The 72089-nt window shown below is 42.5% G+C and overlaps 1 protein-coding gene across 1 annotated transcript; it reads left to right on the forward strand.

The window, feature by feature from the left end:
- The first annotated feature begins 10862 nt into the window (after positions 1–10862).
- On the forward strand, positions 10863–38613 carry PRSS23 (serine protease 23). Its single transcript, XM_075198694.1, has 2 exons — positions 10863–11209; positions 35256–38613. Exon 2 carries the CDS (start codon positions 35266–35268, stop codon positions 36397–36399), a length of 1134 nt encoding a protein of 377 aa, XP_075054795.1. The 5' UTR covers positions 10863–11209; positions 35256–35265; the 3' UTR covers positions 36400–38613.
- Positions 38614–72089: the final 33476 nt, after the last annotated feature.

Below are 72089 nucleotides of genomic sequence, written 5' to 3' on the forward strand. Positions count from 1 at the left end.
AAACAAAAACAAAAACAAAAACAAAACACGGGAGTCAGTGAGCATCTCTAGTATACACTACAGGTTTTTCATTCAATTATTGTGCTGATCACACAATAAACGACCGTTTGGTAAGATGTCACATTAGTGTGCACGCTCCCATGAGCATGTTTTATCACACCAAAACTCATCTTAACGTTAGACTAAAAATCTCTATCAACGATGGAACGATGTCGGATAGCAGATATCTGTACAGTGTACAGAGTCACCATCTTTTCAGCAGAAGGTTATGACAGATGAAGATCCCAGATCTGAAGGTAAATCGTGTAGGTGGGTACACATCAATCTGCATAATCATCGGGACTTTCAGTCGTTAGTAAAATCATAACACAAATGGCATCTGAAGTAATTCTCTTTAGTGTGTACCCAGCTTTACCCTTAATCTCAGCAATAAAGTAAAATACATTTAATCAAAGAAAAAGACACATATCTGTAATACAATATCAGCAGAGGGGCTGGGGGGCCGCAGGTGAAGGCTGCAATTCAAAAACATATTGAGGGGCTGCTGAGCATTAGTAAGCTGCCCTTGCAATACTTAAATTGCTTCTTCATGGGCCATTCTCTATATGCGCATACATGGACTTGCAGTTCCAAGATTACAAAGAGATAAAAAATATCTAAAAGCTTATAGACACTAAAAAAAAATGTTCTATTAATATAATAAAGCATTTTTGGAAATGACTATTATGCTGTCAGTTTGTGCACTGCTGCAATACTTCTAAATAGGTTTAACCCATGCAAAAAGCTGGCAATAGCAGATGTATTACTGGTGGTGATATTGGGCACTATAGGGCAAAAATTACAAAAACACCCGTTTTCGCTTTGATAAATTGGCCCCAAAGAACCCTAAGAACCTAAGAAGGGGGGGAGGGGGTGACAATGGAATTGGGTGTTGAACAGAGGAGCGGGGAGAGGGAGAGAGAAGAGTGAAAGAAGTAGAGAGAGATAGGAAGCAGTAAGTAGAAGATTTGTAGCACTATGAGGGGAAGACAGAAGAGACCAGTTTAGGGAGTGTGGGAAGAGCACAGGAGGGATGAGATAAGGAACTGAAAAGTGGAAGATAAGAGAGACAGATTTAGCTACAGAGATTTAAAGGTGTTGCAGGGGAGGAAGAGTATGATAAGAGGTGCCTGAGAGTACCTTAAAAAGAGAGATTTATACTACAAAACCTGGAAAACCAAAAGTGCAATAGAGGTAGGAAGATTATGTAAGAATTAGATAGATACTAGATAGATAGAGAAACAGAGTAATTATAATAATAGAAGTGAGAGTAGTTAACGCAGATACCATCATCATCAATTTATTTATATAGCACTACCGATTCCGCAGCGCTGTACAGAGAGCGCACTTACATCAGTCCCTGCCCCATTGGGGCTTACAGTCTAAATTCCCTAACACACAAACACACACACAGACCGAGAGAGATTAAGGTAAATTTGATAGCAGCCAATTAACCTACCAGTATGTTTTTGGGGTGTGGGAGGAAACCGGAGCACCCAGAGGAAACCCACGCAAACACGGGGAGAATATACAAACTCCACACAGATAAGGCCATGGTCGGGAATAGAACCCGAGTGCTGTGAGGCAGAAGTGCTAACCACTGAGCCACCATGCTGCCCATCAGCTAAACACTACAACTACCAGTGAACCAACAACCAGACTTCACTCCACCTCCAATGCTACAGAGACCAGCATCCTAAGGACAGGAGCATCGGGCCCACTGCGCTGCCATGTTAACTCTAAAGGCTGCCAGCAGATAAGTGAGATCTCTCCAGCTTACGCAGTACATCAGCAGATCATCATTATCATTGTTAATTTATAAGTTGTAGCGCCGGACAGTCAGTGCAACTTATACAAAAAAATAAAACACGTATAGGATTCTATGTAATAATTACTGGCTTAATTACTGCTCTGTTAAGTATCATCTGTGATCACAATGAAGATTCTTTAGTTCTGACCTAGAGTCTTCACTGCACAAGAGCAGATGCTATTTGCATAAACGCTTCTGGGGGGGTAAATATATTAAAGTGTGAATTTTGCAAGTTGCCGATATTTGGTGACTTTGCAGGGGAAATTTAAAAATACAATTGGGGTATATTTACTAAACTGCGGGTTTGAAAAAGTGGAGATGTTGCCTATAGCAACCAATCAGATTCTAGCTGTCATTTTGTAGAATGTAGTAAATAAATGATAACTAGAATCTGATTGGTTGCTATAGGCAACATCTCCACTTTTTCAAACCCGCAGTTTAGTAAATATACCCCAATTGTATTTTTAAATCTAGCCCTATGGCTTTAAAGGCAAGTTTTATTGCCATTTTAATTTTCCCCTGCAAAGTTCTTGCAAAATCCGCACTTTTAATACATTTACCCTCTCGAGTATTATGGAGACTGCTGTTTAATGTGGTACTTATTTCCGATACCTCCTGCGTTAGGCTTTTCTTAAATTACAATTTTACTTAAACCTGCCTAAACCCCGCTCAATAAATCGGTCCCGTAGAAACAGAACGAGGACTCATGAGGTTGACATAGAAGGTGCAGAGATTAGACAGAGGGTAGAGAGGAGCCTCTTACATCCACGAGCTACCATTAGTCCTAGACAGGGAAATGACCTGTAAGGGGTGCTCACATAATTACTAACAGGGGACAGAAACAGACAGTGACTACACGCTTACATCTAGAGATTGAAATACTGCACAACACGCCAAAGAAAATGCAATCGTTTATTATTCTGGTCAAAATGTGGGACTAGCGGTCTTACTTGTAGATTAGAATAAGTATAACAATATATACAAGACTTTGTAGCGGGTAAAAAAAATAGTTATATTATTTAATAGTCTTTACTGAAGTATCATTGTTTTTTTAATTAACCTCTTTGCCAAATTTAGTATTGGTACTTATATTTATTCCCCATAATTACACAAACCTTCAAATCACTGCAAAATGCCCTTGCTTAGCCCTGATAATAAAGAACATTTCTTTAAAGTCATCTCTCTCTCTATGTATTGTTGGTAACAGCAAACTGACAACATTACTAATATTTAGTTTTGCTTGCCTGTAATGAATGTACAAATATATTAGGGGTGTGGTACAGCCAGGGGCGCCGAGAGGGGGGGGGGGGAGCAGGTACTAATTACTGGGGCACTGCAGGCAACAAGCCACCCCCTTCCCCATTCACCCAATAACAGGTAGGTGAGAGTAACATAATTTTAATACATAATGGGCGAATTCAATTAGCTGTGAACTGTCTCCGGAACGTCCGCAAGATACTTTGCGGCGGATATTTGATCTTAACTGTAATTGTCGGTAATGTGCGCTGCGCGATATCTGCTTGTCACATCGCCGACAATTCAATTTCCACCAAAATTTCCACAGGCGGGTCCCACAGTGGATTACCTTGGGTTAGGGCAGTGTTGGCTAACCTGTGACACTCCAGGTGTTGTGAAACTACAAGTCCCAGCATACCCTTCCAGCAATAAGCGGCTATATATATTGGCAAAGCATGCTGGGACTTGTAGTTTCACAACACCTGGAGTGTCACAGGTTAGTCAACACTGGGCTAGGGCATTGGGCTATCTGCATTGTTTTTCCTTTAAAATCTTCCTAATAGGCTGCTGAACCGAGTCTTTACCCCTCCCCCCTCAGGGTAAAACTCTGGATAGCCAGCCTCTGGATAGATAGATAGATAGATAGATAGATAGATTGATAGATAGATAGATAGATAGATAGATTGGAGAGATAGATAGATAGATAGATAGATAGATAGATAGATAGATAGATAGATAGATAGATAGATAGATAGATAGATAGATAGAAGAATGAGATAGGGAGATAGATAGATAGATAGATAGATAGATAGATAGATAGATAGATAGATAGATAGATAGATAGAGAGATAGGAGAGATAGATAGATAGATAGATAGATAGATAGATAGATAGATAGATAGATAGATAGATAGATAGATAGATAGATAGATAGGAGAGATATATAGATAGATAGATAGATAGATAGATAGATAGATAGATAGATAGATAGATAGATAGATAGATAGATATTTTGTAATTATTTAAAAAAAAAAAAATTGTTAGCCATTAAAGATATCACTTTTATATTAATTTAGGTATTTTGAACATACTGTAATATTTTCCCTTTACTGCAGAATTTTTCAGTTTTTATCCCCAAGTACCCCCCACGGCTCATGTTTTCAGGATTTTTGTTTGTATAAAAAGGTGGGATAATTACCGACCCCTCCAAATAGACTAAAACACCTGTACATGAATAAGGAAATCTGCAAAACATGTCCTGTTGGGGTCACGTAAACATGACCTTTTGGGGTGCTTCGGGAATGGGGATTAATCCCTGCTGTAAGGGGCTATATCAAAGTAAAGCAGAATTAACTGGCTTTGCCTATTAATCTGGCAAACAACTTTGTAGTGTATAATGAATTATGCCTCTTAAAGATCTTGGATTCTTGTCAGATGACTTAATGAGGTGTGTAGGACTTTGTGCAAAACGTTGTGTAAAGAGAAAGATTGGACAGAAGTCATTTCTGCAAATATTGACTCTTTGTCTGAAACCTTTTTATTGTGTTAAGAAATAGAAGAATATGCAGCCATCAATCCCTGTGTATTGTTAGGTCTTCTAAACATTTCTACTTACACACAGTCAGACAGCTCTGTGTACGGAGAGAGGGAAGACCCTGCAGGGATTTGTCTGCCAAATGGGAGAAGATCTTATTGTTTTAAAAATCAAGACTAATGGAAGAAACAGTCAAAGGATGATTGATCACTGTGTTCTATGGTGCTTCTAACCCAGGGGTCAGGGAACTTTTTTTTACCTTTTACCCCAAAATATATTTAGATACGCCGACGTTACCCCCCTTTATTTGAAAGGAAGGAAATCATATATTATTAATTATTGGAATTCAAGATTTTATTGAATCTATTCAAAATTTCTTTGAAAGCTTCAACTTCAAAACTTCAGGTTTTGGAGAAATGATGTTGCTTCATTTTTGATACGAGAGCATCAATATTGGGGCATTTTGATGTCAGAGCCATTTGGATACAGTCTTCAGCGTTCAATCGATTTCTCTGCTTTGTTTTTATGTTCGTTAGAGTGGAAAATCCTTGTTCACAAAGGTAGGTTGTTGCAAAAGGCAGCAACTTTTTGACTGCCTCCTCATGTGGCAATTTTGATGCCTTTGCAGCTGTTGACATCCAAAAATATGACAGATCTGCTTTGTTTTCAGATGCAATACGTGCTTCATTATTGCATCGAAGCTCAAGAAGTGCCTCTGCCAACCCTGAGGCTCTTCTGGTACAACAGCAATTTCACATTTAAAGGGGTCTACAATCCAACTGACAGCATGTGAATCGGCAGCATTACCCCCAGGAATGTCATTTTTGCCCCATATGGGGTAATTTACCTCTGTTCCCTGACCACTGCTCTAACCCCACATTTTAAATATGTGGGATTGTAACACACAGGGGGATGTTTTATATAAAAGTGTCAAAATGTTGCTAAAAGTTAATTAATTTTTTAGAAAATCTTTTCAACACCAAATTCTGTAATAATCAATATTTTATTAGGTTAATGTGAATGTCAAATCTTATGTTCCAATAAATTTGCCATAATTAAATTAAAATACATGTTTATATGGGGTGGGAGGGGTGTGTGTGTTTTTGGAGGGGTGCAAGGGGGGAATAAAAAATGAAAGCAAAAAATATTACTACAAAAGTCTTGTTTAGAAGTTTCAGAATTTGGAGAAATTATAGTTTCGTTGCAGTTTAGTTTCAAATGATGTAAGATAATGTGGGCTCTACATGTATAGAATAACCAGAACCCCCCCCCCCTGCGTGCGCCCCTGAGTGCGTACACACTTCCATATTTGCCCAACATCGTTCCATCGTTGATCATGATTTTTAGGAAGTTTAGAAAACCAAATCAACAGATGCGATGAGTTTTGGTGCGAGAGAACATGATCGTGGGAGACTACAAACTAATGCAATATCGTACCAAACGGTTGTGAATCATGTGATCTGTGCCATACTTGCATAGGTGTGTACCCAGCACCCTCACAACTGTCCTAATCTCCACTCTGAACCACACTCGCTCCTCTTGTTTCAGCTGTGCCCTCCTCCAATTAGAAAGTAAGCTGTGTATTGGGTGGGCATGGCCCGCCCTACTCTTTGTTTTCTTGTCTGAATTTATTTTGTCTGCCTTGTATATCCCTCCTTTATGCATTTCCTGTCTTCACCACTGTTTGGCGCTGTGGAGCATTCAGGCTCCTTACAAATCAATGATAATATATTGAAGCATTTGCACAGTCAGGGATATAGCTCAGGGTATTGGCAGCTGTGTTTAACGAGCAAACGATTGTGGCTTTTGATGGGAGGAGCTCGGAAGATCAGGACTCCCTTATAGACTGCAGGCATGTGACAACAATGCATCTAAATCTGAGCTCAAATGTAAAAACAAATCACATTTCTTATTGTGCAATGAGATATTCTTATGAGCTACAAATATTACAATGGCATTTGTAAAAAAAAAAAAAATCTCAAAAATTATTAAATTAAGAATGAATAATCGCTTCACTCATTATAAACATTGTTAGACTTTTCCCCAGGATTAGAATACAAACACATCAAAGAACATGATTCAAATTTTCCACTATCATATCTCCCAATGACATCGATTCACAGATCCTGAAAGAGGCGGGGCCAACAGAGAAGTGGGTGTGGTGTGGAATGTAGGTGTCTGTCACATGGATGGAAGGAGGTGTGTCACGACTAGTATAGCGTACCTGCTATCATTGGCACTACTCGGAGGAAGGCGCGGAGTCTAACGTGCCCCTGGTGTTCACCAGGGACCCCCGCAAGGAGGTATGGGCTTAGCTGCAGGAAACATGCAGGTCGCGGTCCTTCCACGAGTCAGATAGCGAAGCACGAGAGGAATGTCAGACAGGCAGGTTCGGCAACGGTGCGGGCAATGCAGGTACACAAGGAGAATCCGAGCGGGGTGTGAATCAAGCCGGGTCGATAACGTTCTGACAGCGAGGTACAAAAGGGAGATCCAAAAGGGGTAGTCAAGGCAATCCGGGTCACAATGGTCACAGGCAAACGGCAATAAACTGGAGGAAAGCAAGGGTCAGGAAACAGATAAACACAGGAACACTGGAACGCTGGAGGACAGGAAAGGACCTGAAACTCTGGCACAGGAGGTGAGGTCAGAGGGACTTAAATAGTGCTGCTAGCCAATGCCCTCAGCACTAGTAGTGCTGTCATAGCTGTAGCGCCGTAGCGCTAGTCATCCTGTAGCGCCGTAGCGCTCTCTTCAAGCAGCGTCCCGTTGCCTAGCAAAGGGGACGCTTCTGGGTCTGAGCTGGCCGGGCGGAAGGGGAAGTGATGCGTCTGGTTGCTAGGCAACCAGACGTTCTGTGTGGACGGGCGGGCGGCCGCCGAGCGGCGCCTGACAAGGTGCTTATTTTGTTCCAATTTTTCTGGGTAAAAGTTGGAACGTATGCACTATCCCCAATCATATTATTGATCAACTCACACATTTGATTGGGCAAAGGGCCAGAACGTGCACTTTGGAAGTGCTGCCCCACCAACCCCCTCATTCAGTGTTTTAGAAGCCCTCTAGGCCCTGGTCGTCTAATGGTAGAGCAACCCTGCTCACGTACTTTTGGGTTTTCTTAGAATTTGATTAAAAATTACTAAAAATAATTGATTAAAATGATTGTAATGTGTGTATGTCCAGCTTAGAATTCTGACAATGATTTTGCATTTTAAAGTGTATACATAATTATTACGATGTCACTCTTACATAACGCCAACCCGCGTTCTGCATTTCCCAGTACAATATTGTTTTATTCCCCATTACAAGTATTTACATAGATTGCAGATAAACCTAGATTAATGGGGAAATTCACTTTTTTTTTTAAAGTACTCTCTTTGTTTCTAGCATTACCCTTCCATGTACAAATACTTACCCGTTACCTGAAGCCAGAAGCCGCCCTAGCCGTTCATCTATGTGCTCTAAGCTCAAGGAGAGGCGTCTGTCCATCCCTCTACTACAAAGCTCAATAGAAGAACACAGCCTGATTGGTTTGTAGCTCTGGATATAGGTAACTATTTGCTGCTTTGCCAAATATGTCAGCTGTCATCCAAATCCCCCAAACATCACTCTTAATAAGAGGCAAAGACCAGCGGCAATGATACCAGCATCATTTAGATTTGGGTGAGATATGCCTGAGAATTCAATTGGATGATGACAGTGATCTGTATGTGTCTGGTTCTCAGTCACAAGCACTAACAGGGTCTTATTTGACCCTTTCATTAATTTTGTCCAATTATTATTATTATTTATTTATGTATTTATAAGGTGCCACAGATTCCGTAGCGCCGGATACAGAAGCAAGTAAGAAATAGATGAGGTAATACATATAAGTAGCACAGATGAGTGGGAGTAATACTATGGGGACTCACAGAGTGCAGCAAAAGACGGGACAGGATGTACAAGGGAGTCAGACAGTAGAGAGACGTGGGACAATAGGTAGAGAGGACCCTGCCCGTGAGAGCTCACATTCTAGAGGGAGGGGTGGTGAGAGACAGTGGGATCCACTGGGAGAACATAGAGAAGGCAGACGAAGGAAGTCGAAGTGATGGATAAGATGGTCAGGAGGTGGTAGGATAGGGAAGCTTGAAAAGGTGAGATTTGAGAGAGCGCTTGAAGGATGAAAGATTCGGGGCGAGTCGAGTGAAGAGGGGTAGGAAGTTCCAAAGATTGGGGGCAGCATGGCAGAAGTCTTGGAGGCGAGCATGGGAAGAGGTAATGAGAGGCAGAGCAAAGTGGTTGTGTGGGTTTGTACCTCGAGACAAGGTCAGAGATGTGTGGAAGAAGTGTTGGTGACGGCTTTTTAAGTGAGTTTAAGGAGCTGGAACTGAATTCTGAAACTGAGCCAATGAAGGGATTTGCGCAGAGTAGTAGCGGAAGAGGAGCGGCGATGAGAGAGGAAGATGAGCTTAGCAGCAGCATTCTGGCTGGACTGAAGGTCAGACACGTGAGTGACAGGAAGGCCAGTGAGAAGGAGGTTGCAATAGTCGAGATGAGTAATGATGAGTGAATGGATCAGGATTTTGGTTGCTTCCTGAGAGAGGAAGGGACAGATTTTCATGATGTTACGGAGGAGGAAGTGGCAGGATTTAGTGAGGGACTGGATGTGAGGGGTAAAGCTGAGGGCAGAGTCAAGGGTGACTCCAAGGCAGCGGGCTTGGATGACAGGAGAGAGTTATGTTGTCAACCAAGAGAGAGATATTGGGAGGAATAGCTACATTAACCAGAGGAAAGATGATGAGCTCAGATTTGGAGATATTAAGATTGAGGAAGCGCTGTGACATCCAGGTAGATACAGCCGAGAGACCGCTAGATACTATGTAGGTCACATTAAGCAACGTCTTGTATCACATTTAGCTCCCCTAATATACTAATCATTTTATTTGTAATTCCTAAAATTCCTGACAGTACGGGGACACCTTCATTTCAAAAGTCAAATATTTTTTTAATATATTCATCTAAACATATATTTGTGCATCGGCAGATCATATCTGTGACACAGTCACTCTCATGCACTGAGCAATGGGCTTAGTACAATTCCCTTAAAATTCTCTATAGGGCCAGATAAAATTACAGACCTGCAGAAAGACGCATATCTGCGTTTCTTTAGTACTTGCTAAAGAGCAGGTGCAAATACCCGCTGATGGTGATAACTTGCCGCAAACCAGGCGTCTACGCTGCTGCAGAGGATGCATCTTGAGATGATTACGCCTCTGCCTATGGGCGGAAATACGCTATTTTTCCTGCTCTTTTAATAGAGTAACTTAGGATCAACCCTGAATCAGCTCTGTAATGTGGGCAGCATGGTGACTTAGTGGTTAGCACTTCTGCCTCACAGCGCTGGGGTCATGAGTTCAATTCCCGACCATGGCCTTATCTGTGTGGAGTTTGTATGTTCTCCCCGTGTTTGCGTGGGTTTCCTCCGGGTGCTCCGGTTTCCTCCCACACTCCAAAAACTAGTAGGTTAATTGGCTGATATCAAAATTGACCCTAAGTCTCTCTCTGTATGTGTGTGTGTGTGTGTGTGTATGTTAGGGAATTTAGACTGTAAGCTCCAATGGAGCAGGGACTGATGTGAATGAGTTCTCTGTACAGCGCTGCGGAATCAGTGGCGCTATATAAATAAATAAATGGTGATTATGATAATATTTCAGTACCCTAGAATGGATGAGCCAGTTTCATGGAGCCCCCCTATCGCCCCATCCACCCCTATTATAATCCACCACTGCTCACAGACCCTTCACACTGTGCCTCTGGGCCGTAAATGGCGCCGGATATCATACATTTATATGGCTTTCTATAGTGCAGTCAGATTTTTGCACAGTTCAGTTGTTTTGACTTATTATACATTATAATGTTATAAGAGTGGATCCAAGTAGCGGTTTTGCATTTGGACAACTGCTCCCAGCAGAAGTCACCAGGAACTGGCAGTTGCAGCTTGGCAGTAACATATGCATTCCATATAAGTGTCTGAGAGAGTCGGGAGCACTGTGCTCCCATAACTTGTGCAGTCAGCCCCATTGTGTATCCCCAGCTTTGTTTCCAGCCTTGGAAACTCAGCCTGAGGAGGGGGGGGTGGCAAAAAAAAAAAAGGAGGATTTATTGTATGGGATTTAAGTGGCAGAGGCAGATTATAGGCAGCAAACAAGCCACTTCTATAAGTGGAAGTGTCAGAACAGGCTCTTTTGCAGGGACACAAGCTGAACTCCCACTGGAACTGTTTGTTCTGGGCCAGGAGCTTGTGGGTGGGAGGGGTCACGTGATGCTGGAGCTGCTGCTGCTGTGATAGAGGTTTCCCTGCAAAGCAGTAAAAAGTTTTCAGAGATCAGCAGAGAGAGGGTTAGACACAGACACCTTGCACTACAGGCTCCAGCCAGCAGCCACAGCCTGGGAACCACACAGCTCTATGGTGACTGACAGGCTGCACTCTCAGATGGAGACTGGGGGACAGGAGCTGTGACCTGTGAAATCTCCCTGGCAGAAGAGAAGTTTTGGAGAAATGATCCCAAGTTTCCTGCAGAGTTCCTTGCACTAAGCTTCCTTGCAACACATCTGGTGAGTGGTTTGATATTCTACAGTGACAAACTTTTCTGTCACATAATCCAGCAGCTTTATCTATCTAGTTAACTTCCCCCCTCCAGGTAATAAACTACCCTGCACTGCATTCATTATTTACTGCATAGACTTTAAACCACATGTTATATAACACATTATATACACGGTAATGTAACCCGGATGGGAGCTATATGGTGACTTGTTATGGGTACAGTGCCCAAAAATGTGCAATAAGAAATTTTGTATCACATACAGAGCCAGTAGTATAGGTGAAGCACCTATATAAATGATTGTTAGCATTTTGTATGCAAAAAGCATTTTAGAAAAGAATATTTTTTTGCAACATATAGGCAAGGTCTGTATAGGAATGGATGTTGAGAAAAGTGAGCAACATATATGAACTTTTATTTCTAGTATAAAGGTCAGGAGCTTATATGGAGGTGACTCAGAAGAATATAGGCGTGTTAAAGGATTTGTTGTGCACAGCATATAATATAACGTAAGTATATAGACTAGCTTATATAAGATAAACTTGGATCTGTATGTTGAATAATATACGAAGCAATATGCAAACTCTAGAAAATTTGTGTATATGAGGAGTATCTTGGAAACGTGTAGGAGAGAAGATTATGGAATAGGTGTTAAGAGAATATATAGGAGGAGATCTGTGTGAATGAGGGGATATTGGGAGGGTACTTTAAAGGAACCTATTTAAAGGAATATTGGGAGTCTATAGAAAAAGAGTCTATATGAAATAATGTGGGAAAATACAAAGTGTTATTAGTAATTGTGATGCATAGCGGACTAATGTTTATGGATGATTCTTATAGGTTGGTAATGAAAAATATTAACAAATGACAAGCGGTTTATACAGAATAGAATTTCTCCAATTTATATGAAATGATACGGAATTGCAGATTCACGTTTACAGTAAATGGATAAGTAGACGGCTTCGTGTGAAGGAATGTTGGCAGAGTTCTGGAAGGGTATAGATAAGTGGGTGAAAATACTATATTACGGAATGCTGGGAAGGCAGGAAAATTTTGACATTTTTATAAGGCGGAATGTTGGCACCAGATTGTTGAGCTTACAACATCTATATGAAGAAATGCCAGAATTAAATCGGTGGGCGGTGTATGTGACGATACTGGCATTAGATGGATGGGCAGTGTATGTGTAGATGCTGGCAGTATATAGGTGGGCGGTGTATGTGGAGATGCTGGCAGTATATGGGTGGGCGGTGTATGTGGATATTGACAGCATATGGGTGGGCGGTGTATGTGACAATACTGGCAGTAGATAGGTGGGCGGTGTATGTGTAGTTGCTGGCAGTATATGGGTGAGCAGTGTATGTGTAGATGCTGGCAGTATATAGGTGGGCAGTGTATGTGTAGTTGCTGGCAGTATATGGGTGGGCGGTGTATGTGGATATTGGCAGTATATGGGTGGGCGGTGTATGTGGAGATGCTGGCAGTATACAGGTGGGCAGTGTATGTGCAGATGCTGGCAGTATATAGGTGGGCAGTGTATGTGGAGATGCTGGCAGTATATAGGTGGGCGGTGTATGTGGAGATGCTGGCAGTATATAGGTGGTCGGTGTATGTGGAGATGATGGCAGTATATAGGTGGGCAGTGTATGTGGAGATGCTGGCAGTATATAGGTGGGCGGTGTATGTGGAGATGCTGGCAGTATATAGGTGGGCGGTGTATGTGGAGATGATGGCAGTATATAGGTGGGCAGTGTATGTGCAGATGCTGGCAGTATATAGGTGGGCAGTGTATGTGGAGATGCTGGCAGTATATAGGTGGGCGGTGTATGTGGAGATGCTGGCAGTATATAGGTGGTCGGTGTATGTGGAGATGATGGCAGTATATAGGTGGGCAGTGTATGTGTAGTTGCTGGCAGTATATGGGTGGGCAGTGTATGTGGAGATGCTGGCAGTATATAGGTGGGCAGTGTATGTGGGGATACTAGCAGTATATAGGTGGACGGTGTATGTGGATATTGGCAGTAGATAGGTGGGCGGTGTATGTGTAGATGCTGGCAGTATATAGGTGGGCAGTGTATGTGGATATTGGCAGTATATAGGTGGGCGGTGTATGTGGAGATGCTGGCAGTATATAGGTGGGCGGTGTATGTGGAGATGCTGGCAGTATATAGGTGGGCAGTGTATGTGGAGATGCTGGCAGTATATAGGTGGGCAGTGTATGTGTAGTTGCTGGCAGTATATGGGTGGGCAATGTATATGGATATTGGCAGTATATGGGTGGGCGGTGTATGTGGAGATGCTGGCAGTATACAGGTGGGCAGTGTATGTGGAGATGCTGGCAGTATATAGGTGGGCAGTGTATGTGGATATTGGCAGTATATGGGTGGGCAGTGTATGTGGATATTGGCAGTATATAGGTGGGCAGCGTATGTGGAGATGCTGGCAGTATATAGGTGGGCAGCGTATGTGTAGATGCTGGCAGTATATAGGTGGGCAGTGTATGTGTAGATGCTGGCAGTATATAGGTGGGCAGCGTATGTGGAGATGCTGGCAGTATATAGGTGGGCAGTGTATGTGTAGATGCTGGCAGTATATAGGTGGGCAGCGTATGTGGAGATGCTGAAAGTATATAGGTGGACGGTGTATGTGGATATTGGCAGTATATGGGTGGGAGGTGTATGGGAAGATGCTGGCAGTATATAGATGGGCAGTGTATATGGATATTGGCAGTATATGGGTGAGCAGTGTATGTGTAGATGCTGGCAGTATATAGGTGGGCAGTGTATGTGGAGATGCTGGCAGTATATAGGTGGGCAGTGTATGTGGAGTTGCTGGCAGTATATAGGTGGGCAGTGTATGTGGATATTGGCAGTATATAGGTGGGCAGTGTATGTGTAGATGCTGGCAGTATATAGGTGGGCAGTGTATGTGGAGATGCTGAAAGTATATAGGTGGACGGTGTATGTGGATATTGGCAGTATATGGGTGGGCAGTGTATGTGTAGATGCTGGCAGTATATAGGTGGGCAGCGTATGTGGAGATGCTGAAAGTATATAGGTGGACGGTGTATGTGGATATTGGCAGTATATGGGTGGGAGGTGTATGGGAAGATGCTGGCAGTATATAGATGGGCAGTGTATATGGATATTGGCAGTATATGGGTGAGCAGTGTATGTGTAGATGCTGGCAGTATATAGGTGGGCAGTGTATGTGGAGATGCTGGCAGTATATAGGTGGGCAGTGTATGTGGAGTTGCTGGCAGTATATAGGTGGGCAGTGTATGTGGATATTGGCAGTATATAGGTGGGCAGTGTATGTGTAGATGCTGGCAGTATATAGGTGGGCAGTGTATGTGTAGATGCTGGCAGTATATAGGTGGGCAGTGTATGTGTAGATGCTGGCAGTATATGGGTGGGCAGTGTATGTGGATATTGGCAGTAGATAGGTGGGCAGTGTATGTGGATATTGGCAGTATATAGGTGGGCAGTGTATGTGGAGATGCTGGCAGTATATAGGTGGGCAGTGTATGTGGAGATGCTGGCAGTATATGGGTGGGCAGTGTATGTGGATATTGGCAGTAGATAGGTGGGCAGTGTATGTGGATATTGGTAGTATATAAATGGGTAGTGTATGTGTAGATGCTGGCAGTATATAGGTGGGCGGTGTATGTGGAAATGCTGGCAGTATATAGGTGGGCGGTGTATGTGGAGATGCTGACAGTATATAGGTGGGCAGTGTATGTGGAGATGCTGGCAGTATATAGGTGGGCAGTGTATGTGTAGATGCTGGCAGTATATAGGTGGGCAGCGTATGTGTAGATGTGGGCAGTGTATGTGTAGATGCTGGCAGTATATGGGTGGGCAGTGTATGTGTAGATGTTGGCAATATATAGGTGGGCAGTGTATGTGTAGATGCTCGTAGTAGATAGGTGGGCAGTGTATGTGGAGATGCTGGCAGTATATAGGTGGACAGTGTATGTGTAGATGTTGGCAGTATATGGGTGGGCAGTGTATGTGGAGATGCTGGCAGTATATGGGTGGGCAGTGTATGTGTAGATGCGGGCAGTATACAGGTGGGCGGTGTATGTGGATATTGGCAATAGATAGGTGGGCTCCATGTAGTCTAAATTCACGTTTGTGTTGTTTCCACTCTTTAAGTATCGACTTGGGTGTGGAACATGAATATAAAACCTTTGGTATAGTTTATATTCTATAATTATGCAGACACTCATAGCAATGACAGCAAATCAACTGTCCACTCTGTATAAATCCCTATAGTAAGCTAAAGAGATAAGTAAATATGATTTGATGGCATGCACGAGCGGGCGTTAAGAACAACCAATGCCCGAGAGCATAAATGGTAGATTATTACAATTTATGGTCAAAAAGAAGATGTGGCTTATAGCAACCAATCAAATTCTAACTGTTGTTTTCATAATACAGTTCAGATAATAAAAGTTGTTTGGTTGCTAAGGGTTACAGCTTCTTTTCTTTTCGGTTACTTGTTCATACCTACTAACAATTTTAAAAATAAAAAATTGGCTCCAAAAAGCCCCACCTATGACCAACCCAAACCATACACCCCGTCTATCCAAATCTGGCACTGTCCATGCTATCACTATCGCATTCTGATTCTGGTAAGCTCACCCCTTTCCGTGCCTGAGAATAGGGACAAAATCAGGACTGCCGGAATGTATGGATATATATGTTTGTTGCAACTGTCCCTCAGTGTTTGCAATATTATTTAAACTATCGCTTTTTTAGAATACACTTTTCTACTTCTATTTGGAAAAGAGCACCTTGCTTCATTTAGTAAAATGTTAATATTACGGCCAGCTTGGTGGCTTCGTGGTTAGCACTTCTGCCTTACAGCACTGGGGTCATGAGTTCAATTCCAGACCATGGCCTTATCTGTGTGGAGTTTGTATGTTCTCCCCTTGTTTGCGTGGGTTTCCTCCCACACTGTAAAAACATATTAGTAGGTTAATTAGCTGCTATTAAATTGACCCTAGTCTCTGTGTGTGTGTATGTTAGGGGATTTAGATTGTAAGCTCCAATGGGGCAGGGACTGGTATGAGTGAGTTCTCTGTACAGCGCTGCAGAATTAGTGGCGCTATATAAATTGATGATGATGAACATACTTTCCCCCCTCTTTTGTTTCCACTCTGAGAGATCCTGGAGGATAGGTGAAGTGCAGCTGAGGAACTGCTCAGGATTGGATCGTCCTCAATGTGATTCATGTCATTTTTGCCATGCTCTACGCGGAAAAATGACTTGTACGTCATTGAATTGAGCGGTTGGACAAAAATAACGCACCCCATCCCCTTTCGTCCCCACACTTCACCTCCCCTCTGGGATCTCCTGGAGGCCAAGAGTGAAAGGTTGATAAGTATGATGTAGAACCATGCCACCCAGTGGCCAAATTATCAAACAAATGTCTATATACTTGATTTTCTTTAAAGGAGAACTCTGTGTTCCAATATTTCTATGGTACAAGCGACCTTATGTTGGCCGGGTCTGGGAGATCCTGGATGGCAAAAGGGGTGTATGGGTGGAGGGAGCGGGGCTTCGCGATTTGCGTCATTTTGGCCTCTCCCTGATGACGTAATGCCTGTTTTAAGTCTTTTTATAGTGTAAAAAGACCCCAAACAAGCATTAGAATCACTGGCCCCCTCCGCCCGTACATTCTGGCTCTAATTTTATTGAAGTGGCCAGATGCGGAAGGATCGCCAGCTCTCCCGGGAGTCCGTGAGACTGACCCGAATTTCGGGAGTCTTCCGGAATGTCCGGGAGACTCCCGAAATTGGCAAGTATGGGTACAAGCCAGGGCTGTAATTAGGGCTGTGCAAGAATGGCTTCTGCCCAGGGTACAACGCTGAAGGGGGGCGCAGTTCATGAATATTTTAGGTTCATTTGGTTAAAATTGAAGGCTAGGGGGCGGCAGTTCTCTTTCTCGCCCCAGGTGATAAAATTTTACGTTACGGCTCTGGTACAAGCACAGAGGTTCTATATGCAGAACCCCTGCATGAGATTCCTCCGCACTGCACCTAATATTCTGTTATCAGTGCAGCTGATTGGACAGCTGTTTCTACATGACCTGCGTCCACAATGTTGCAGTGACGAAAACTGACTCACCTGGGTCCACCCTTCCAGCCTAGGGCTTGCTGATCCCGTTTGTGCATCAGTCCCCAGATTCACTTAACCACTGCAACACTGGAGCACATTCAAGAAAGCTGGCTAAGGATCCGAGAAGACTTAAAAAGCAGGCTGATATGAAAATACCCTGCCAGTTAGAACAAAAATATACATATCTATATAGGGCAGCACGGTGGCTCAGTGGTTAGCACTTCTGCCTTACAGTGCTGTGGTCATGAGTTCAAGTCCTGAGTATGGCCTTATCTGTGAGGAGTTTGTATGTTCTTCCCGTGTTTGCGTGGGTTTCCTCCAGGTGCTCCGGTTTCCTCCCACACTCTAAAATTGTACTAGTAGGTTAATTGGCTGCTAGCAAAAATTGACCCTAGTCTCTCTCTCTCTCTCCCTACCTGTGTGTTAGGGGATTTAGACTGTAAACTCCAATGGAGCAGGGACTGATGTGAATGAGTTCTCTCTACAGCGCTGCGGAATCAGTGGCGCTATATAAATAAATGGTGATGATGATATAACTGAAATATGTAGCAGCTGATACACAGCGAATGGCTCATCATCGATAAATGACGAAAGAGCTGCGTCAGCATCAAAAATGTTTAGTATGTTTCTCCTCCTTGGTTTTGCAGTGAATCAATCACTACATTTTAACTTTTTTTTTTCCAATAAAAATAATAATATATAAACATAAAGTATATTTTTTTATTAGAGAATTGGATGACAGACAGTTTCTATGGTCTTCTCTTAACCTCAGCATTAATAATACATTCCTGAACATCCTTACACTGGAATCAGTTTACATAAGCGTCAGATGCTGTGTTTGTGGTGGGGAGTATATAGTGGGGCGAGGGAAGTGTTTATAGTGATCCCCAAGAATCCTGGACCCACTTAGTTCAACTAGCTGGGAAAATATTTTTTTGCTGGGACTTTCTATTAGGAAGCTGTAATATTAGGTAAAGAATTACTGAGCCCATCAAAATTTAGCTTTGGTCAGTCATGGCCTCCAACACACCTGATCTACCTGCGGAAAAAACATCATTATTATACAGCTTTCTTATATCTTAAAATATTCTTTTGTAATAGTCTGAAAAAATGACTATAGTAAAAATAAAAGTTTCTCTGATGGAATGTGCACCATTCCTTCTAATTTTTACAAAGGAAAAATTGGGACAGCTTTAGCCCCACCACCAATCCACCTAGGGCACGCCACACCCATCCAAGCCCCTCCTCCCATGGGCTTAATTATTCTGACCTCCAGGGTGTTGCTGTATTGAGATTTTATTTAAGATTCTAGAATATATCTTTGCAAATGCCCACACCCCTAGTCATGTGCCTGATCCATAACTAGAAAGCAAGGTCCAAGTCCTTCTATTAAACGGAAGTACTCATTCATAATAATGCCCTTTAAACCAAGCTGTTTGTACAGCCTTACCATGTAAACCCACTTGCTAAAAGGTATTTTTCCTGACCCTCCCAGCTAATCCTAGTTCAAGGACTTTGTCTGCAGGTGTAACCTTAAAGCTATCGGTTCCACCTTGTCGGATTTCAAAGCAGAGCCCTCCCTGACTTCAAATATTAACTGAAAGGTTGTCAGAAGCACTAATCGCTTTCCATTCTGGCCCTGCGGCTGTCTGGCTTACCTGTAAACTATTTAGTAGCCCCGTCTGTCACGCAGTCTGACTCGCAGAGAGCTACCCCTGTCCCTTCTTGCAGGAGTTGCACCCAAGTGCTTTGTGCATGTGTGTGTGTTCAGTGTTATTCACACAGACTAATGCACTCATACTTTATTTGGACTTTCGATTGTCCGGCCATTGTGAAGTCCATTCGGGGTACGCTTCAGCGGTCGCCTTATGAAGAAAGGGAAAAGGCTTCGGCTATTCTGCCTTTGTGTTTCAGGAACTGTTTTGTTCCATTCTCTTGTTTGTGGAGTTTTCTCCTGCCAATCAATCTCTCTTCCACCTTTTGTACCTCTGGTTTTGTTGCGGTCTATATCGTTACTGCTTTTACTTCTCGTCAAAAGCCTTATAACTCGGATGGGTTACTTTAAAAGCATAGCCTTTGTTATACAAAGTGCTAACATTTTTATATACAGTGGCTTAACAGTGAGGTCTTTTTAATGGTTGCCCACAAAATGGTTTATGTACTAAGGAGTGTATTATGTTTCATCCATAAAAATAAGGGCTGTTAATGTGCTGGGAAAGATAACATACATATGCAGGCGTGTATCATACACATGCATGCGTGTATCATACACATGCAGGCTTGTATGCTATCTTTTCCCAGCACATTTACAGCCCCTATTTTTATGGATGAAACACAGGACCTAGCATTAGGGATCGGATGCCCAGTTACAATTCTATCAGAGACAATTGTGTCTTAGTCGGGAATTTTCGTAAATGTGGTCGTAGACTGCGGCAAACGGCATTCGTGCACAATGATCTTCCTACCTCATTTTACAATCCCCAGTGATGTCGGAAACGATTCAACCGTTTGGCCCAAATTGAACGACCTTCCTGTCGCTTGACTCTCAGGTCGTGTTACCGGATTTATTCCAAATTGGTCACCCATGTGTGTGGCCAGATTGGACATTAATCCTCTCTCTCACTAGAGTGTTAATATGCTAGAGCATAAAGAGCCCTATCACCGTTTAAAGGGTTCTTCGGCCGTTGATAAGTATGCCCTGTAATGTCTGTGTAGTTGTACCCCCATATAAATATTGCTTTAGTAAACAGCTGGAGTTGTTTACACCCAAAATACAAGTCGTATAATGAAACACAGGAACTCAGTTATAAAGCACACAGGATGTTACACCGCAAATTTCATTGGTTTTGATGTGCACGAAGGGAGCCGGAAAAATCTGGAAATGCCCCTGTGCAAGAAATGTAAACATTACCACAAAGTTCGACCTTCTACCCCTTTAGAACTACTACTACTACTACTACTACTTTGCACTGTGTCTTGGCTATTTTGTGCTTTGTAAATAAGTCATACTTGCCAACTTTTTCTTGTTGACTTCAAGGAGATCCCAGGGGAGGTGGGCGTGTGAGGACGGGGCTTGATGAATTACATCCTGTAGGCCCCTCCCCTAAATGATTATCACAATTTTGGCCAATTACAGCAGGGGGTGGGGCTAAGATGGCACCATATTTGCGTCATTAAGCCCCACCCCCACCCCAACTTATATATTGCGGGGTGAGAATTGGGAGGTTGTCCTGCTCTCCCGGGAGCCCGGGAGGTCTCCCAGAAATGCGGGAATTACCGGAACATCCCGGGAGAGTAGGCAACTATGCGTTAAAGAAAAGCAGCTAATGAATCTCTAGAGACTGAAGTGTCTTTTACATTTCTGTCTCCATTACTGAAGTCATGTTGTCTTACCTGTCAGTCTATGATTAAATCTTGGTCTCCATGAAAATGGCCACCTCCATAGGCATCAGTACATGGACATAGGACACAATTTCTGAACTGTGTCATCATGCCACAGATGGCGAAGCCAATCACGTCTTGTACTGGCTCAGCATCTCAAACATTCAGGGAGAGTTGGTAAGTATGAAATAAGGGCCAGCGTGATGCTGCTTTATTATACCTTCGAGGGTAACAAGAGAAGCCATATTATTATTCTACCCATTACCAATAATAGGAATAAACTCCGGGTGCCCTGTGCCCCAAGTCATGCCAAGCTGGGGGTGACTCCTAATCAAGCAGGTTAAGAATGGGCACTTTTGAGCATGTGGCTGCAGGTCTGTCCCTTATAAACTTTTACCCCTTAAGCATAAATTTCCACTCTTCCCCCAAAAAAGTAAGTAAAATTTATTGTGGCTGCTCTTATATCCTGATGTGTTGTCCTAAGATTTCAAACAGTTTATGAGCCAATAAGGGCGTTGTCTAATGGTTCTACAATCACTTCCATACCCAGCACCCAGCCCCTCGCTGCTTTTCATATCATTATTGACAACAGATACAGGCTAAACTTTAACACGCAATGATATATTTTAAAACTAACCAAGAGGCAACTTCTAAATATACTTTATGCTGACATGTGTTTATATGCTTGCCAACAATATACGATCATAAGATCACAGGCTGAGTCTGTGAATCTAAATCCTACAAAATGTAAGCAAATAAAAAACGTTAATAAGTTGGTAATGAATTCATCTTTGTAACAACTGTGAAAACTGTAGACAATGAGAAGAATCCTCTAACCAGCATTCTGAAAAGGAAATATTGTATTTGTATTAAACTTGTTTAAAGTCCACACAGTTAAAGATAAAATAACATCTGTCTGTCAGAACAGCTTTAGGTTCCTGCTTACTGGTTGCTGACTTATGCACAAGACAATAAGTCATTGACTTGAGTATATGAGCAGCATTGTGTTCAGTATACAGCTGACATACCTAGACTATCATTATGTGTTCTTGGCGCAGTATATACAGCACTGTACTGCTCCATTTTTTAGGGCGTGGGTGTTAGAACGCTGGTTGCACACTAACATACAACTCCTCACTTGTCTCAAAATATCTCCCAACTCGACACCTCCGTTCTGCACAAGATCTGTGTCTCTCTTCCACTGTCGTCACATCCTCCCATTCCCGATTACAGGACTTTTTTTGGGCTGCACCCACTTTGTGGCATTCCCTCCCTCGCACAGTAAGACTTTCCTCTAGTCTTCAAACCTTCCAGTGTTCTCTGAAATCCCACCTCTTCAGGCAAGCTTATAATATTCCTCTACCACCCTGTTAATCTCCCTAGGTTACCCTGTAACCACCCTCTACAGAGTTCACACATAATAACAACCCTCTGATTAACATTGCTGTGTGACTGATCATACATCCCACTAAGCACTTTTAACTTTTCTTTCTATCTAGACCAATAAGTAATATGTTGGTTTTACCCTCATGTATCAAACTCCCATTGTCCCACAGATTGTAAGCTTGCGAGCAGGGTCCTCTTCCCTCTTTTGTCTGTCTGTATTACCCAGTATTGTTTAATTACTGTTTGTTCCCAATTGTAAAGCGCTACGGAATTTGCTGGCGCTATATAAATAAATGATGATGACGATGAAGGCTGTTTACATTTTGGGTTAAAGTGAAATGTACACAGCATGTGATAATGCAAGTCAGCACATTTCTGCTCTGCCATAAGGCATTAAATTCCTCTGTCGGTTAATGAACAACATAGATATGTATGTTACCATAGAACTCCTTTAACCTCTAACTTGTAAACTACTTGGTGAGATTCCTTCTTCCGCCCTGAATGCGACCTTGGGAGGTAATTCATGGGGAAAATACCAGATCAGCGAAGGAATCAGGGACACTATATTTCATGCAGCTTGGACGTCTGCAATGCTAACTGACAGCATTTACTTTCAACATAGCCCTGCTGCGTGTGCTTTCAAAGTGTGTCCTTGATTAATCAGATCATCTGGTAAAGCTTAAAAATGTTCATAATGCACCGAAATATCTACTTTGTGAATAGAATTCATATCCTTCTTATTGTCATTAGTTAGATACACCCTCCAGTAGAGTGTATCAAACAGGTATTTTTCAAGCTAATCTTTGCGTCTTCTCCACCGTCGTGTCATCCCCGTGACTTCAGCCAATGTGAAATATATTCTATATAATAAATAGTACATTATTCCCATTTTTTGCAGTAAAGCCAAACAGGCGTTCCTCAGTGCAAGTACAGCATTGGACCTGTAGAGAGCCTTGATACCTATAGGTTTTACGGAGTGACATTTGCAGAGGGGACAGAGGGGAGGAATTGGGCCGAGAGAATGGGCTACTAACAGAGTATGCCGAAGACACTCACCGCTTCATAAACGGGATTTCACACAAAAAATAGGCTAAAACACCACAATTCCTAGTCTTCTCTAGTATATTGTTAGGGCTAGATTTACTAAGCTGTGGGTTTGAAAAAGTGGGGTTGTTGCCTATAGTAACCAATCAGATTCTAGCTTTCATTTATTTAGTCCCTTCTACAAAATGACAGCTAGAATCTGATTGGTTGTTATAGGCAACATCCCCACTTTTTCAAACCCGCAGCCTAGTAAATCTAGCCCTTAGACTGCATTCTCATGAATATAATATCATCCCACACCATAGCCACCACCACTGTATGTAGCCAAAAGATTTACTTTAAGAGAACTCTGCTCAGGCAATTTCTTTCTTACAGTAGCATGCATCAGAAGGGGCTACGTCAGCATGGAAATAAGTCACTATTCCCTTTTCAAGAGATGGAAAGAAAGAAACACCTACACTGGAATTTGCTGGTCCTTAGAAAACAGTTGACTTCCTTTCATTAATCTGTGTGGTGCTAAAATGCACTTTCTCCTTCACATCAAAAGACCTTCTTCCGACTATAGAAATGGCAACTTCCTGAATTACACTCTCAATACAAAATAAACCCGATCGAGGCTGAAATTTCACCACTTCGGTGTCTTTGTATAATCCCGTTGAAATGCTTTGCAGCTACACTGAAGGACATAGAAAATAATAAGTGCACCATGTTTAAGAGTAGGAGACCAAGGGGTATATTTACTAAGCTGTGGGTTTGAAAGAGTGTGGAGATGTTGCCTATAGCAACCAATCAGATGCTAGTTATTATTTATTTAGTGCATTCTACAAAATGACAGCTAGAATCTGATTGGTTGCTATAGGGAACATCTCCACCTTTTTAAACCCACAGTTTAGTAAATATACCCCCAAGAAACGCTATAGTAACAGATCTCTCAAGTTTTGAAGTTTTGGGAATGAGGATAAAGTGTGCGCGCTGCTGCCGCAGGAAGCGCACTGAATCACGGGGCGTGGCCATGTGTATAGTGCATCTGGCTTCTGGCCTGCCCCAGCCATTCACTGTGGGCAGACCAGAGCCCTTAAATTGGGAGTGTGTCACCTAAATCGGGACAGTTGGTAGGTGTGTAGTGAGATCATACTTGCCAACTCTCCCGGAAAGTCCGGGAGACTCCCGAAATTTGGGTCAGTCTCCCGCGAGAGCTGGCATTTCTCCCGTATCCCGGAATTACCTTGTTGACATGACGCGATTCACAGAGAATCGCGTCATTTTGGCCCCGCCCCCTGTGACAAAACATAATTTACCGCCAATTAGTCATGCCCCTCTCCTGGACGTCACCTACTGAAAGTAGGCAAGTATGAGTAAGATTTTGGGCACAAGTTAAAAGTTGATTTCTTTTCATTAACCCATTGGCTATTTTTATTATTCCAAATGCTGAAAATGATGTCTATACTTTTCCATCTGTTTCTGACTTGCTCTTTTGCCTTTAACCCCCTGCAAATAATTTTACACTCAACACAATCATTTCCACACCAGGATGTGTACTGTTTTGTAGTCTTTATGACAACTCTCTTCCAGAGTCCTGTGTTCTGTATGACAGTCCTCACTTTTTCTACATAGAAGGGTGTGCCCAATCAGGTTGGGGGCGGTTGCAGTTGCAAATTGGTTGCATAAATGGAAGGACCCAGACATATAACCGGTGTGGCTGGATCGGCTCAAATCTAAAGAAAAAAAAAAATTCCAGTATGTTGGAATGCTTCAATGTAACAGTCCATGTTGGCTTATTTTATTCTGTGTGTAGTAGAGATGCTCACTGACCCCCGTGAACTGGTTTTGATCATACTTGTCAACTTTTCCTCTTTGGCTTCATGGAGATCCCTGGGGTGGTGGGCGTGCGGGGGCGGGGCTTGACGAATCACATCATTTTGGCACTGCCCCCTAAACGATTGTCACAAGTTTGCCCACTAATCAATTGCGGGGGCGAGAACCGGGAGGCTGCCCTGCTCTCCTGGGAGGTCTCCCAGAAATGCTTGAGTCTCCCGGACATTCCAGGAGAGTAGGCAACTATGCGTTAAAGAAAAGCAGCTAATGAATCTCTAGAGACTGAAGTGTCTTTTACATTTCTGTCTCCATTACTGAAGTCATGTTGTCTTACCTGTCAGTCTATGATTAAATCTTGGTCTCCATGAAAATGGCCACCTCCATAGGCATCAATACATGGACATAGGACACAATTTCTGAACTGTGTCATCATGCCACAGATGGCGAAGCCAACCACGTCTTGTACTGGCTCAGCATCAGGGAGAATGCCAGAGTCTTCAGGGAGTGAGGGAGATCACCCCTATTTCAGGGAGTCTCCCTGACATTCAGGGAGAGTTGGCAACTATGGTTTTGGTTTTGGATCTGGATTAGCTTCGTGTTTTGGTTTTGGTTTTGGCAAAACCGCCCTCCTGTGTTTTGGTTTTGGAATTTTTTAGTAAAAATCCTAACATATGCTAAAATCACATAATTTTGAACTTTTTTTGTTCCTACATTATTATTAACCTCAATAACACTAATTTCAAGTCATTTCCAGTCAATGTTGACCACCTCACAGATCACAATATTATTTTCATACACTTTCGGACAAATACTGCAGCGACCTGGCTGGATGGTAAGCGACAGAGCAATGACACAAACACACGGCAGTTCCTAACACATCTAGGACACATTGGCACACAGCAGTGGCAGAAAAGAAAAAGGTGGGTCTGCCCTCCCTCCCACCCCTCGCTATGTTGGATCTTAAAAAGGAATCCAAAACTCGCGAGAACCGAGATCCGATGACGTCACAATGACATTTTGCATCGTTTTTAATTCCAAGGGCGCACAAGAACTCGGCTCGGTACTCGGATACCCTAAGTTCGGGTGTGTTCGGTTCCCGAGGAACCAAGCCTGACCATCTCTAGTGTGTAGTATTTTACTCTGAGTTGTTTGCTTGTATTTCTATCATTTAAATCTATTTCATTTATACTGTGCAGTTTTTGGCTATTACCTGTAGGTAGGTTTACACAGTATGTCTGCATGATCCTCCGGCTAATGGTCTAGCATTGGGCTCTATTGTTACAAGGTAATGAACATGAACTGGGGCGAGGCCAAGTGACTCACTAAGAAGTAGGAATGCATTACCTCAGCACACACAGACTGTGCCACATTCTTACCCCCAGTATGTAATTCCACCTCTTAGGTAACAACTCAAACTGTCTATCCAAAAAACCTTTGTTCCCTATTAAAGTATCGCTCAGGATGTTGGTTACTTATTCCGGTCTCTGGAAAGGCTGCCAGGAAAATGATATTACTGCTTTGTTCTGCAAAGCGGTCAGAGGGTTTATATTATACTTACGTTTATTTCTATTGTTTGTTGACAGGAAAGTTATCCGATGTAATAGGTATTGATACATGGTTACAAACTGTCCCTAATTTTCAGGGACATTGATGTAAGTGTTAAGGGTCAGGATAGTTACATATAGGAAAGGCCACTAACGCTATGTGCGGAGACAACTGTTTAGTAGCACTGCTCGTCTTCAGTTTCTTTAGAGTAATTGTAAATATGAGTTTTGACTGAATGTACAAACAGCGTTCTTTTGTTTTATAGGCAACTCTCAATTTATGCTCTCAATACGGATATCTTCCTTGTCCAGCTTCTTAGTTTAATTTCAATAACACACTAAATCTACAAGATATGTGATTATTATGTACACTATATATGGACAAAAGTATTTGGCCACACCTGTTAATTATCCTGAAAGGAACAAACACACAGAGAGATCCCCCAGCACACTGCTATAGCCGACAACGGATCTGCCATTTCTACTGTATTCCTTTCAGGATAACCCCACCCTTTCAAGCACCTGCTATAGCCTATAAATTGATTGAGCAACTTCCACTTCTTTATTTGTCTGAGAGGCATGTTGGTGTCAGTAGCTGAGGGGGAGTGCTGACATTGGATTGCTATTTGGAGGCTTCTGGGGTACCTCTTTGGCAAGTTAGCTCTCAATTTAAAAACACATATGTATGGCCCAAATATATGGGACTCTCATTGTTTAGAGTTAGTTCCACTCTATTAGCAAAAGCGCCGTGGAGTGGCGGGTGGCTTTAACATACATTTGCAAATGTGTGCAACTAAGACATGTATTTTTATCTACAGTAGATCTGTTGCTGGCTATAGCAGTGTGCTGGGGGATCTCTCTGTGTGTTTGTTCCTTTCAGGATAACCCCACCCTTTCAAGCACCTGCTATAGCCTATAAATTGATTGAGCAACTTCCACTTCTTTATTTGTATTATGATCATGTCCAATGGTCAGGTCATATTGGGGGTGTTGTGTCCTATGTCTGTATAGAGTGTAATATAATTGTATTATGATCATGTCCAGTGGTCAGGTTATGTTGGGGGTGTAGTGTCCTATATCTGTATACAGTGTAATAGAATTGTATTATGATCATGTCCAGTGGTCAGGTCATGTTGGGGGTGTAGTGTCCTATATCTGAATACAGTGTAATAGAATTGTATTATGATCATGTCCAGTGGTCAGGTCATGTTGGGGGTGTAGTGTCCTATGTCTGTATACAGTGTAATAGAATTGTATTATGATCATGTCCAGTGGTCAGGTCATGTTGGAGGTGTAGTGTCCTATGTCTGTATAGAGTGTAATAGAATTGTATTATGATCATGTCCAGTGGTCAGGTCATGTTGGGGGTGTAGTGTCCTATGTCTGTATAGAGTGTAATAGAATTGTATTATGATCATGTCCAGTGGTCAGGTCATGTTGGAGGTGTAGTGTCCTATGTCTGTATAGAGTGTAATAGAATTGTATTATGATCATATCCAGTGGTCAGGTCATGTTGGGGGTGTAGTGTCCTATATCTGAATACAGTGTAATAGAATTGTATTATGATCATGTCCAGTGGTCAGGTCATGTTGGGGGTGTAGTGTCCTATGTCTGTATAGAGTGTAATAGAATTGTATTATGATCATGTCCAGTGGTCAGGTCATGTTGGAGGTGTAGTGTCCTATGTCTGTATAGAGTGTAATAGAATTGTATTATGATCATGTCCAGTGGTCAGGTCATGTTGGAGGTGTAGTGTCCTATGTCTGTATACAGTGTAATAGAATTGTATTATGATCATGTCCAGTGGTCAGGTCATGTTGGAGGTGTAGTGTCCTATGTCTGTAAAGTGTGTAATTGAATAGTCTGAATATCTGTGCATGCGTGACTTATTACTATTAAAATACACTTTATTCTTCCCTTGAGGTTGATAGCATACATAACTATATGAAATTACCTTGACGCACATAAGTATTTTTAATCAATAACCATACAGTAAATAACACCTGCTAACTTCTTCCACTCAACCTATTTGTCTACCAGTGTCGAGTATTAAAGCAAATATAAGAGTTTTTACTGTACTTCTTTACAGTTAACTCGAAAGCTGCAATCCCACATTACATTTCTTTGTTATTGTTAAACATTTTTTCGGGATGTCGTCCTATAAATCAGGGCTCCCTTTACAAATCGCTCTGTAGGGGAGAGAAATGGCTGCCTGTAAGATAGCGTACCTCACCTGGGAACATTTGGTTTATGCACTCAAGCTCGTTCCTGAGTAGAGTGGTTCTGACTGAGAGATCAAGTTGCTATCAGTCAGGAAGCTCCTAAGTGGTCATGTGATGGCAGACGAAGGCGAGGATTGGCTTAGATTGTGCTAAGAATGTGCATGTTGTGCTCACTAAATCATATGTCATGTGACTGGTTGCCATGGTAATTGCGCAACACGTAGCAAACTGTACATCATTAATAGCAGCTTCAAGTAAAAAATTAAGGAACACAGAACAACATTTTGTGTCTTCCAACAAATAACCTGAATGAATTCTGTTAATAGCACAAACATCATTTTTTTGATAGGATTGCAGATTCAATTAGGTGCAATTCATCTGGCAAGACAAATAACATGATTTTTTTCTGGAATTATAGAACAATCTAAGTATAAGGAATAGTACATTGTATTTACTAGTGTGTCTGTGGTTCTTAGTCCCGATTCTGATGCAGAATGATTGTGAGGACCATCTGTTGTGCCAGTGGACCAGGGAAGTCTTTGTATATAACGTTTTACTCTGCAGGACTTACAAAGCGATTGTGTACAACAGAGAAGGAGAAATGATTAGATACGGTCATCTGAAATTCCTGCCGACCGGCACATTCCTGACCGCAAGTTATTGGGCTTATTGGTTTTTGTTGAAGGAGAGATCATTAAGATACAAATAATTGCATTTACCAAGCGTGCAGTTTATACACCAACACTCTATAGAACGTACACAGTAGGAATGTTACAGTGTCTGCCAGCACATAGCCTGTATGTAATTTGCAGCAGTTTGCTTCACAGTAATCTTCAGTCAGCTGCAATAATTTATTAGGCAACTTTGTTTAAATACAGAAGACATTAAGTAACTAATGTCTGGATTCCTTGATTGAAAGTTACATACAGATAAAGGGGGGGGGGGGTATTCAATTGTTATTATTTTTTTTTCCCCCCGCCAGGTAAAAAAATAAATAAATCTCCGGCGGGTTTTTGACGGCAATAGCGACCGTTTTGACTTAGCGCAGCGGGAAAACTCGCGCGATTCAATTGAAAAAGAGGTAACGCTGCCCTCGTGTGTTCAAAGTTGCGAGATTTTAGGGGAGTGAAGAGCTTTAACGCGGTCATGTATAACACCCAAAAAAGGTTTTGCATACATTTCCATACATTAGATTACATTACACATTGATAATTTATACATTACAGTACTTTCTTTACCATATTTTGTAATTGAACTATTTTTTACTATACAATCATCTATACCATGCCAAAACACATTACTATATTCATATTTTTACCAAAAACATACATAAATATAATAATTAGTGATTTTATTTTATTTTTTGTTTTTAGTTTTTTTTTATTTCATTATTTTTTCACAAGAAAATCAACTTACACAAGTTAGGCATTAGTGATAAACATAAGTTTAACTTTTTTTTCAACATTTTTACATGATTTCAAAAACTTTTCAGAGGTTTTTTATTTTTAACACACCCCAAGGAGGTGCGAGATAATACAGCATATTTTCCTGTTTTACCCGCCGCGTTAAAAATTGAATAGCTTTTAACGCGGCTGCCTCTTGCACACCCTATACTTTCAATAGACCTTGTACTGGAGCGCGAGAGCACCGTTTGATGAAAGAAAACGTAGTGTTAAAAATGGAATTGAATCGCGGGTAAGGTTAACCCGCTCGAAAATGATAAAAAAACAGCGTTAAAATGACTTAACACTTTAAAAAAAAAAAAAACCTCGCTGACAATTGAATACCCCAAAAAGGGTCTGGTTCCTACATATGTGTTCTATATTGGCTGCTGAATATAAAATGTGGCATATCATGAAGCATGTATTTTTTGACATAAAAATCTACAGTATTTCTAGACTTACTCTCATAGATGCATCTTTCATTCTAGTGCATATTTTTGTCAGTCCATCACTATTTTAATGACTTGGCAATTTGATTGCTCAGCATAGTGGCCCAGTGGTTTATTAGTCTTTTATTATTTCAATAAAGCATTTTTTTTCTTTTATTTCTCTACATTTTAAAAATGTATTGTTTACTTTGTTTTATTTTTCATTGAAAGTGGATCTGGAAGCCAAAGTCCAGGTTCCCAGTTACACTGCGCATGTGTGAACTGGCGGAGTCACGTCACGCATGCGCAAGGCACTGTCCACTGGTTGGTAAAGTGATCAGAGTCCTACCGCTGCCAGTCATCACCAGGGAACTGACTATTACTGGTGAAAAGCCAATGGTAAATTGCAGAGATAATAAGTTATCTCTCGCTGTGATAAGCAGTGATAAAAAAACTTTTCCTATCACTGCTTTTTAATAAATAGCCCCCTTAGGGGGGAATTCAATTGCCGGCGATGTACACGGCGTGATGTTCCAGCGCCACATTTTTACAGTAGAAATCTCTGGTAATTTTTCCTCACATCCGAAAAATGAGCGGAGATTTCTGTCAAATCTCCGCCGTGAAGTGTCTGACAGACATATTTCGTTGCCACATCCGTTTTTGCCGGAGTCAGGGCTTTTCCCTGCTTAATTAATACAGCCCTTGGTGTTACTACTAGAGTGACCTGGAACATGACCTCATTAAGCAGAGCCAATACTTTTTTGACCACTGATTTACCCTTGGAAAGGACATCCTCTAACCTATATTGTTTTCTTTTTGGAAATACTTTAGGGGAATTTCCATTCATTTTTCAAATGAAGGCGGTCGGCTCCCCCCAGGAACCTATCGTCAGTGATTCATACAGCGATGAGAGGGCTACAGGATAAGTCTTTTCCAGTTATATCACTTTAGGGTCACGTCAATAATAAAATCCCCCTGTGAGGGGAATGATTGTCCGTTTTAATGTATTTTCCAACAACAAAATCCTTGGCAACAACTATTCTGTAATCCGATCGCTGACAGAAAAGACTGTGGTTTATGGTTTATATATCCGGTAGATAATCTGTCGTTTAAGTCAAATTTCAGATGTAAAGTTTGTTTAGTGAAGTTCTTAATTCTTTTTTAGTTGTTTTTATAGGACAAATTTGCTGTCTCTGCGAAAGAAAACTTCATATTGCAGCAATTTACCAGTATATATATATATATATATATATATATATATTAGAATATAGTAATAAGCTGTTAGCTGCCTTATCCATGTGTCCTGATCTCTTCCTCCATATGTATGGAGCGTCTCACGGGATAAGTGTTTCTATGTGAAGTGGCCTTATTAGACATTAGCAGCAATTACATTGTTTCCCTAATATCAGTGCCAGGTTGTCATTACAGGGAATAATGTACATTCTGGTGCTAATGACACAGATATTATAAGTGGGTGATGTATTATATGGCCTGAATCCCACAGGAAGTGTCTAATGTCCTCATTAGCTGCCATAGGATATGTGTTACATACTTACAATCAGCGGTCGAAGTGTAATTTACAAGTGGCGGCATGGAATATGTAATAGAAATGTTAGTGAATTGAATTTGATAGTTTTACAAGCAAAGCAGTAGAAGAAGTGACAGTCGGGCATACCACCATATACCAGCCCACTTTAACCACTGATTATAATATTATAACAGAGGTTGCCCTGCTCTCCCGGGAGCCAGGGAGGTCTCCCAGAAATATGGGAGTCTCCTGGACATTCCGGGAGAGTAGGCAGCTATGTGTTAAAGAAAAGCAGCTAATGAATCTCTAGAGACTGAAGTGTCTTTTACATTTCTGTCTCCATTACTGAAGTCATGTTGTCTTACCCGTCAGTCTTTGATTAAATCTTGGTCTCCATGAAAATGGCCACCTCCATAGGCATCAATACATGGACATAGGACACAATATCTGAACTGTGTCATCATGCCACAGATGGCGAAGCCAACCACATCTTGTACTGGCTCAGCATCAGGGAGAATGCCAGACTCTTCAGGGAGTGAGGGAGATCACCCCTATTTCAGGGAGTCTCCCTGACATTCAGGGAGAGTTGGCGAGTATGCTTTTAGCACAATCACTGCGTAATTTGATTTGGTCTGGTTTGTATAGGTGTGGTCTGGATGAAAAAAAAGGCGTGGCTTTGCTCTGAATGTTAATTTCAAGTGCTCGGAGTATGTTAATAGATATAAGTTGTTATATTATTACTAGCACACAACACCTTATTTATATCAATATAATTTATAGGATTTTTTATATACATTAAAGCCATGCATTTTATGACTCCCCAACTCTTTTATGCTTTATAATAACTGTTGAAAAACATTAACCAGAGTCAGGGGCTTACATAATAACTCACAGCAATGTGTGCAAACGTGCTCTAACCAATCAGACTTCTGCTTTCACTTTCTAAACTGCTCTAGATAAATGACAGCCGGAATCTGATTGGTAGTTATAGATTACAGTACATTAGTCACTTTGCACCATATTATGATAACATGTGTGATTATAATTATTATTATTATTATCATTATCTAGTGCAGTATCCTATAACCAATGAACAACTAGCTTTGATTGACCTTGTAAGTTAAAAATGAAAAGCAGATGTCTGAATAGATGACAGAGGTTTTTGTATTTTGGTAGTGGCTAGCCTACTCGGGTTGTCTTTATTAGAAATCATTATGCTGTTGCTTTATGACAGTCATTAAAACTGAGACTGGGTCACTGTTACTGCACGGAATCCCGTACATGTCTTTTCAGGACAGTTTTGTCATCCATAAAAAAATGACTCAACATTCTTGAGGTGTGCAGGATTCTGTGCGACCACAGGATTCCCCCATGCAGGAATAACGTCATGCAAATACATGGGGGGTGGGTCAGTGCTGTTTTTAAGCATTTCCTAGTATACTTTAGTCGTGATGGTTAATACTTACACCATGGGATAATGCCCTCTGCTGGCTGAATTTATAACTGCGTTTTTCATCAAAGAGATTTATATAGTCCTTGTGAGGCGTTTCTGGGGTTGCAAACTTACTCATCATACTAAGTAAAACAGTTACGGTGCCTCTTGCCAGATGTATTTTTACAATGGTTTGAATCAGCCTGGCTCATTACATGTTACATATAGATATACTCAGATTACCATAAGCAAATAAATAATATTGTGCTCGGACCCTCATTATAAAAATGGCTTAAGTGGAGGTTCTCACTAAGACCCTCAACGTTTGCTGTATTTAATAGGCTCCACATATAACCGTTCCATGCCGGCTGCTTATTGGGGGAGAGACTACTTTAGTAGTAAACATTCCTTTTGAGAAACTGGACACTGTCTACATTGACAAGGTATCAAATGTTGTATCCAATTATGAGGACTCCTGATGCTTGGATTGAAATGTCTTAATCGTACAACCGAACTGGCTGAGTTGTGCTATGAATACATTACTGGTAACATTTAATTCAGAATTGCTTAGATAATGTTTGTCTCCCTCTGATACAAAAATTTTCTTCTTCAACAAGAGTTACGGTTCTTGGAAGGTCGGGTCGCTCGTTTCAGGACATCATGATTCCGATGAACTTTTGTGTCTCAAAGATACATAAAATGTAGGGGATTTAGGGGCTCTGTTGATTGGCTGTTGATGTAAGCAGGGTCAGGAATTACAGCTCCATCAGCCCCCATGTTAGCCCTGGTCAGAGGCTTGGAATGAATGGATAAAAACATCTAGTAGTCGCATTTTCTGTTATTTACCAAAGGTGCAGCGTGTGTGCACAGATGTCCAGGACATGTTGATTTAGCAGCTGTCTCAAACTTTACTTCTTCTGTCAGTCAGTTTGTGTGAACCGCCAGACCTGTAAAAACTCATGTGACGCCAAGTTAGTGGCCCATAGTTGTACAACAACCCTTCACACATTTACATGGACATGAGATTATGTGGAGGAATGCAGACCTAGCGACTCATGATGAAACAGAGACCATGTCCTTTATGGCTCCCTGTGGGAATGTTCATGTCCGTAACTATTTATTCTCCTAGATGGGCTGACTACTGGTGTATCCCAGTGAGAGCCAGTAAATAGCTCCGCATCCACAAGACAAATGTATACAGTGAATTTCTCTCTAACTCATAGGCAAACCGAGGGGGGGGGGGGGTTTCTGGTGCTTGGAAACCCCCCTCCAAGCTTGGGGCACTGTATACTTGAGATGGCTGGACCCTGCTCCTGCTTCACACAGCTTTGCTTGAAAAGGGAGAGCTGTGTGCACCTAACAGTAGTGCACGCAGCATTGTCCATGTATATTATAGGGACAGGAAGAGTTGAAGAGCAGCCAAGCACTGTCTAAAATTATAGCCACACCCCCATGCATGCTGGTCACGCCCACTGTCGGCGTGGTGTGGAAACCTCCCCTCTACAAATCCTGCGTTTGGCCCTATAACTATATTACATAAATAACTCATAACTTTCTCTCAACCCATCTCTGTCCTCCACTTTGTGCCTTTTAATAAATGAAGAAATAAGTTTTTCTGGAATAGTTGATAGTTGGTTACGTCTTACTATCATGATAAACGTTGTCTTGTTTTAAATGATCCCTATTAATGAATCTCTCTTTATCTGCAGATTGAAAGCAATGACGATGGCGGAAAAAGTGTTTACAGTTTGCGCCCTCCTGTTTCTGGTATCCTCTGTGGAGCCACAAGACCATCATTCGAAGCCAACTTGGCCGACCTACAAAGTTCCGGTCATTCTTCCTCAGTCTACGACTGGTTTGGACAAAGCCCATTTTGATGCTGTAGCAAGGCTAGATGTGCCAAGCTCCTGCGGGCCAGACTGCCACAAGCATGTCCCAATGCCTACATATGACGAACTGAAGGATAACATGGCATATGAAACCTTGTATGCCAACGGGAGCCGCACATTGACCGAAGTAGGGATTTATGTTTTTGCCAACAAGGCGGGGGCTGAAAAAACTGGTAGCAAGTCCCGGCGTAAGAGGCAGATCTATGGATTTGACAATAGGTTCAGTATATTTGGAAAAAACTTCTTAAACAATTATCCTTTTTCGACATCTGTAAAATTATCCACGGGCTGCACGGGCACGTTGGTGGCAGAGAAACATGTTCTTACTGCAGCCCACTGCATCCATGATGGGAAAAGCTACGTCAAAGGTGCACAGAAGCTGAGAGTGGGGTTCTTGAAACCCAAGTTCAAAGATGGAGGTAAAGGTGTCAACAAAACAAATTCTGAAGATAAAGACAAAATGAAATTCCAGTGGATTCGGGTGAAAAGGACACATGTCCCAAAAGGTTGGATAAAAGGTAACGCCAACGACATTGGCATGGATTATGACTATGCTTTGTTAGAACTCAAAAAAACCCACAAAAGAAAATTCATGATGATTGGTGTCAGTCCAACCGGTCATAAGTTGCCTGGTGGGAAGATCCACTTCTCTGGCTTTGACAACGATAGACCGGGTAACCTCGTCTACCGGTTCTGTGATGTTAAGGATGAAACATATGATCTCTTGTATCAGCAATGCGACGCCCAGCCTGGCGCCAGTGGTTCTGGAGTTTATATCAGGATGTGGAGGAGGGATAAGCAGAAATGGGAGCGGAAGATCATTGGAATATTTTCTGGCCACCAATGGGTGGACAAGAACGGCGACAATCAGGATTTTAACGTAGCAGTGCGCATAACACCCCTTAAATATGCACAGATCTGCTTCTGGATCAAAGGAAACTATATCGATTGTAGGGACGGATAATATTGTCCTATTAACCAAAAAAGCACCGAAACACTTGACAGTCTTATTGTTTCATTAAAAAGCCAAAATATGGATGACAACTTCTAAACCAATGCACCAATTCCCTACACCATTGTCCAAGGAGCATGGAGAATCCGTTGGCTTTGAAAGATAATGAATCCTTTCAGCTTTTCTTTATTTTACAATACTAATTTGTCAATCAATTATACAAGACAGCTATTGATGGGAAGTGCTAATATATTTTGCCTTTTTTGTTTTGTTTATTGGAGCATCTGCATAATTACTGAACACTGTAACACAAAGTCAAACATTGATTTGTGTCTCTTAGAGAATCAGGCAGTGTGCAAGCCGGAGGTAGTTTCTACAGTTACAGATTGCTACATGATATATCATCAGCACTTTCCAGCTCTATAATAGGACTGTAAATCTAAAATTATGGATTTCTTGTTACTGCTGTATATGAGGAACAATCTTTTTTTACTTTTCTTTTTTGTTTTCTGAGGTAGCAAAGTATTTTTCAATCTCAGGATGTACAGAGTATGAGGACGGAAGCTTAGAAGCATTATCAGCGTGTCATACTAGATAGCTCTTTGTTGAATTAATTTAGGGAGCAGTATTTATTCAAACCCCATCCTATATGTTCAGGATCGAGAAGGGATGAATTTATGTTTATGGCGTCATGGAGTTTTGAAACTAGAAGAATTATATTTCAAACAAAAATTAAACTCTACTGATCCCTTCAGCCGGTCCCTTAGTGGGCTACTTTGGGCTGGGTGACTAGGCTATCTGCTTCATTTTTTCCTTTAAAATGTTCTTAATAGGCTGCGGAGCCTCCCAGGGCTAAAATTTGCCAGCCAGCCTCTGTGGTTTTTACACATTAAATAACACCCGTACTAAATACCCAATGTTTCCAACAGCAGTTGATTAGTGGAGACCTTCCCCTAGAATCCCACCGTACATTCTATTTAGCACGGCCTCATCATCCACATATCGCCAACACCTCTGCCAATCACCTTGGTAGGCTCAGTTCGACATTGCCATCCACTCATTGATCCCAACTCAAGATAACTCTGAGATGTTGCATGAATTCTAAACTTTTTTTTGCCTTCACGAAGAGGTTCAGGTGCTAGTTAGTGAAAATGGGGGAAGGGGAACATCAGAATAATGTTTTAGTACCGGTGTCCTTCTTCATGTGCAAAGCAAAATCCTGATTTGGAAATATATTTCTTTTAATTCATTAAAAGGCTTCTTACATATATGTGCTGTCAGTAAGATATTTGCAAGCGATAAAGTAATCATTTTAACAGTCTTGTACATGTCTTATTTAACATGGTGCAAACAGCATAACGACCGATGGTGATGGGATTATTACCGGCACACCGCCCCAGCGCAACAGCGTAGCTGGTATTGTGAGCCATTGTGAAAAGCACACAGGAGGAAGCTGTATGATATGGGGATCAGTGCAGGTCGTAGGTGTAACAACTTAGGCCATAGTTGCCTACTCTCCCGGAATGTCTGGGAGTCCTCCTGGCAATTCTCCCTGATCCTGGACAACTGTGTAAACTAAACAGAGGGGGTGGGGCTTAGTGACGTCATGGACGCGTCCTCATGGCCCCGCCCCCGTTTTTATTGATCCAGAGTACTGATTTCCATTTTGGGGGCGGGGCTAATGACGCAATTCTTCGAGCCCCACACACCCACCTGCCCCCCGGACCTCCCGGGAAACATCCTGCCCATGTTGGCAACTATGACTTAGGCTAAACTGTGCATCTCACTTGTCATGTCATAAACACCAGTGTCTTTAAACTATCTAGAATAAGTTACACCAATGAAAGCAAATGACGCGTTGGTTGATAAAGACGACCGGACAGTTGTGTTGTTTGAACCATGTTACTTAGCAACAATGAGTAATATTTACAGCAAATGCAATCAAAAAACTTTGCCTCATTTGTGAAATGATGGAATGTTCTTATTATTTCCTTAATTAAGTTTTTTTTTCTTTTGAATGTGCACTTTGCAGTCTTTACTGATGAATTTAGCAAAAGACTGGTGCTAAGGTCTCTTTATTAAATAATCTGTATGCATTGTTTTCCCCTCCACTGTCAAATAATACAAATATTTATTTTTGAAATATGAGCATGACCTCAAAATACTAAATATGTTTTAATAAAAATATTTCAGTTATGATGATTAAAAGTTGTGTATGTAAATGTCCCCAACGTGAATGTAACTGACTTACATTTGGACACTAAAGGCTTAACGCTCTAAAAATAAACATTGAATGGTTAGTATTGTCACATTAAAATTCCAAACATATTTCTGTGATGGGGGGAAAGGGAATGTGGACAATACTCATTATTAGATCAATCAAGTTTATATTTGGTCTTAACTTGTATAACAGGTATGAAGAAGGCATGTCCTGAAGCCTGGACATGACCCCCTGACCCAGTATACACATAAGGCAGGGTTTTTACATGTGGAATTAGATAGTGATTGATCAGTTGCTCCATTGATCACTTAGGTCCTATATCGGTAGAATATCACATTATTATTGGGGAACTGGTGCATATGTAGTGGAGTAGAAAAAGGTGCTGTAATCTACACTAGTGGTGCTCAACATATTTTTTTTTTTTTTAACTCAAATGCCAAGTTGCCATTGTCCTGTGAAACCAATGAGCTCTAAAAATGGGCTCTAGAATCTGATTGGTTGCTACCTGTTACCGGCACTCAATTGTAAAAAAACATTCAATAATGTGCTTTTACTGTGAATGGTTTGGCTGTATACCGATACCACAAATCTATATATATGTATGTGTATGTGTATATATATATATATATATATATATATATATATATATATATATGTATATATATATATATATATATATATATATATATGTATATATATGTCCTTTTCCCAGAAAAAATTTAGTAATCATAAATTTGGGGGGAGGAAGGAGCAGGTAAGATGGTAGTACAGTTTTAAGAATAGCTTTGGAAATTAGCAGAATTTTGGGTTACAAGCCAGAGCAATTAGCAACAAGCCACAATAGCGTGAAAATAAATAAATGCACAAATTTATTCCAAATTTCAATATTTTGAATCCTCAATCCATGCAATGGGTTAATGGCAAGTTAAACATTTTTTTTCTTAAGCCCCAAAATCCTCTGTCTATGTTTTTTTTTTGTTTTGCATTGTTGGAAATGATGTATGCCGCCGTAGAGGGTATACCTCCCAACCGCCAGCAGAGTACCGATTTGAGGGTTCTGTCCCGTCACCCCGATCGGGAAAAACTTTGTCCCAACTGGCGGGAAATTGGGAGGCACGGAAGGGAGAACGGGAATGTGCTAGACATGTCCCCAGGGCTGGGGCCACGCCCTCTTCGAGCTGTGGCCACGCCCCCTGTCCAGATGCTGTCTACCCAATTGTTGGGAGGTTTGAGACTGTTCTGTGTTGCAAGAAGAATTTTAATGAAAAAATAATCACAGGGAAAATGTCAGCATTGTTCTGCATTTAGTTTTGTAAAACTAATTGGTGAATTTGTGTCATTTCCATAGTGTAATTGGTGAAGTTTATGTCATTTCCATAGAAGAATGTATATTGGGTCCTTTTGAGATATTGGCAATGCAGCAGTTTAATGAAAGAGGTTTATTTGATTCTGTCTGTTTCATGCTGATGTGGTTGTTTTCTTTAGCCCAACCCTGATAATTATAAGAACGTACTTTCAGGGACAGCATTCTCTTGTAGACTGAACTGACACCGATGAGAATGCACCTTATCGCCTACTTTCTCTAGGACCCAGGGACATCATTGAAAGTGCCTGAGTGAAGTACCTCATTCCTAATCCTAAATGCTCTCACTAATACAGCAACCTCATACACTGTCTCAGCCCAATGAAGTGACCGACTCATTGCCTTTACGTGGAATAATTTTGTGAAAATCAGAAACTTTATATTTTACCTCAGCATTTATAAAGTTAATTCCATTACAGAAATAAACACTTGTCATTACTGTAGCACAGAACACTCTTAAGTTTAAGTTTTGTAAAGTGAGAAAAGACCACAACTAAAGGTGTTGTCTTCATGTGATTGCACAGTGGCGTCACACACACTGTGCACCAGGTATCAGTGTATTTTGGCTGTTACCGGCTTGACATTACCCGACTTCTAAGATGGAACGTGCTTAGATGCACTTAAAGGGTATAGAAAATAATCTAAACTACGGATTGCAAAGTTGTTGAGTATCAATGAAAGAAAATTTATAAACGTGAGAATTCAGAGCAGAATTTAGTTTGCTGTGGATTTTGGCCAATTCCCGCCCATCCAATCTGATTGAGAACTTCTTCTGGTCTCTAATTTCGCTTGACCTATTGCGGAATTTGTTACTAAATTTGAATCATTAGACATATATTAAAGGAGATTTCCTCCTAAACTATTTTTTTCATATGGGACCTCCGTCTTCATCTCATCAGAAGATTAGGACTATGATACCCAGGTGCCCTGGTTTTAGGGAGATACTCGCCCCCTTGTTTCCCATGCATAGCAGCTAGTCGTGTCTTATGAGTACTGATTGTTCCCAAACAGAAGGGCTCCCTGCCATTTTGCCACTGCTGTCTGATTACTTAGGAAGATGGGGTTTAATAGACCATTAAGTCCCAAAATTTAAATGTTCAGGTATGAACTATGAATGTAAAAGCATTGTTCAGTGTTAAACTGAGGTATCACTGCAGCTCTGTTAAAAGTACAGTATTTATTCTGACTCCATTGAAGTTACTAATTGACTTTTCTGTCATTTGAGCTACAGTGACATCACTGGCCCAGCCCCTATGTATGAATCCACCAATCCATACCTTTCATTTAAGCAAAGCAAGACTACAAAGTTGTTAGTAACTCTCTGTCTGCCAAGTTAGAGGACAACTCCCTTCTAATGTGGCAGAGAAGTGATAGATCGCATGTGGGACATATTTAGTTATGTATAATCCCTCCAGTTATTTCATGTATGTTATTCAGCTCAGTAATAAACATCCTTCAATATATATTAATTCGAATAGTGTCTTTGCTTGCTCATTAGAACAACAAAAAATATTTGGGTGCACGTCACATGTTGCCTAGTGTTTTTGTTTTATAACAGTTTTATATCGTACTTTTGGTTTACAGTGGGGTTTTTTTAATTTGTTTTAAAAATCTGCACCAAGTAGCATAATGCTTTTTTAGAGCTTTTATTTTCTTTCTGTTTATTGTGTTACATAATAGAAAACCTGTGTTTTAGTTTTGTATGTTGATTTATAAGTGCTCAACATTGTTTGTCCTGGAGAAATTGTTCTCGGAAATTTGTACATTGACAATTTTTTTTTGTATGTAAATAATTGTAATCCATCATCCGACGGATTACTTTGTTATTTTGTAATGCTTAATATTAAGGATATACCCAGCTCTCTTCACTGTACATAACTGGAAAAAAAATGTTATGAGATGAAACAAATCCGTTTCTGGATGTGTGTGAATTTTTATTTCGTAATGACATTTGCTGCATCAAGGCAGAAATACACTGATCCTGATTCATTAAGGCACGCAAAATGAATGTAAATTGGGCATACGCGCTTCCGTATTCAACTGGAAGCAGATATAAAGATGCTTCTCTTGTTGAATATAGACCTAGGTGCGCTTTGCTCTAACAGACAATACACTGCAGGATTTGTCCAATCAATATGTGGAATATAAAGTCACAAAACAACGCACAGAAAAAAAAAAAAAAATATTCAATGATTGTCACCTGTTAATAATATAGGGCCTGATTCATTAAGGATCTTAACTTGAGAAACTTCTTATTTCAGTCTCCTGGACAAAACCATGTTACAATGCAAGGGGTGCAAATTAGTTTTCTGTTTTGCACATAAGTTAAATACTGACTGTATTTCATGTAGCACACAAATATCAACTTTAAATTTCAGTGTAAAAATAAGCTATCAAGTATTTGTGTGCTACATGAAAAAACAGTCAGTATTTAACTTATGTGCAAAACAGAATACTAATTTGCACCCCTTGCATTGTAACATTGTCCAGGAGACTGAAATAAGAAGTTTCTCAAGTTAAGATTCTTAATGAATCAGGCCCCTAGTTATTAATGTCTACTGTACATAAAATGTATTTTTACAGTTAATCCTGAAAGCAAACACATGTTCTAGCATGTATACACATCCGTCATCACTATCACTCGGCACTTACTCCTGACCTGTAGTTGGTACAAGTGATCCGACAGAAAATCACGTACCTCTGAGATGCCAAAAGCTTGAATCGAACCCTACTGCATACACTTGACCTTTGCACGCCCTTACTGTACATTGACTGCATGCGCCAAGTCCCCTCCCTGTTCTGCCCCTGAAATTGTAGGCTGGTGAGGGTCCTTTGCTCTCGATGAATTGGCTGTTGCTGGATTCTTGGGCATATAGTCCACTTCTGGGCATGAAAACAGCAATTTTACTCAATATACGGCTGTGACAGGATGGACCTCCGATGCCACCCTGTTGTGATGCTGGGGCCCGGCTGGCCTTGCCTTCTCACCGTCCCCTTTCCTTATCCCAAATTGTGCCCCTCTAAACGCAGTAGGTGGGCTCTGCATCCACCACTAGGCTCCTTCACCTGCGCCTAGAACCACTTCCTTCTTGGTAACTCTCGCTGCTAGTATACCCCCTTGCTGGACACCTGGGCTGGTACCCCTGACCCTTTCCTTCAGATCAGGGTTGCTGTGGATGGTTCCTCCTGGTCTAAGACACTGGCCAGAGCTGCAGGGTAGACTGTAAAACAGCCATATAACAGATTAGAGTGGTCTAATCTGTAGGTCACAGGAATTACAGCAGGTAAGTAGGCGTCAAAGCAGGATCCTTAAGCAATGCTCTTTTATTAGCGTAAGACAGTGTTGGCTAACCTGTGACACTCCAGGTGTTGTGAAACTAAAAGTCCCAGCATGCTTTGCCAATATATAACAGTTTATTGCTGGAAGGGTATTCTGGGACTTGTAGTTTCACAACACCTGGGGGTAAATGTATTAACCTCCGGTTTCTTCAACTCCCGCAAGTTCGGCGTCTTCGGCGCTTAAATTTAAAGCGGCGCTGCCTTGTAAAGGAAACTTCCCTTTACAAGGCAGTGCCGCTTTAAATTTAAGCGCCGAAGACGCCGAACTCGCGGGAGTTGAAGAAACCGGAGGTTAATACATTTACCTCCTGGAGTGTCACAGGTTAGCCAACACTGGCATAAGAAGTCCTTACAAGTACAGTAACATGCTAGTTTGAGGTACTAGCGATCTTCCAGAAGTTACAGATGGATTAATACTACACACATAACCTGGTAATCCAGCCCCCTTCTTACCTGACACCACAAGTCTGAGATATTACATCAGATTTTTAGCATCAGGATGTAATATTCTCTAGACTTAACGCAATTTTAAACTTTAACAAAATTTACATCAATCTGTGATTTCCTAAATTACTTGCTGGTTGCATTATTCATGTAGTTTGTCTATCTTTTTAACATGACAGGATGAAGGGAACGACCTCCTGCTGTGCATTCAGACTAATTTGGTCACTCACAATGAAAATACTTAATTATTAGGATTTTCCTTCTTGCAAAAACACATTTTCTCCAACATATGGCTACTGCATCAGAAATCAATACATTTGGAACAGAATAATACAACACAATAGCAAAAGTCAGTACATTTGCAATGATATACAGTGGCGCACTGTGTCTCTAATTGAAATAAATATCTGCAATAAGTTATTTCTACGTGAACCAGCCACAACAGCACATATCGGCATTTATGTTATTTAATAAATCAGTCCCACTGTGTCTAAAAAGTTTCTTGTATGCAAAATGACCAGGTGTGTAACCATTGCTTTTGTTTTGAAATATACACATTTAGGAGTTTGTGTTTCTGTTTTTTTTTACTAGAATATAGGTATTGTAAAAAGCTAATATAAAGGGCCAACAAACCTAAAAAAGCCCAAAACTTTGGGGTAAATGTATCAACCTTCTAAAAAGTGGAGGTGTTGCCCATAGCAACCAATCAGATTCTAGCTCTCATCTATCTAGTACATTTTAGAACATGATAGCTAGAATCTGATTGGTTGCTATGGGCAACACCTTCACCTTTTCTTTTTAGAAGTTTTGATGTATTTACCATTTGTCTCAATTGTCTAAATTTCTGATATGTTCCTCAAACTTTATATATATTTGGAAATTATATTAGTAACTATTTTATATGTTTTAGGATTGGTGTTCTTTTACTCGGAAACATGCATTTGAAAGACAAAAATATATAAAATGATCTTTTACATTTGTTTGGGGTCTTAGGGCAGTATATGTACCACCACAAGGAAACCTCACAGATACAAGTGGTTTGCAAGGCTGATATAGTTAACCTTAAAATAACTATACTATAGTGCAAAAATAAATATTTACAACACCAAAAGGGAGTATAATTAAACACTAGCAATTAAAAGGGGTCCTCGTTTGAAAGAAAAACTACACACTCAAGTATTTTATTTTATAAAATCATGTACCCCAATCAATTATAGAGTTTTTCGTAATCATTTTTCTGCTGACTAATATAGAAAATAAATAAGCATATGTTAAAATTGTCTCTAACCTATCTACTTGTGAGCTGTTACGTTCCTTCCCTTCTCTATTCACTACAATTAAAACTGGCATAGTAAATGGTCTCTAGCTAGAAGGGACATTTCCACAGTGGTCAGGTCAATGCTTAATTAGTAGTTCACCACACAAAATCAGATGGAATTAATAAGTTTGTATAGAGCAAGGTGTCTTTTTTTTATGTGCTGCTAATTGCAATTTGTGCTAAAATGAGAATGGACGGTGGACAGTGTTATTGGACTGATCATGTTAAAATCTGATCTGAACTTGTAGACCACATAAGAAGACTTGTCCTAAAGCCTGGACACGACCCTTGACCCACTTTACATATAAGCCAGGGTTTTTACATTTGAGATTGCGCTAGGATTGATAGGTCGCTCCATTTATCACTTAGATAATAGCAAACTAACATCTGTGATCCAAGCTAAAAAGAAAACCTTTACAATGTTTAATGGCTGATATCCCTCACTGCACTTAAGCCTCTTAATAACTTATTTAACTTCTTTGAATAATTGACACAAGACATAATTGTGGAAATAATGAAAGGAGTTTATTTTGCAAACCAATATAGTGGTGGAGAAAAGAGCCCTCAGTACGACACATGCCAGGAACACAAGATATCCCAGTATTTATTATTATTATTATTATTATTATGGTAGATTTGTAAGGTGCCGCAGTGCTCCGCAGCGCCGTACAGTACATACATAAAACAAGGACATACAAGGTAAACAAAATAAATTCAGACATGAAAACAAAGGGTATGAAGGACCCTGCTCATGAGAGAGCTTACATTCTAAGTGGAGGAGGGCACAGCTGGAACAAGAGTAGAGAGTGTGGCTCAGAGTGGAGATTGGGACAGTTGTGAGGGTGCATTAGTGTGAATAGTGTTATCGAGGATAAGGTCACCTAATAAAGAGATGGGTTTTTATAAAACGTCTAAAGATTTGAAGGTTGTGGGAAAGCCTGATTGAGCGTGGTAGGGAATTCCATAACTGGGGAGCAGCACGGGAGAAGTCTTGTAGGCGGGAGTGAGAGGTGGTTACCAGAGACGAGACAAGGCGCAGGTCATAAGTAGATCTAAGAGGGCAGAGTATTTTGATATGAGATTTGAGATATATGAAATGGTGGTGGTGTTGAGAGCTTTGTAGGTAAGGGTGAGTAATTTGAATTTGAATCTGGAGGACACATGAAGCCAGTGTAGGGATTTGCAAAGTGGTGCAACAGGTGTGGAGCAGTGAGAGAGGAAGATCAGTCTTGCAGCAGCATTTAGGATGGATTAAAGTGTGGATATATGGGTGTCAGGAATGCCAGATAGCAGGAGGCTGCGATAGTCAAAACGGGAGAAAATGAGAGAATGGATAAGAGTTTTGGTAGCATGTTGAGTTAAGAAAAGGGCTTATTGTGGCAATGGTCTTAAGGTGGAGTTGACAGGACTGGGAGAGTTTTGATTTGAGGAATAAAGCAGAGGAAGGAGCCAAGTGTAAGACCATGGCAGCGGGCTTGGGAGACTGAGGAAATTGTGGTGTTACTGACAGTGAGGGAGATTTGAGGGCAGGTGGTGACTCTGGTAGGAGGGCAGATGATAAGCTCTATTTTATATTTAACCCATGAGACATCAGCAAACGGGGGTGGCTAACCAAACAGCACACAGGGCGTACATATCTACCTACCGGGACACTTAATATCAGGGACTCCAAGAACCCGCAACCCTTCTGGTCTGAAAGGAGAGCAACAACAAGCCGACCCACAGGGGCAATACTTGCACCGAGACTATAGCGGGATTGGCATGGCCATTACTGTAATGTGCGCCCCAACCACTGGCTGTCAACTGCGCTGCATTTTCCAGCAACACGCCATCCAGGACCTCCACCATCGATCGCCAGACACACCAGGAACTAGCAACAGGCATCCAGAGAACAGCCCGATAAGCCATAGGCACAGAAGTCCATAGAAACCAGGGAGGGTGGGCAACGTCCTGAAACTTTTCAGAGCAAGATGTCTATGCTCGGTCATCACTTTTATAGACTATTCCTTAGCCCTCCCCTATGACATTAGAAGGGCGTACACATCCCAGTTAAACTTTTGTCCTTGAAGGGATAAATTTAATTACATGACACAGTCTCAGCTTTTAATTTCTTTCATGCTAAGTTCAGCCCTCAGTTCTTATTTCTGCACCACAAACTCTGCACCAGTTTTCCTAAAAGTCTCTCAATAATGTGTTTCTATCTTTTTTTTAAAATGAGCTGACACTACACTGATATATCACACATAGCTAGCTCCCAGCTATCCCGATTTCAGCAGACAGTCCCCACCTGGGGACCGTGGGACAGAGCCCTAAAACATGTTTTTCCTGTTGGTGGGAATGTTGGTGGAAAAGATGCTTCTAATGGGCAGCCTAGAAGTTTACAGCACTAGGAAGAACTCTGGGACATGGCCAAACCCCCATTGTGACATGGCCATGTCCCCTGTCCAGCTGCCGGGAAAGGACATGTTAGGAGAAATGTATTACATTAATGTACCAGATATGATTCATTTTCCCAGAACAGCTCTTTTTGTCAACTTTTGAAATCTTACAAGATGAAACGCTACAATTTTTTTTATAACGAGATGAGATATTTACTGCAATAACTTATCAGTATAACTGACCAGTAATCAGCTGAGGTTGGTTTCAAGCCTGCTCACATGTCCTAGGTCACCCGGGTCTGCTGGAACTCAGCCGCTCCGCAGGCCTCCGCCCGCGGCCTGAACCCTGGCTATTAAGCCTGCCTTGTCTTGGGGCTTAGGACTTTAGTTGCCCTTCCGGACAAATGAGGGGCTTTATAAGACACTCTCCCCTTCTAAATCCTTAACTACACAGGACCTAATGCCCTACCATTCTACCCAGAGCCTAGCGCCCTGCTATTTACTATAAGGTCTTACTGCCCTACTAACCAACAGGACCTAATGCCCCTCCTAAACAACCCACCTAGCTGGGGACTTATATCCCGCTCACTACTGGAGACCTCGTGCCTCAGCTCTCAAACTAAGGGCCTTATGCCCTTCTCTGTAACTGAAGAGTCTTGTGCTCTTCTCTGTAACTAAAACGCCTTGTGCTCTTCTCTGTAACTAAATAGCCTTGTGCCCTAACTATCTGACTAAACAACCTTGTGCCCTAACTATCTAGCGAAAGGGCTTTCTGCCCTAACTATAAATAAAGGGCCTTATGTCCTTTGATGTGGAGAGTATGAGCGGGGGCCCAGGAGGAAGGTGGTGCCCAGGAGGGCCCTACCTGGCTCCCAAGTCTTCGGGTATCTTCTCCAGGGATATCCCCATCTGCCGCCGCCTCAGTGCTCTGCCGCCGCCTCAGTGCTCTGCCGCCGTCTTCAGGTCTTGTTCCCACTGGGTCTTAGGGGGCAGAGTTGCTTTTAGCCCTGACAAGAGCTCTCTACTTCTTTTTCCTCCTCAGAACCATCTTCTCTCTTCTATTCTTGTCCGCGCCGTCTTCTTCTGTCAGGCGTCTTCCTCTTCTGTTCTTCGGTCCGTCTCTTCTCCAACATACTCTTTCGTCTCTCCACCGTCGAACTGAAAATGGCGGCGCGTGCGCCGACCTCATGCAACATTGACGTGACGCCGCGTGGTGAAGCAGTGAGCCCTCATTGGCTCATCACGGTGCTAAATGTTTAAATGGTCGGGAGGTGAGCCCTAATTGGCTCATCACCCAGGCCAAGAAGGGAGCAGCCGCAGGTACTCCCTTCACAGGGTAATTTTGGGACATTTAGAGAAAGACTCAGGGGCTGGGGGCCCTACTTCCCGGTCGATCCCATAGTGGAATACCTTGGGCTGGGTCACTGGGCCACCTGCATTTTTTTTCCTTTAAAATAGGCTGTTGAGTAGAGTCTTGCCCCCTGGGCTAAAATTTGCCAGCCCTCCCCTGGACAGGCTAGAGTAACATGGAAGTAAGCAAATGCACCACTTCAACATTTCGTTTCATAAAAACATGAACAGGTTGATAAAAAAGGTCATAAATTGAGATGCAATTAACATTATGGGCAATTCAAATGTAACACCCCCTCTGGTGTTGTTGTTAACACCTCCCAGTGACTGAGGGTGTGGCCCGGCACTAGGACCCAGAGGAGACACACTGGGAATGTTGCTTAACAACACCAGGCTGGGATGAGCTGAGGGGATCAGAACCAGGAAGAGAGAGGGAGAGCCAGGGACCCAGGACAGAGGGGGGGCTGGTCCATCGCCTGCTGCCACTAGGGGCCATAGTACAACATCACTGGCATAATACTAGTGACATGGGTTAGATTACAGGGATAAATTACTTTAGAAATTGACAGGATGATGGAAGGAGAGACAGCAAACATTGAAGGGGTTGAGAGATATAATACCTCCACAGTGGAGGGGTAAGAGATAATACCCCCAGAGAGGAGGGGTGAGAGATTGTACCCCCGCAGATGACGGAAGAGATATTACCCCCGCAGAGGACGGAAGAGATATTACCCCTGCAGAGGATGGGAGAGAGATATTACCCCCGCAGAGGACGGTAGAGATATTACCCCCGCAGAGGAGAGAAGAGATATTACCCCTGCAGAGGATGGGAGAGAGATATTACCCCCACAGAGGACGGAAGAGATATTACCCCCGCAGAAGACGGTAGAGATATTACCCCCGCAAAGGAGAGAAGAGATATTACCCCTGCAGAGGATGGGAGAGAGATATTACCCCCACAGAGGAGGGGAGAGAGATATTACTCCCACAGAGGACGGAAGAGATATTACACCCGCAGAGGAGGGGAGAGAGATATTTCCCCCGCAGAGCAGGGGAGAGAGGTATTACCCCCGCAGAGGAGGGGAGAGAGATATTACCTCTGCAGAGGAGGGGAGAGAGATATTACCCCTGCAGAGAATGGGAGAGATATATTACCCCCACAGAGGACGGTAGAGATATTACCCCCGCAGAGGAGAGAAGAGATATTACCCTCGCAGAGGAAGGTGAGAGAGATATTACCCCTACAGAGGAGGGGAGAGAGATATTACCCCCACAGAGGACGGAAGAGATATTACACCCGCAGAGGAGGGGAGAGAGATATTACCCCTGCAGAGGAGGGGAGAGAGATATTACCCCCAGAGAGGACGGAAGAGATATTACACCCACAGAGGAGGGGAGAGAGATATTACCCCCGCAGAAGGGAGAGAGGTATTACCCCCGCAGAGTAGGGGAGAGAGATATTACCCCCGCAGAGGATGGGAGAGATATTACCCTCGCAGAGGAGGGGAGAGAAATATTACCCCCACAGAGGAGGGGAGAGAGATATTACCCCCGCAGAGGATGGGAGAGAGATATTACCCCCACAGAGGACGGAAGAGATATTACCTTCGCAGAGGAGGGGAGAGAGGTATTACCCCCGCAGAGGATGGGAGAGAGATATTACCCCCGCAGAGGACGGGAGAGAGATATTACCCCCGCAGAGGAGGGGAGAGAGATAATACCCCCGCAGAGGACGGGAGAGAGATATTACCCCCGCAGAGGAGGGGAGAGAGATATTACCCCCGCAGAGGAGGGGAGAGAGATAATACCTCCGCAGAGAAGGGGAGAGAGGTATTACCCCCGCACAGGGGGGGGGTGAGAGATATTCACTCCACAAAGGAGCACTGAGAGATAATACCCCTGCAGAGGAGGGGTGAGAGATATTACCTCCGCAGAGGAGGGGAGACAAATATTAACCCTGCAGAGGAGGGGAGAGAAATAATACCTCCGCAGAGAAGGGGAGAGAGGTTTTACCCCTGCAGAGGAGGGGTAAGTGAACTGTGCAGGAGGAGACAGGAGATGTATATAGGGACTGTATACATTTATCACTGCAACCATTTAAGAATGTTCTGGAGTGAAGAAAGAGTGTAAATAAAGAGTTTAGTTTGCAATATAGAGATAGTCTGGCGCCCAAGTTATTGAGAAATCTGATTGCACTGAACAACCGAGTTATATCACCTGTGTCCCAACATCTTTACTGAGACTGTGTAATAATAACCTGCATGTGCGGGGACCCTCTGGTCATCTACATCCATGCCAGGAGCTAGGCAGGGCTGAGCAGGAGGTGCACTGACTAAACTGTGCAGGGTTACACAAAAAACCCTGAAAATAGTGAAAATGCCATGTTTATAACTTGATTTGTGCTCAAGGCAGGATTTGCCTGTAGCATTTTGAAATGAACCTGTTTCATGGGCAATTTAACCTGGGCAATTTAAAATAACACTGAAAATGTTGAATTGAAAATGCCAAGTTTATTTTGGTGTCTTGCAAACAGGATACAAGTCTGATTTCAAAATGTATTGCTACTGTAGCTTCTGACTGCTGAGAGCAAATATGGCACTGGTACCTAATCCGTTGCCTTATTAAATAAGCCTGATTGTGTATACTTAGATGTGCTCATATTTTAAAGGGGTTTTACCCATAATGCATTTTTATCTTACAACCCCATCCCTTATGTGCACAGAAAGTGTGGTTTGCTCCCACTAATATAAGGGCTTCTATAAAATGAGTGATGTAAAAAAGCTGGTCAGGTTCTGCTTCCTAAGTATCAACGAGAAGACAAATGCAATCAAATGACATTGTAATATATGTATGGCTGCCAGGCAAAACTCATAGGAACTAGACAGATGATTAAGAATAGTGGAGGAGGGGAAGATTCTAAAGTTGTCTCACTCTTATCATAAAGGACTTGGGTAAAGAAAATAGAAGTCTATGACCGTAACATGCCAGAGATTAGTATTCTTGGTATGCGCTAAAAATTTCGGAGCAATCAAAATGGCATTTCATCCTGAATGGTGAGGAGGTTATATTCCTTTTGTCATCACCCCATGAAGTGTGCAGCATGCCTGGGATTCCTGTCCCCATTCTTCACCTAATCTGTTCATTCTTAGCACTCCTGCAGAAATTCCAGTCCATCTGCATGGTGTCTTTGTCAGGAAGGCCGGAGCCAGTGGGAAAGCTCCCAAGTAATATGGACACAGCTTTCTGGCTCTTGTTTTTATTGGATATTCAATGGTCTCTAGCTGGCAGAGTTTAAATACACCGTGAATTGCTCAAAATAAATAAAAGAGAAAAATATCACATTTTGATTGAGAATGGACAATGAGTTCACATTTTTGTTCTGTGCAAAATTGCTGATAATACAGGAGTTGAGAATTTGATGCTATGCTGAAACGTTAGTTTGAAGGCAATTATCCGATGTGTGTGTGTGTGTGTGTGTATATTGGTATATACACACAAACACATATACAACAGAAAATTTGCTTCAAGCCATCTTTTTAAGCCACACGTGCCAACTTTTAAGAGAAGTCATGTGACAAGGAGTAGGAGGGGGGGTGGGGACATCGTCGCGTCACGTTAGCCCAGATGCCAAAATTCACGGCATTGAATTGCGGGGGTGGGGCTTAATGATGCAATTAAGCCCCAACCCCTCCATTCAATGCAGGAGTTTTGCCTACTCTTCCGGGAGTCCGAGAGGACTCCATGAAATTCGGGAGGCTCCCGGGAATTTTGGGAGAGTAGGCAAGTATGCTTTAAGCATGTAGTCAAATATTGGTTAAGGATATATATATCTAAATATATATATATATATAAGTTAACCCGTGCATGATACTCATGCATTCTAGTCAAATCAAGCTACTTAAGGTGTTAAAAAGGTTCTTGTCATGCATTTGGGCCTAGCCCATGCCTCCTCAGGGGAAGAGCGTTACTTCCCGACGCAAGCGCCCCTTTTTAACGTGGTTTTGTCCACATGTCACCACCTCATCATTTTTCTCCATCACCTCATCCTTCATCTTCATCGCCACATCCTTCATCAAGCTACTTAAGGTGCTAAAAACTCCCCACTGTCACCCCCGGCAACCACCAACCACTCCCAACTGTCACTTCTCCTTCAAGAAATATATAGGTCAGTGTATAACTCTGCCCAGCAGGTGGCGCTGCAGCTTGGTTTGTTTTTTTCCACACACGCCACTAGGCATTTATATAGTAGATATATATATATATATATATATATATATATATATATATATATATATATATATATACATATATACACACACCCTGTGGTCGAAGTGGTGGTATGAAGAATGTAATGTGCACACGAACATCTGAATTATCTAACATTTGCCTTGCATTGTGGGCAACATTAAGTACTATACAATTTGAAGATATGTTCCTGGTGATTTAAACCTGGTTCTCCCACATCAGTCGCCAGAAGTCCTGCAGCAGGTGTGAATATCACTCTGGTGACACATTGTGAAGTTTTTTTTCGTGGGCGATATGACACACACAAAGGGCTAAACTGCAGTGACTCGGTCTTTCAAGGGAGGGTCGAATAACCAGATTGCAATTAAAAGATGGCTGCACACTCGTACTACACAACTTCCAAATCTGCTGTTGACCCCACAGGTGTACTGATGGTAGCCTTCAGCCATCTATACTGATATTTAAAATAACCTAATTTTCTAAGTCTGGAAGAGTTTGGGTTGAGGGTAGTGTAAAGTCTTTCGGCCTCTAATGTTTTAATTTGTATTACTGGTGGTTTTAGAAAGTCTGTGATTTAACCTTTTCCGCCTATACTAAATCCTAGCACTCAGGCTTGAGTTGTGATCAGGGCTGGATATGTAAAAAAAGAACACAGTTCTCCATAGAATTTCTTTGCAAAGCAACTTTCTTCATAACACAACATTGATTACTTTCCTGTAACATTTTGAAATGGATCCAGTCACCTCTAATAATGCTCTGAGCCTACGAGCAGTTGCAGAATAAATGTACAAGTCAATAAATAAAAGTCGTCTGGAAGTGGGAGACATCTCCAGTACCTGGATCCCTCACCTTTGCCAATGAAAGGATCCCAGGGGGGCAGAGATAGACTTGCATTAGAACCTTGTGTCTGGTAGAGATGCTTCAATTTTTTACAACCAGTAGGTCCAATCAGATTTAAGGTTTGCAAATTCAACCGAAATTCTTGAACCTTAGATTGAGTAAAAAATATTAAATTGAGATAAATTCAAACAATTTGATAAAGTGTGACGGTGTGTAGCCAGTTTGACCCGGTGGTAGTCTTTATATCAAAGCAGACAAACCCGACTTGTCTGCATTGGATTAAGGTACCCAACACCGACCCGGTGGTAGTCTTCAAATCGAAGCAGACAAACCCGACTTGTCTGCATCGGATTAAGGTACCCAACACCGACCCGGTGGTAGTCTTCAAATCGAAGCAGACAAACCCGACTTGTCTGCATCGGATTAAGGTACCCAACACCGACCCGGTGGTAGTCTTCAAATTGAAGCAGACAAACCCAACTTGTCTGCATCGGATTAAGGTACCCAACACCGAGTCGGTGGTAGTCTTCATATCGAAGCAGACAAACCCAACTTGTCTGCATCGGATTAAGGTACCCAACACCGAGTCGGTGGTAGTCTTCATATCGAAGCAGACAAACCCAACTTGTCTGCATCGGATTAAGGTACCCAACACCGAGTCGGTGGTAGTCTTCATATCGAAGCAGACAAACCCGACACCACATACCCAGACACAATTACACACGATGGAGTGTTCCCTGACCGACTTTTGACAGCGACTGCTTGTAATACACACTTCAAAGGATTCCAATGAGAGAACACCTAGAATGACGTCTCTTTCATGAGTGACTATATTAATATTGCTGATAAGGTGTTAATTTAGGGAGGCACCGGCTCAGCAATGTACAAGCCTTTGTAAAGCACATTGTAGAGCCAGCGCCTCCTCAAATGAACACCTTAACAGCAACATTAGCACAGTCGCTCATGAAAGAGCCGTCATTCTAGGCGGCCGGAATGTTCTCTCATCGGAATTCATACACGATCGAACCAATTTGCAAATGGGCAAACCGGACATCTTTGAGTTTAAATGGATACATTTTAACAGTTTCCTAAAGCGAACTACGAGCAGCAACACAGTAATATTTCTTGTTTAAATGTAAAAAAACGTAAAAATTCTATAAAATGTCACCTTTTAAGCTTCTACAATCAACATTTTAAAGTTACTTGAACATTGTTAACGTGAATGGTGAACAGGAAGGATGAACCTCAGGTATACAATAAGCTTAGTCTGTGTATTATTTTGGCCATTCATGCACAAATATTTTCCATTTAAGTCAGATCCATAGTTCCTAGTGAATTCGCTGGCTGAATTCTGCTTCAGTGAACAAAACGAGCACCTGCTGTGTGCAAGTGATGGATTTTCTCTCAATTAAAACGTGAAATATGGTACAAATACAGATCAGTAATGCAACAAATTGCTGTACGTTTTAAACATTTTGAGCAGCTCATTCAGTGCTCAGTGGTGATGGAGAAAGCTCAGGCACCGTACATGTCTGAGGGTCTGTCAAACTAATGTAGCATGCAGCTCGCTGTGACCTCACAAACGTTGTACTCAGAAAGTACCATTGCAGTGGGAGGAAAATGTCATTATTAAGGAATAAAATATTGTTGACTCACTAAATGTCAGAAGTCACAAGCGCACATCTTGTCCGGCACTTGCCTGGCAGTACTCAGAAGAAAACATTGTTCTGTAGAAATGTGACTGTAAAGACATTATTTCCAACTCTGCAAAAAATAAGGGAAAGTTAGAATATTGATAGTTGGAAAAATGCAAAAGACACAATTCTTTTGTTGGTAAACAGCTGCAGGATGAAATTCGGATCCGCAGAGCATGATTATCTTTCATACATTCTGTACTAGTGGATTTTATTCATGTTTACTAGGAAAATGACGTCTGCTAACATGAGAGAATGAGTGTTGTTCATTAAAATGCTTTTAGAATTCTTAGAGATGCTCCTAATTATCGTTCCAAAGCTCATCATATTCCTTCATTTGATTTTATAAATGGACTAAAAATTGCGTACAACGATGGAACAATGTCATTCCAACCCTGCAGTGTGTAGGCACTCATGTCCATAGATCTCCATAGAGTTTACAGAGTCACAATCTTTTCAGCCGATGGTTATGACAGATGAAGAGCACAGATCTGAAGGTAAATCGTGTAAAACATGTATAGTGTGTGTTAGGAACCCTTCCAGCCGGCACAACACAACCCGGAATCTACTCTGCCAGTCAGGTGTTCACTGGAGCCCCTGATGGTGGGGACAGACTGGGCCGCAGACTGACAGAGGGTCGTGAAGTGCGTACCAGCTGGGGAGAACCCAGGCAAGAGGAGTCAGGTCCACGCAGAGGTCAAGGGCCGGCAGCAGACAACGGTATCGATGAACAAGCTGAGGTCAGGGGTCACAGGCAAATAGCAGAACGGGTAAACAGGCCAAAGATCAGGGTCACAGGAAACACGAGCAAGGTCCAAATCAAAGCCAAGGGTCATACACGGGGAGTCAAATAGAGATATCAGGATACAGGACAGGAACTAGCAGGTCAGCAGACTGGAACACAGAAGCTATAACCGGCAATGAGGCAGCAGACCTCATTGCCTTAAATACCAGTGGCCACCAATCAGAGCCTAGCTCTGAATTAGACACAGCCCCCAGCATAATTAATAGGCTGCATTAATTAGCCCACAGGCTAGAACATATGGTGAGCGCTGCGCCCGGCTTCCTCTCATTGCCGGGACGCAGCGCCGAAGCGTCTTCTCGTTGCCCCGGCAACGGCCGGGTCAGGGCCGGAAGTGACGTCCCGGTCGCCATAGCGACGGCCGGGACGCAGGTGAGTGAGTCGCGGCGGCTGGGCACCGCCGCGGCTCGTAACAGTACCCCCCCCTTGAGGAGGGGTCGAGGGACCCCGACATCCAGGTTTTCGTGGGAACCTCCTGAAGAATTCCTTCAATTGTTTAGGGGCATGGATTTGTCTTCGCGGAACCCAAGATCGCTCTTCTAACCCGCGATTCCTCCACTGCACCAGGAAGTGCACCTGTCCTTGCACTTTTTTGGAATCTAAAATCCTTTGAACCACATATCTTAGTGGCTTCCTCGAACTTCCCCCAGGCACAGTTGAGGATTGGCTAGGATACAATACCGGCTTCAACAATGAACAATGAAATGTGTTCGGAATTTTTAGTGAGCTAGGAATCTTCAATCTAAAAGCTACCGGATTGATCTGTTTGGTGATCATGAACGGCCCAATAAATTTAGGCCCTAGTTTTTTACAAGGCTGTCTGAGCCTGAGATTTCTAGTTGATAGCCATACTTTCTGGCCCACTTTGAATGGGCAGGTGGTACGGTGGCGATCCGAAAAAATTTTGGCCGACAATGAGGATTTTTTCAAGGAGGACTGAACTTTCCCCCAAATTACTTTCAGATCAGCAGCTGTGGAATGAATCTCCGGAATACCAGCAGATTTGAGAGAGTACAGAGAATTAGACCTGGGATGGAAACCGAAGTTACAGTAGAACGGGGAAGTTTGAGTAGATGAGTGAGATGAGTTATTGTAGGCAAACTCTGCCCAAGGCAGCAAAGATGACCAGTTGTCATGGAATTCTGAGGAATAACATCGGAGGAACTGTTCAAGTGCTTGGTTAACCCTTTCAGTTTGCCCGTTAGACTGAGGGTGGTATGCAGATGACAGACTGATCCGGATTCCGAGGAGGGTGCAGAAGGATTTCCAGAATTGTGCTATGAATTGCGAACCACGATCAGAAACAATATCGGAAGGAAGTCCATGGAGCCGGAAAACATGTTGTATGAAGAGAATGGCCAGATCTCGAGCTGTAGGAAGCCTGGTTAATGGGATGAAATGTGCCATTTTACTGAAACGGTCCACCACAACCCAAATAGTATTATGTCCTGCAGAAGGTGGCAAATCAACAATAAAATCCATGGACAAATGTGTCCAAGGTTTTGCAGGAATGGGCAATGGAAGCAATTGACCCACCGGGCGAGTCCTGGGGACTTTGTTCCTGGCACAAATTTCACACGAGAGGACATGACTTTTGACGTCAGCGGACAAGGATGGCCACCAGACCGTACGGGAAAGGATCTCCAGCGTCTTATAAACTCCAGGGTGTCCAGCAGACCTACTATTATGCGCCTCTGCAAGAACCGCCTTCCTTAGATGGACTGGAACAAAAAGACGTTGTTCCGGAGTAGTATCAGGGGCTAATTTCTAGAATCTCTGAAGTGTGATACTCAGATCTTGGGTTAATCCAACATGGATTATGGAAGGAGGAATAATAGGCTCTGGGTTCGAAACTGGAACGTGGTGTGCCAAGAAACTTCTGGACAGAGCATCTGCCCGGACATTTTTGGAACCCGGTCGATAGGTGATCAGGAAATTGAACCGGGTAAAGAACAACGACCAACGGGCCTGTCTGGGATTTAGACGTTTGGCCGATTGTATATATTGCAAGTTCTTGTGGTCGGTAATGACAGAGATCTGATGTGGAGCACCCTCCAGCCAATGTCGCCACTCCTTGAAGGCCCATTTGATTGCCAACAGTTCCCTATTCCCGACATCATAGTTGGCTTCTGCTGAAGAGAACTGACGGGAGAAATAGGCACACGGATGTAGACGATTAGTATGAGGGTCCTTCTGTGATAGTATAGCCCCAGCACCGACGTCAGAGGCGTCGACCTCAAGAACAAATGGTTTAGCTGGATCCGGGTGTCTAAGGACCTGAGCGGAGACAAAGGCTTTTTTCAGGCTTTCGAATGAGGCTACGGCTTGAGGCAACCAATTAGTTGGATCCATCCCTTTACGGGTTAGGGCGACAATGGGAGCCACGATGTCCGCAAAACCTGGAATGAACCTTCTATAATAATTGGAGAAGCCCAGAAACCTCTGCACCGCCTTAAGGTTGTTTGGTTGCACCCAATCTAGAATAGCCTGAACCTTAGTTGGATCCATGGAGAATCCCTCAGAAGAGATTATGTAACCTAAAAAGGATACTTTCTGCACCTCGAACTCACACTTTTCTAGTTTGGCGTAAGGGTGGTTCTCTCGCAGTCTTCGTAGAACTTGTTTAACGTGATTCTGATGTACAGACAGCGATCTGGAATAGATGAGGATATCATCTAAATAGACGACCACGAAACTACCAAGAAAGTCCCGAAGAACCTCATTGATTAAGTCCTGGAATACTGCAGGTGCATTGCTAAGACCGAACGGCATAACCAAGTATTCATAATGGCCAGAGTGCGTATTGAATGCCGTCTTCCACTCGTCTCCCTCCTTGATACGGATGAGGTTATACGCTCCACGAAGATCGATTTTTGAGAAGACAGTAGCACCTCTCAGCTGATCAAATAATACGGAGATGAGCGGAAGGGGATAGGTATTCTTGATTGTAATAAGATTCAATCCCCGGTAATCAATACAGGGTCTTAGTCCTCCGTCCTTTTTGGATACAAAGAAGCATCCTGCTCCTACGGGAGATTTAGATGGCCTGATGAAGCCCTTCTCCAGATTTTTTTCAATGTATTCCTGCATGAACTTGGTCTCCGGACCAGAGAGAGAGTACAGGCGACCGTTAGGCAACTTGGAACCAGGAATAAGCTCGATGGCACAGTCAAAGTCACGGTGTGGTGGTAAGGTGTCAGCAGCTTTCTTGGAGAACACATCCCAGAACTCATGATATTGTGAGGGAAGCTGCTCCGGAATAGACTGAATCACCCGCAGGGGCAGTGACAAGCAGGACTGTGTACAGTAAGAGCTCCACTGGACAATTTTTCCTTTTACCCAGTCCATGACAGGGTTATGACGGGAAAGCCATGGGTGACCCAAGATCAAGGGAACTGATGAACAATCGATAAGAAGGAAGGTTATTGACTCTGAATGGAGAGCTCCGATTTTTAATTGTAGTGGCGAGGTCTCCCAGGAAATCTTGCCACCAGGCAACGGACCTCCATCTAAGCCACAGACAGTAATAGTGGACTTGAGTTTTACCATCGGAATTTTAGCAGCGTGGGCGAACCCGATGTCCAGGAAGTTGCCTGCAGCTCCACTATCAACGAAGGCAGACAGGTCCATTGAACGAGCACTAAACATGAGCTGTGCAGGGATCAATACGGCGTTTTTCGGGGAGACAATCTGCAGACCTAGGTGAACTTTCCCCTCGTTCCCTAGGCATGCTCTTTTCCCGGCTTATTCGGGCAGGAACGGGAGAAGTGGCCTTTTGTGCCGCAATAGAGACATAGGCCCTGTGATCTTCTCTTGTCTCTTTCCTCAGGGGAGAGACGATACGCCCCCAATTGCATGGGTTCCTCACCATCCGTGGGAACAGGAATGAAGCCGGATAGAGGTGATGATGTCTCCTTTTCGATTTTCCGCTCTTTAAATCTCCTGTCGATTTTAATGGAGAGGTGCATCAGATCCTCCAGAGAGGTAGGAGATGGGTACTGCACCAAAGAGTCTTTGACCTGTTCCGACAGGCCAAGACGGAACTGACTCCGCAAGGCAGGATCATTCCATCCACTATCAGGTGACCATCTACGGAATTCAGCGCAGTATTCCTCTGCCGAGCGCCGGCCTTGTTTCAAGGCCCGTAGATGAGTTTCAGCGGAGGCAGTACGGTCCGGGTCGTCATATAGTAGACCTAACGCCTCGAAGAAAGCGTCTACTGACTGCATGGCAGGACTGGTCTGCGGCAAGGAAAACGCCCAGGACTGGGGGTCACCCTGTAGAAGGGAAATAATAATCCCGACTCTTTGATGCTCTGACCCGGAGGAGCGGGGTCTCAATCGGAAATAGAGCTTGCAGCTCTCCCTGAAATTCCGAAACAGGGACCTATTTCCAGAGAAGCAATCCGGCAAGTTCATCTTAGGTTCACAGACGGAACTTGGAGTGGGTTGTGACACTTTTGCGGCTTCTTCTTGAACAGACAGACGCTCAGCCAATCCCTGGATCATCTGATATAAGGACTCAACATGAGCTGCTAGGGCTTGTGCCGGAGACGGTGAGGCTCCACTTGCATCCATTCCAACCTCGTCTCCGTGAGTGGGCCGGTTATAATGTTAGGAACCCCTCCAGCCGGCACAACACAACCCGGAATCTACTCTGCCAGTCAGGTGTTCACTGGAGCCCCTGATGGTGGGGACAGACTGGGCCGCAGACTGACAGAGGGTCGTGAAGTGCGTACCAGATGGGGAGAACCCAGGCAAGAGGAGTCAGGTCCACGCAGAGGTCAAGGGCCGGCAGCAGACAACGGTATCGATGAACAAGCTGAGGTCAGGGGTCACAGGCAAATAGCAGAACGGGTAAACAGGCCAAAGATCAGGGTTACAGGAAACACGAGCAAGGTCCAAATCAAAGCCAAGGGTCATACACGGGGAGTCAAATAGAGATATCAGGATACAGGACAGGAACTAGCAGGTCAGCAGACTGGAACACAGAAGCTATAACCGGCAATGAGGCAGCAGACCTCATTGCCTTAAATACCAGTGGCCACCAATCAGAGCCTAGCTCTGAATTAGACACAGCCCCAGCATAATTAATAGGCTGCATTAATTAGCCCACAGGCTAGAACATATGGTGAGCGCTGCGCCCGGCTTCCTCTCATTGTGAGGCTCGTAACAGTGTGTACACATAAATTGGCATGCTGAGCGGGATTTTTTTTTCAGTCGTTGGTAAATTCGTTAACGATAACTCATCAGGAGAAATTTTCGGCAGGGCACAATACTGACGTGCTGAAATTTAGCATGTTTGCCTTGACTCCTGGGAAGTTGTACTATAGGCCCCTGCTCATCATGGTGAGCAGATGCTGTGCACACCTGCCACATGGTAATTCAAGAATGGTTTCAGGGTTGGGGAGGGGAGGCCTAGGGCTTCTGAAATGATAACCATACCCTCTGAGAACATGGCATGCCCCATAGTGTCACCTACCCATCACAACCTGACCACTCCCCCGTTTATGTGCTCCCTACTTGTCCCTCTCAAGGGGAGACTATTTTTGAGAGGCATGGAATTAAAGGCCCACCCGAGTGAATTTCCCATTGACGTAACTATCAAGTGAACACGGGAAGGGCATCAACACCTTCTGGTCGGGCCACCCTCATCTGGGGCCTGATTCATCTTGTGCAAAAGTTAAGATGCTTATTTTAAGAAGAATCAGGGAGATAAGAGTGAAGTTAAGATGAATTTTCATCTTAACTTAAGAAATTCTTCACTTACGCAGTGGATTTTGATTCTTATCTCCCTTTTCTGGGCATGAACACAGTGGATTTGCTTAAGATAAGCAAAAAACGGCAGTTAAGATCACTAATGAATCAGGCCCCTGGTGAATAACACATCCAAGGTAAGTAGGACTTTGTTTTTTTAACTACAGATCAGTGTATGAGATTCACAACTTTCTGAAAATGTCCTGTTCATACGGTTTCATCAATTAGGTGTAGCTTATGCTCATGTGAAGTTGCAGGGTAGTAAAGGAGGGCTTATGAGTTAGCTGATTTAGATAAGCTCATAAACTGATCAGAGCGAGACACAGAGCCGAGTGTACCAGGATGGATGATGTCAGAGACAATACGAGGACAACAGCTAAATTGTTCCATGAATTAGAATTTTGGACAATCTCTCCCACAAATCCCTCTACTTCTAAGAAGCCCACAAATTGCTTTCTTGGCCAGAGAACAATGCTGTAATAATACATCGATCGCAGAGAATCATGGGAAGTTGAACCGTAAAAAACACAGACAATACAAGTTTGTGGGTGAATTCCTTCGCTTAATTTAAGATTTGAGCACTGACATGTGTACCTACGCTATGTCACAATCACAACGCAACACAACGAAGACAGAAACAAACAAAAAAAACACCTAGAAATTTGTATTAATGCAATCATTGTCTATAATAACATTTTGAAAACATTATATATCCAATTTATTTCTAACCAGCTGCAGTTTTTTTAATTCTGTACAGTGAATAGAAAAATCGTTATCCATCCTCTGGATACAACATGTTACACTATAATTAGATCCTGGGATGGTGAGTGTCTACGTTTGCCTCGTCTATTCACCATTGGAATGTGGATAATGACCTGTAGGGAGGTGTCGCGGGAAAAGGATTATAAGACCTACACTTAACATGACAATATGACGGACAATCTGTATGTTTTTAATGCATGGGTTGGATTCAGTTTCTTTTTAGGTGGACAATGAAGGCTTTTGTTTGAAAATATGTCCAAACATCTTTTCATATCTTTAATTGTCACTATCCAGTCCTGTGGAAAACTCCCTTTAATGCTTGGTCGGCGCTGTGTTTCAAGCTGGTTTATAGTAAAGTTATTGGGTCTGCACTTTAGTAATGGGCACCTGATCCGTGTTCTTTTTCTTTGAAGAATTAATTACTAGGGGACTGATTCATGTCCGTTTGCGTAGCGTATCTTGCGCTCGTCCAGGAACAGGCATTACACCAACGAACGCAACTGCATGCAAATCATTTCTGTACGCAAATGACACATGCGACTGCCAACGTCTTGAGAGCATGCACACAAGACTGTCATCACTCGTAATCAGGACTTAGACTAGCTCTGTAGCTGGAGCAAGAGATAGGGCAGCAAAACAAGTAACTTTGAGGTTTACAGGTCTTGATTCGGACGTGGCTGTGTGCTCTTGAGCACGCCCCAAGTGTAAAAAGACAACGGTTAAACGACCCTTCCCCGCCTAGTTCTCTCCCAGAAATTGTAAGCTGTAGTAAGTGTCCTTTGCGTTCAAAAGTGCAGCGGATAGGGCTGTGTTTACTGGCGTATGATCCGGTTCTTTGTGTGCACAGAGTGATTATGTGTACAATACGCTTAAAATCGACAGATACGTGGCTTGATGAATCAGGTCCAACGTTTGTCTATGCATTGAAATCAGATAATGATTTGGGTATGTCCCCAGATATCGAGCTCTGAGAGGCCTAAGATAGACGCCTCTCCTCAATTGAGCTCCACTGCCTAATAAAAGGACTATTGCTGCCTGGAGGGAGGTTACAAATTTGCACGAAGGGATACATAGATGTAGGTAACATTAATAGTATCCTTGGTTGTCCAGCAGGTTATGATTTCAGTAATGTTACGCCAGGATAGGGTCAACAATGAACACTCGGAGAAGTTCTATTAGTTTCCATTGTTTATGTCTGGCGTGGCTGCGCCGGTTAGCTATACTCGTAGCGGCAGCAGTGGAGGAGCATGCTTGCAGTTTATGGACATCCACACTTCCAGTGATCTTGAGTGTTGTCATTTAGTACCTGTGTGGCCTATTCATCCAAACTACCTTGCTAAGTAAGGCTGGGTACACACCACAGGTTTTTTATCCGATTGTAGTGCCAATCACACGATAAACGACCATTAAATAGAAATTCGTATTATTGTGTACGCTCCCACGATCATGTTTTATCATTCCAAAGCACATCGTATCGGGCTAAAAATCTCCATTCTGATACAACTGAAAAAAACGTAACTTAGCGATGCCCAAAGCTTGAATTAGGCGCTGCTGTATGCGAACAAGCTTGGCACACCCTTCTGTACTTTGACTATGTGCTTATGCCCAGTCCCCTCCCAGTGTCACCCCTGATATTGTAGGCTGTATTTCCTTTGCGCTCAAAGATGAATTGGACGTTGCTGTGCTCACTGGCGTATATTCCGGTTCTGGGCACGTCCAGGAGGATTTTACGCAAAATACGACATGTATCGGCATTCACAATCCTTAATGAATCAAGACCTCTGTGAGGAGCTATAAGAAAGCCAGATCAGCCTGCAGGTTAAACCCCACCCCTTGCAGAGACCGACTGAATTATACAGGGGGAAGCTAAGAAAAGCACAGTTGTACCCCATTCATACTGCGCCAAATAAACGGGTTTTTACCAAGGCAAGCCCAGACAACCCGGGTCTAGGCGCAGGTTGCCTGCACTATGAATGGTGAGACCCAGGTTTTTCAACCTGGGTCTCACCAAACACAATTATAAAGTTGAAATAAAAAACAAAACACATCACAAGAGGAGCCGATCAGAGCTCCTCTTGTGATGTTGCCATGAAGACCCGGGCAGACCTGTTTTCAGTATGAACAGGGTCTACCCGGGAATTTCTCTCCGTGGGAGTCTCTGTCCCCTGGCAATATCCCGGGTTCATATACCCGGAATATTGCCGGGGCAGCAGTATGAAAGTTGTATTAGAGAGATAAGAGCAGAGGGAGTGCCCACAAAGCACCCAATAGCCTTAACATAAGTGACAGGTCATTAATAGTTCCAGCAGGAGAAGTGAGCAAGACAGGGAAACGCTATGTAGTTGTTCATTTGTAAAAAGTACTGGCCCTGTGAAGTGACCCTCACACACTCAGTTTACACAGAGACTATCCTACACAGGGCTTACACATAAGGTAGGCAGTGTTTAATAAGAGAGAGACATATTCTTAATGTTTCCAGGACACTTGCACTGGCCCTGTATGTGCCCCATCCATGGGCAGGCTGGGCTAGGGGGCATCTGCCCCCCTGACCTCAACCCCATCAAACACCTTTGGGATGAACTGAAACGGAAATTGTGAGCCAGACCTTCTCGTCCAACATCGCTGCCTGACCTCATAAATGCTCTACAGCAGGCCTGTCCAACCTGCGGCCCTCCAGGTGTTGTGAAACTACAAGCCCCAGCATGCTTTGCCCAGTAGACAACCTGTTGAAAGCTGGAAGGGCATGCTGGGACTTGTAGTTTCACAACATTTGGAGGGCTGCAGGTTGGACAGGCCTGCTCTACAGAATGAATGGGCACAAATTCCCACAGAAACACTCCAACATCTTGTGGAAAACCCTCCAAGAAGAGTGGAAGCTGTTATCACTGCAAAAAGGGGAACAACTCCATATTAAAGTATATGTATTTTAATACAATGTCCTTACAGTCCCTGTTGGTGTAATGGTCAAATTTCCGAATACTTTTGTCCATATAATGTATTAGGACGTTCACAGTGGCATTGACTCATTCATTCTTTGTCCGCAGCTATTAGAACGCTGTCGCTAATTGGAAACTTTCCCTAAATTGCGAGGCTAATGTAATAAGATCAATATTGTTAATTCAAGTATGTAGCAGCATAGCGGAGAAAAGTCGCAGGGAAGCGAACGATGACACGCATTTTGCTGTAAACAGTCATCAGGGTCAACAAGAACAATATATCAGGGGCTTTGTGCTAGCCACAAGGTGAATACCACTACTCTAGGAGTACAACATTTATTTTTTTATTGGGGGGTGAGTTAGAACTAGTAGTAATGAATGAGCAGTATGATATTATAGGTATTATGGAGATCTGGTGGGATGATACACATGACTGGGCAGTCAACTTGGAAGGCTATTCTCTCTTCAGGGGGGAGGGGCTAGGGTAAATAAAAGGGGAGGAGGAGTATGTCTTTATATTAAGCCAGAATTAAAACCAAGTATTCAGGAAGTTATTTGCGAAAATATTGGTGATAATATAGAGGCATTGTGTGTGGAAATATCCAAGGGAGGAAAAAGGTAAGAGACGTTGCTGATAGGGATATGCTATAAACCGCCAGATATTAGTACGATTGAGGAAGCCCAACTTCTACAGCAAATTGAAAAGGCTACAAAACTAGGTCAAGTATTAATTATGGGGGATTTAATTATCCGGACATTGATTGGAGTACTGAGACCTGCGGTACAGCTAGGGGAAATAGGTTTCTGAGCACCCTAAAAGACCATTACATGTCTCAATTAGTAGAGGAACCAACTAGGAACCAGACTATACTCGACCTCGTAATAACAAGTAATGCAGACGTAATATCAAATATTGAAGTAGGGGAGCACTTGGGAAACAGTGATCATAATATGGTCTCCAGAAGCAACGGTATAAGGGATCAACTAGGACTTTAAACTTTAGAAAGGCAAATTTTGATATGTTAAAGGAGTCTATAAAGTGCATAGACTGGGATAAAGTTTTTGGAGGAAAAAATACGGAAGAAAAGTGGGCTGTCTTTAAAATGTTGTTGGAAACATACACATATAAGTTCATTCCTATGGGAAATAAATGTAAAATACTTAAGTCTAAACCAATGTGGCTAAATAAAAAGGTAAGGGAAGAAATGCAAAGGAAGAAGCGTGCATTTAAATTGTTTAAGTCTGAAGGGTCTGAGGAGTCCTTCCGTAGGTACAAGGAATGTAATAGGAAATTAGATTGGCTGAATTAGAAAATGAAAAACAAGTTGCAAAAGAAAGTAAGGCAAGCCCCCAAAAATTTTTTAAGTATATAAATGGCAAAAGGATTAAAAAAGATAATATAGGACCCCTAAGAAGTGAGATAGGTGAATTGATATATGATACTAAGGAAAAAGCAGAGGTATTAAGCACTTTCTTTTCTTCAGTAGTTACTAGAGAGGAACAAATGGTAGGAATAATGCATAAAAACTAGGGATGTGCACCGGCCACTTTTGGTGTCTCGTGTTTTGTGTTTTGGATTCGGATTTGCTTGAGGTTTTGGGTTCGGATTTGTTTCGCAAAACACCTGACGAAAGGTTTTGGTTTGGATTTAAGGTTTTGGATTCGGATTTATTTTGAAAAAAACATAAAAAGTGTTAAAATCAAGTTTTTTTTGGTTTTTTTCACTCCTACGCTATTATTAACCTCAATAACATTCAATAACAATCATTTCCACTAATTCCCAGTCTATTCTGAACACCTCACACCTCACAATTTTGTTTTTAGTCCAAAACGTTTCACCGAGGTAGCTTTCCGGACTGCATAGTGCAGTGGTCCCAGTACACAATTTGGTACCGGGGCCACAATACCTACGCCTTCAAATGGTCTGAATTCCACTGCACAGCTACCTGCTCCTACATCCTCTGCAGCATATACAGGGTGTAGTTCGAGCGTGTCAATACCTCTTGTTTTTAACGATGACAGGTCATTTTCATTAATTTATGATCTGACCAGGCATGACGATGGCCTTTTTCATCCCATGGACATCAGCTGTTTCCCCCCCTGGTGCCTCATTTACAATAACCACATCACCATCCTCATTATCAAGTTCCTCCACAGCGCCAGCTACATCAATAGCCTCCTCCCGGTGTACAACATTGACACCTTGATTATCCAAATCTGGATCAACACTGTGGGTGATCCTTCCAACATATGCAGAGGGTGTGTGGCAAATGCTGGATGGAGTCACCTCTTCCCGTACAGTGATGGGAAGGTCAGGCTTCACAACCACCAACACCCTTGGACTCGCGTTGGGGATTTGTGATGTCATCTGTTTAGAAGGCAGAATTCTTCGCTGTTTTGTTGTTGTTGCTGACAGCATAACTCTCTTAATTATTTTGTAGGGGAGGGGAGGAGGAGGGCTTAGATCCTTGGGTGAAGCTGGACCACTAGTCATGAACACGGGCCAGGGCCTAAGCAGTTCCTTGCCACTACGTGTCGTAAATGGCATATTGCCAACTTTACGTTTCTCCTCAGATGATTTTAAGTTTCTCTTTTTGCTACTTTTTGAGAACTTGGGCTTTTTTGATTTTACATGCCCTGTACTAGGAGATTGGGCATCAGGCTTGCCAGACGACATTGATGGCATTTCATCGTCTATGTCATGACTAGTGGCAGCAGCTTCAGCATTAGGAGGAAGTGGGTCTTGATCTTTCCCTACTTTATCCTCCAAATTTTTGTTTTCCATTATATGTAGCACAAGAGAGCGTACCCCTAAGCCACACACACTCGGCAAAGCCTTTAAAAATTATATGCGGCACAGGAGAGTACCACTGGACTTATACTGCTGAATCAGTGAACTTTGTAATATATCAGTACCACTGGACTTATACTGCTGAATCAGTGAACTTTGTAATATTGCAGTACCAATGGACTTATACTGCAGAATCAGTGAACTTTGTAATATTGCAGTACCAATGGACTTATACTGCAGGATTGTTTTTGGATATTTTTTTTTAATTTCTTTTTTTTATAATAATCTTTTCTAAAAAAATTTTATAACTTTTTTTTAAAATCTTTTATAACTGGGGAATAATGGGGAAATAACTATGCCCTTAGAAGGACAGAGCACAGGACACAGCACCACTGGACTGAACAGGACACAGCACAGGACCCAGCAGCACCACTGAACTCAGAAGGACAGAGCACAGGACACAGCACCACTGGACTGAGCAGAACACAGCACAGCACAGCACAGAACTGAACAGCACAGCACAGCACAGCACGAGATATAGCAGGACAGAGGACCACCTAACACAACCTCCCTCTACCCTGATCAATGCCCGAGTGAAGATGGCGGCGGCTAGCGGGGAATTTATAGAATACGAGTATCGCGAGATCCGACAGCGGGATTATGACTCAGAGCCTCGGTTTCAGTTTTGCAATTGGCGGGAATACCCGGATCTGTCTCGGATCCGACTCGGATCGGCAACGTTCGGGTGGGCTCAGATTTCAGATATCCGAGCCCGCTCATCTCTAATAAAAACGGAAATTAAACGTACCATTAATTTATATTTGGCTGACAAAGGAAGAAGTCCAAAGGTGACTGAAGAATATTAAGATAAATAAAGCTCCATGTGCAGATGGCATACACCCATGGAGCTAAACTCAGAAATAGCTAGACCGCTATTTTTAATTTTCATAGATTCAATCTCATCAGGCTCAGTACCAAGAGACTGGCGAATAGCACATGTGGTGCCGTTGTTTAAAAAGGAGACAAGATCACAACCAGGGAATTATAGACCTGTAGGCCTGACATCAATAGTGGGGAAACTACTGGAAGGTATATTAAGAGATAGTATTGCGCAATAAGATTATTAATGGGAATCAGCATGGATTTGTGAGGGATAGGTCATGTCAAACTCATTTAATTCGTTTATACATGGAAGTTAGTGGGAACTTAGACCAGGGCAGCACAGTGGATGTGGTCTGCTTAGATTTTGCAAAGGCCTTTGATACGATGCCACACAAGAGGTTGGTTTATAAAATAGGTGAACTGGGTCTAGGGAACAACGTTTATACTTGGATTGAAAACTGGTTGTAGAATAGGAAACAGAGCGTTGTAATAAATGGTACATTTTCTAATTTTTTCAAAAGTTTTAAGTGGAGTACCTCAAAGTTCCGTGCTGGGGCCGTTCCTTTTTTAATATATTTATTAATGACCTTGGTGATGGTTTAGAGAGTAAAGTTTCCACTTTTGCAGATGACACTAAACTCTGTAAGGTAATAAAATCAGAGCAAGATGTAGCTTCTCTACAGAGGGACTTAAATAAACTGGAGGATTGGGCGGCCAAATGGAATATGAGGTTTAACATAGATAAATGTAAGGTTATCCATTCAGGGATCAAAAACAAGCACACAATCTATAAATTAAATGGGATTAATTAAGGGGAATCTATAATGGAAAAGAATTTGTGAGTGCTTGTAGACAATAGACTTAGCAATAGTGCTCAATGAGGCACAGATGCAAGGGAAGCCAGTGCAATTTTGCCACTGTATAAATCGTTGGCCACTGTATAAAGCGATCCTTTCCTTAGAACTACAAACTAGAAATATCCAGATGTCCACTGCAATCTGCCTATAATAAATATACATGATTCTAGATTAACATACTCTCTAATCAAAGACAATGCATATCGATTGGACTGAAAAACAATCTAATACAGTCTTATCTATGACGGGGTCCGTATCTATTTTAATGACTGTCTTTACTATGACAGGACTCAGAGTCAGATCTATCTACATGGTCTGCCTGTGATTCTTCAGTCGCCGTTTGATAGACAAATCGCCATACAGGGAAATTATGAAAAGTACGAATGTGTTGTACCAAAGTCACTGTTATGATGTATGAAAACAAATATATTTAACCTAGGTTCCTAACCTACTGTTTTAAAACCCCAGGATAATGTGTGTCTGTAGTATCTGTGAGCTTCTGAAGGACTATAGGCTTGTTGGGAATGCTGGAAAAGGGTCCTGGGGTTATGGATGGAGAGAGGACGGGCTCCATCCATTAGGTCTGTAACCGGGACTTCCAGATTACCTGTGAACCTGCTGGTAATCAGGAGCTGTGTAACAATCCTGTCCAGGTTTGCTACTTTTCCTGTCTGCTCTGCTCTCCTGTGGATCACATGACTCACTTCAGGACGTGCCATTCACACCTGCTCTATTTAAACTCAGCACTGACACCTGCTCACTGTCAGTGCAACTTGTTTGCTAGCCTGTCTCCATGGACTTCTGTGCATTGTCTGATCTTTGTGTATTCCTGAACTCTCCTGTTGGATTTCCTGTGGGTGAACCTGCTTCATCAACCAAGTGCTGGTAGCACCATCTTTGGGACTCTTTTGGGACTCTGGTTTGCAAGTATCTCTATGCATCAATTTACAAGACTTTGTTTATTATGCCAAGTGTGCGGATTCTCATCCTTGTGATACTCTGAACTGCCATCTCACCTATACTACTGTACAGAACTTATTTGATACCTTCTGGGTTGTTCCGCTGACGCTGCTATTTCTACACTCTGCGGTGATCAGACTCTTGCCTTGCATATATGTTGTAGTGAAATCTCTACTAATTACCGGACCCCTGTGGTATCCTGAAACATCATTACTCACCATCTCTACTGTGTACAGAACTTTGCTGCATTGTTTTTCATGTGTTGATATGTACTTATGCTCATATTCATTGAAGTACCTATTTAGCAGACCCACTGTCTTGTGTTCTTATTCTCTGCACATCGTATGATCCTGACTCAGCTAGTCACATGTACAGGCCATCGTGGGAACCGCCCACTAGGTCTGCTATTATTCCAGTCCATAACAAACTGCACCTGAGTGGTGCTAGTAAAAGGCTGCTGCTTAACTCAGTCAGTCTCTCACTGCCTGGGAACTGTCACGTCTTTCACTAGAATTACCACTGACTGGTGTTGGCGCTACTAAGCTGGGAGGCGCGGAGTCTAATGCACCACCGGTGTTCACCAGGGACCCCCGCAAGGAGGTATGGACTTTGCTGCGTGAAGTGCGCAGGTCACGGTTCTCCCAGATAGTCACCAGTGCAATGGATGAAGCATAGTCAGACAGGCCGAGTCGAAAACCAGAGAAGCCCAGTACCACGGAGAGGAGACAAAGAGTAGTCAGGAACGGTCCAAGGGTCAATACCAG

Source organism: Mixophyes fleayi, chromosome 2, assembly GCF_038048845.1.
Source record: "Mixophyes fleayi isolate aMixFle1 chromosome 2, aMixFle1.hap1, whole genome shotgun sequence".
Classification (NCBI taxonomy): Eukaryota; Metazoa; Chordata; class Amphibia; order Anura; family Limnodynastidae; genus Mixophyes; species Mixophyes fleayi.

What these genes read in the sequence shown, in the direction of transcription:
- PRSS23 (XM_075198694.1), top strand. Translation starts at nt 35,266, where the DNA reads ATGACGATGGCGGAAAAAGTGTTTACAGTTTGCGCCCTCCTGTTTCTG.